This window comes from Numida meleagris, chromosome 2 (genome assembly GCF_002078875.1).
Source record: "Numida meleagris isolate 19003 breed g44 Domestic line chromosome 2, NumMel1.0, whole genome shotgun sequence".
NCBI classification, from domain to species: Eukaryota; Metazoa; Chordata; class Aves; order Galliformes; family Numididae; genus Numida; species Numida meleagris.
The window spans coordinates 40,310,188-40,371,135 of record NC_034410.1 but is presented as its reverse complement, the minus strand read 5'-3'; the positions used below and the strand labels follow the sequence as shown (position 1 = coordinate 40,371,135).

The following is a 60,948-nucleotide window of genomic DNA, read 5'->3' as shown; positions in this document are numbered from 1 at the left end:
AATTGCTGTCCCTTGTCAAACACGTGTGACATCCTCACCCTTTTAGCTGATGTAAGCATTGAGAAAACTGAGCACAGTGTGCACTCATCGTTTCCTCTCGCAACTTGAAGATGCAACAGAAACAAGCACTGCTGGATGCGAGTTTCAGGCCTTCAGGTGATGTCATAAGATCTCAGACTATATTGTCCATGAGCTGAGGCAGTGACTGTTGTCCTGTCATGGGAGCACTTTGGAAGACAGGCATGGCAGGCATAGTCAGGTGTGGATGTTCAAGTCTGTTCTCCAGTTTCCGATGGAGCTGCAATACTTACATCTGCTGATCAACCGTAACCATCTCCAAATACTACAAACACAATGTAACACAGCTGCAATCATACAGGAACCTAAGGAGATTCAGAAATAGATGGGAAGAAAAATAGCTGCAGAACAAGTGGAATTGGTCACTTACCAACCAGTGCCCTCCAGTGGCTCACGCAGTAACTCAGGGAAATGAAGGCAATACTCTGTTTTAGGGGTCAAAGACACCATTTCATTGAAATCATTTTACTAATGGACAAAAACAAAAATGCTGACATCTGGATTTCATATAACTCTTTGTAATTTAATTTCTCATATGCTAATCTCATATCCACTCTCATTGCATATCTATATGTACAAAAAGACCACATTCCACTAAGTAAAACAGTAACTCCAAACCATATAAAATGAAATGAGAAGTCAAATTGGTTCTCAAGACAAAATGTTTATTTGTACTAACTCTTCAAATGGGCATACATTCACAATCTTTCAACAAAACCAGTACACATGTCTAGGGCAAGCTGATGATAAATCATTAGAAGATAATGCCTTCCTTAGTAATTAATGTTCATAAATGAAGAATTAGTTACAAACTTACAGCCTTGTATGCAAAAAACTTACACAGGGATTACTGTTTTCAGTAAGACCCGGAAAAAGAGTATATATAGAACAAGATCCTGATTGTTCAGTACCAGTTTCACATCATGGTCTTTAATTAGAAGAAAATGTTAGTGGGGAAAAAATATCTAGTGCCAAAATGAATGCTCTCAAGCACTGAAAAGCAAATAAGAATGGTAAAGTACCTATAGAAATCAAATTATCTTCGTTAATGAAATCTCTTTTTTTGTCTGAAAAGAACGAGAATACCATTACAGACTGGACGAAAGAGTTCCACAAAAAGCCTGTCTCTGGATTTGCCTTTTGAGTAGGCTTCTGTACAAAACAAGAACAATTAAGATTTTGGGGTTTCAGTGGAAGTAGTACTGGAATAAAGAAATAATCTTAAAATATATATTAATTTACCACATTTAGCCCTTTAAGTATCTTACAAAACGCTATTGTTCTACATACTGCATGTAAAAAAAAGTTTATATATATATGTATATATACATAGAAAGGCAAAGCCGACCAGCGTGGCATTAAAAAAAAACCACAAAACACAACACAAAGCATAAGCAGACACACTGAAAGTTATGCAGTAATGAGGAGTGTATACTTCATGTGTGCGTTAGTGTAACAGTGCTTCCAATCTTAAAACACCCTTTTAATTGCCTAAGCAGAGTGCTTTCTCCACATCTGCTCCATCAGTGATTTTCCCAATCACCACAAATATCTAATGTTACTTAATTTCTTGCTGTTTTTGCTATATTTAGCACAAAATCAGAATAAGGCAAAATAATCTTTCAGAACTCTGAATATTTGAGGACATTCACATCTTCCAAAAATTAATGTAAAATATTATTGGAGCACAAAAAATGGTACCCCTGAGCTGAAGCATCTTTCTGTTTATACCAAGATGTCCAAACTATTCCAGAGTTATCCATGCTGCTTAAGTAAGGATGACAATTATTCACAGGCATCCCTTTTGTCTCAGCAAGTTCTGAATGACAACTTAAAGCTTCAGGAGGGGTGTGCTCACAATTTCTGGTCTAAAAACACTACCAAGGACAGAGAACAAGGTAATCAGTTCCAATACTGCTCAGATGTTTGGAGTGGATATTCAGAGCTGATGGGCATTCCTGTGATTGGCTTCATGCTGAGATCTGTAAAACTCAATTCTAACCTTCATCTTCCAGCTACAAGAGTGAAGTCCACTCTTTATGTACCTAGCATATATTTTACCAAAAAAATTACAGTTTAGTATACAAGGAAACCAAAACAGAAGATTGCATCTACCTATCTTCTCTTGCATCAGCCTTACTAAAAAAACAAGCAAGCTAACAATCAAGAAAACCTCCAAAACTATTCCACAAAAATTACATTTTTTTTCCCAATAATAAATAAAATCAGCCTCCCTGACAAAGCAAAAACGCCTGAAAAAATGAGTTCAAATATCTAGGGAAGAAAAGAGACAGACGCCTTTGCAAAGTTTTCAGGTCATAAGGACTTGATCCAGCACCCACTGAAGTTTTATCCAGTGAAAGAGTAACTTCAGAATTCATCACCTCTCTGGGGATGCTGGTTCAGGACTGCAGACCAGCTGATATATCTGTCACTGGCAGGCACTGAAATGAATGCCATCAGCATAATGGAGTACAACCCCTTTGACAACTCAAGCATGAGCTACGAGGGAATTCCCTGAATACTCCTTGGAGTGTTGTGTGGTGTGCAGCACTTTGTAACTGGTGTTTAAGCTAGAAAAACAGCGTGACACACCGAGCAGTGGAAACTCCAAGAGTATCCTTCGCTATCCACCAAATCATTCCAGTGAAGAATGACCACAGGCACAAGACTAAAATGAACCCTAGGCTCCAGGGTTCAGAACCCCCAGGTCAAGATTACCCACTTGTTCTGGGGAATGGAATTCTAGAGGAACCTAACAACTGGGAACATGACAGGAAAAACACAGAAATACAAAAATGCAAGGATTAAAAAACAGAAGGGGAGCTGATGATCCCCCTCTAGCATATTCCCTTTAAAACAGTGTACTTAAAAACTTTAAATTCAGTTATAAATTGGTTTCAAAATCATCTGGCAGTTTTAAAGACTTTTATAAGTCATAATATTTCTCACCAGAGTTCACTAGAAAGTCCCTGTAGCCCCCCCGAATAACTATTACCACTTCTTTATGCATCAATATTGCTTAAATTAATACAAACATGGAAAACATTAAAATCTCAATGTGTATGCAGAAAGCAATATCAAGTTTTAACAGAAAGACTCCTAATATTTCAAAGTTAAAGGCTTGATTCAGTTTCTATGAAAACTAGTGGGACTCTTCCCATAGCAACCAGTGGATTTTGGACTAGGCCTTAACAAGAGACAACAACATATTGTGTTTTATGTGGTAGGAACTCACTCAAAATACACTTCTGTATGGACTATGTATGTAGTGCAACTTTTGCAGTGCGTGTTTTAAAACAGCTACATTTTAGCCAATAAAACCAGTCACCACGCCAACAACACTGCATGCTATGTCAAACTAGGCAGTAAAACTAAAACCATACCCATTCAAAGACATTCATGTCGTTACTGTTGCCTAGTGAGCTGCTTTGTAGGAAGCTTAATGATGCATCCACTTGAACTCGAACACAAATTTGAAAGGCAAAAAGCTGCATGAGTACAATGGCCTGATTGATTTTATATGTGCTCTGGATGACTTTGAAGGCAGGATATCATCTCTTTGACAGGCTTCCCTTCATAGCAGATTTGATATACAGCAGTGAATAGTGGAAACCTAAGGAAACAGGGTGGGGGAAAGCAAACACAGTGTAAGATTATTCTGTAACATTTTCTTAAAGGAAAGAAACAAATTGGAATGAGGAGAGGGAAGAGAAAGAGGGAGACTGAAAAATCAATTTCTTTTAGCATTTGTCGGGTGCTCAAGGTGAGCTGAAAAGTGCTGGATAAATACAGAACCTACATGCATCTCTACAATGAGTCACTCTCTCAGAAGCCTAGCTAGCTATAATGGAGCCTGCAACATTCATTATGTATGGTATAACCATTAAGTTAGCTAACAAAACAAAAAGAAATAAAACCACATCTTTCTTTGATATCCTTACAGCAATTCTGGCATGTCAGTCTTGAATTATAGCTGAACAAGAATGTGATAATATGACACAAAGGGACACAAGAAGAAACTGAAGGTCAAGTTCTTAATGATAATTGAGTCCAAAATGAAATGTGGATTTTGAAACACTCATCTCTCTCACTTTTCTTTTTTTTTTTTTTTTGGAGGAGCACATTCCCAACAAAGCACAAATTATTCAGACTATTTTTATAATCTGAAGGAAATTGCAGCCAACAAACTTTACATTTGTTTTCTTTCCATCCCAGAAAGTCAAAGCTAGATGAGTCCAATTTCCAGACACAGCCTGGTGAATTTTAGGGGTAAATTATTTGTACAGCAAAATAAGCGTGCCCTTTCAAGGTGGCTGACAAATTTTTGACATACATAACATACTTTGAGATGTACTTTCTCCTTGAGAAAGTGGTTCCATCAGTGACTCCAAGGTTTTATCTGTAATGCCCAAAGGTAACTCAGATCAGAACTCTCAGCCAGTACCGGGCGCTGTACATGAATGCCAATGTACTCTGCTACGAGGTGTTACACTGAGCTAACTTTGGCATCACCACATAGCTTTGAACTAGACTCCTCAAAAGGAAAGAAAAAGAAGCCATGAGCAATCCAATTGAGAGTACCACTACAGCAGGTACAGAATTTCTACTTGAATGAATGTCTACTTGCAATATGTTGCATTACTGGGAAAAAGAAGTGGCAGTATGGAGATGCTTGTGGATAGAGTCCATTGTTTTTATGGCTCTTACTGGAAGAGCTCAAACATGAAATGCTGCATTTGAATTATCTGAAATATTTTCATGTCTTGCTATGAAATGCGCATCCATCTCTTGATTTATTTTTGTGGAAAACAAGATGAAAACAGCTGCAATAGCAGAAAGTATTTTGAGTCAATCCTACTGACTGGGTTTTTGTTTTTCCTTCATCAGTGGAACCAAAATTAGCAGTCAGTCACATAGCTGTTTGATACTGTTCAGGTTGTAAAGTCCTTTCCAGGGAATATGCAGAAAAATTATGTAAAGATTTTTGCATTTATTAACAAGCCTCACTCGTTATTCACTTTGTATAATATATTGGGCTGGGGGATGCATTTGCTTTTAATATAATACAAACATAGGCAATAAAATCAAATTTATAACATCTATGTGAGATAGCCACAAACATACTGTGCCCCTTCTGGAACAAAAGCAAGTTGTACACAGCTTTAGAAACACCACTGATGGTCATGAGAAAGCTCAGAGAAGAAGGACCACTACCACAAAGCACATCTTGCTACGCAATTCTTGCTGTTGATCACAGAGAACATTACTCTGTTGTGCATGTCTGCCACACTTCACCCAGGGAACAGAGAATCAAGGCTGACTGCAGGCTCATGGCCAGCAAACTCCAAACACATCTTATGTCTGAGCACATTAAGAGGGTTAGTTCCACAGCTACCAAAATGAAAAAACAAACTGCACGGTAAATACCAACAGGCATCAACAATGTTACCAAGGCTCTTCTGCTGAACCTCATTGATGTTTGAGTACTTTTATGAAGCCTTGGGAGTCTATTTACAGGATGAGAATATGAAATTTTACTCTAGCATCCTACCTCTTCACCTTGAAATCATGACTTTTTTACTGCGTTTTGTGTTTTAAAGCAGTAACAAGCGAGTTCTTGAAAAAAAACACTTTGAAAGTTGCTTTCAAAAGTCTGGTCGAATGACACCTTTCATAAAGAACCAACACATGTTGGTGCACCAGAAGAAATAAACAACTGTCTGCTTTTGTGTTTTTCACTAAAAACATGGTCCAAAAATTCATAAAATGTGCTCTCCTTGTTGTAGGATAGAACAGGAAAAAAAGAAAGAAAGAGGAAAAAAATATCTAACGCTATCCTGTCTTATTTAGAGCATCATAAACAGCAGGGACTGAAGGCTATACTTAATTATTTTTTTCTGCAGTTATCTTAATTACTGTACACTGCAGAGACAGGCTTAAGTGTCTTACTCACAAAGAGAAGGTTAAAAAATACGCAATTTAATATAGCTGCTCCATTAAAACTAGATTTTAGAAACTGTTTTGGAAAAAGTAAGGACAAGGCTTGGTCCTCTGACTGGCAGTCATTTATTTTCTGATTTTGTGTCATCTACCAACAGGAACAGATGGCAATAATCTCATAAGGAGAGAAAAGGTGTGTGGCTTTAGGAATCCTATAAATGCTGCCTTAAATTCAGATGCACAAGCCAGGACAACCCACTTAATTTCATACAGCAAAGCTGACCAAGACAAGCTGATGTCAGGTTTCACCCTTGATCTAACTGGAAGACAAATTAGGAAAAAAACTGCAGCATCAAAGCTAGAATCAGTGTGGACAGATGCACCTATTCTACTTAGCTATATGGATCCTTAATAACAAAGCTCCTCTTTTCAGAGATAAGCAATGAATTTGCTACTATGAAACAAGCTGCAGAGCCTCATTAAAAAGTCTCTTTAGGGAGCTCAGCTTTCATGTGTTTTATTCTTTTCATATGTTAAAATACACTCTGCTATATCTTCCTATGATAGTAGGAGACAGTAATACATCCTGGTGTAAACAAAAAGGAATTCACAAATTTAGTATCACAGTATTAGCTCTAGTTACAGCAATATTATTTTGAGGTTTTATTCATTGTTTTCTGTATTTTAACTGAGGATTAAGCCACTCTTATTCCAGTGATTTGCATTTGGCAAAACCTTCACGAAAATAGCAAGACCAAAAATGTAATACAAGTTATGGAGATAAAAAGGTGCAGGCAGAACTGACTTTATCTGTTCTTACTTACTTGTCCAGCATTCCTTTCTGCTTGAGGATGCGATACACCTCTGCAGATGTCTGTGGTCCCTGCAGTTTCTGACCGTTCAACATTTCTTGCTCCAATTCTTCAATAGACTAAACAAGGGGAAGGGAGAAAAGAAGAGCTGCGATAAAGTTTTTGTAAGCCCGACAACATTGTCTGGATGGAAGTAAAAATGATACTGAAGGTTTTTCCTTCCTCAAAAGTAAACTTGAGTGAGCATACATATTCTCCCACATTCTTGTCTGTAAACGTCCTCCTTCCTACATTTGCATCTTCCACTGTCTTATCCCTCCAACTCTTTTTTTAAACACCTTTCCACTCATTCTATTCTTGTAACACACTCAAAAGTGAGAGGAAAGAGAAGTACAGCTAACATGTCTCAGATAACCGTACTATTACTCCAACAAACCAGGAGTGCTTAGTACTTGCAACAACGGATTTCACCCAGTAAATAAGGTACCTTTCCAGTTTTAACAAATGCTTCAGCTACACGTCGATTCCGGCCACCGTAACACGTTGTAATGAGATCAGCAACTCCACAGCTTTCCAGGAAAGTGGCAGTAGACACCTGTCCTTTGCAAAAAATTCTGGCAAAGGCAATCATCTCCATTAGGCCGAGGCGAATAACAGCAGCTTTGGTATTGTCACCACAACAAAGGCCATCACAGAACCCAGCTCCTACTGCCACTATATTCTAATAAGAAGAGAAAAAAACAAATGGAAAATGATTGAATCAGAATCCCAGAAGACAGAAAGGGACAAGAGTGCAGATGTCCTCAAGAACTGCAAGTACTTTACTAAAGTAAAACACTATTTTTTTTTTAAGGTTTATGGGATAACCTTAAAAATAATAAAAAAAGATGTTGTCTTACATTACTAAATTATTTCCAAGTATAAAAGCATAGTTAAAACTCTGGAACAAACTGCCCTGGAGGCTGTGAAGCTATTTTTATTGGCTCTCTTTAAAAACATGCCACAAAACACCCAAACAAGATTGTATCTAGATGAAGCTGTCCCTACCCTGAGGTAGAGGTGAAGACAGACTGACAACCTGTGGCCCTCTACCCATATTTTCTTTATGATTAAAGTAATCTGAGAAACTTTTATTGACTTTTTGTCGATATGATACGAGGCCAAATTCAGCCAAGATAATGGCATTCAGCCTTTTTAAATATATGGAGATCACTTAACAGTAATAGTTCATAAAGGCTTCTCAGAAGTTTCACCACACAGGAAACTTTTCCTAAGCAAAAACTGTGTTGTTTTTCTCCTTAGATCTAGTGACAGCTTTCTACAAATAATGTACTGTCTTTTCATGATCAATCATCTGTATGATCAGCTTTGGTTTACAAACATAAAATAGAGATTACTTCAGAGATGCTTGAGCAAAATGACTGTAAAAGCTATTTTTTGAACTGTAAAGTAACAAGATCAGTCAACAGAGTCAGAGACTACCCATACTTAGCTTGCCTTTACTAAGGAAATAAAAAAACAACCCTCCGAGAGAGATGGGATTTTGAAAACCTGATAAAGAAAACAAGGAAGCAATAGATACAGCACTATGTTTCTGCATGCAACAGCAATAGCAGAGATCTCAACAGAAACCAGCATTACAACACCTACTGTAGCTCCACATACAGGAGACGAAAGCCTTTAACTGTTGCTGAAGATACAACAGCCAGCAATTGCTACTGAAAGCAACAAGCTGATGAACAGCATTTTTGTTCCATTCTTTGGACTGTAAGAACCAAAAACTGCAGGTAGTTGCAGTGCAGTGTGCCTTCACAGCTTTGCCCCTCTATCAAATGGATGACTCTTTGCTTTTTAAGCACTAGTAAAGGTTTAAAGGTGACCCTTAAAAACTGCAAACAGAAACTTTGACATCAGATGTGATAGCAACAACAGATGATCCGACTTAATGCTGGCACTTGAGCGCATCTTGGCTTACATCTTGGCTGTGATCAGACATCCCTCCTACAGCAATTTCCAATATTTGTTCACCTGGTGGCAAAGTGAGAGAAGTCAAAGAGGTATTTAAAAAGTTTTCATATGGGATAACCCATTTAACTGGAATTGACATGCTCATCAAGTCTAAATGTTTAGCACAAAGACAAAAACAAAAATATTTTTGATCAACTCCTGGATGTTTTCCAGTACTTCTTTAACATTCCCATAAGTGAAGTTTTGAAGTTTTCACCTCACTCTGACATTGCCTGTTTTGACTTTCATTTCCCCTTCGCAGTGGCCTATCTGATCATAAATTTCAGTACAATTATTACCTGTGGCATTTTGTTGCCTACTTCTGTCTTTCACAATGTTTGCCTTTGGAGTAATGCAAATATTGTTTTTAGCAAGTCTTACCATGACTAGCTACTTCTGAGGAGATGGTGTAGGGAGGAAGGGAAGATGTGATTCCAGCTCTGAATCACTTAGCTCCTCTTTTGGACAATGCCCTCCTTGTATGTTCTTGCACACAGCTTGCAAATGCAAATAAGACAACTCCTTTTGCTCTTGAATACACACCCACACCCAGGAGACTGCTATAACCTGATCAACATAACCCTCAGACCACAATCATGAACTTACAAACTCCGCCATCTGGTTTCATTTAAATCCTTGAAAAATCTATGACAACTCCTTCCTGCCTAATACACTGTAGAGAAAACTGAACTATACCACACAGAAAGTTGAATGAAAACTACTGAAATAGAAGCCTCTCATTTGAAAAACAAAACAGGAAGCCTCAAAACTCGATCCTGTTCTGGACAGAAAGATGACTAAGTCTCAAAACAGTTTGCTACTTGAAACCTCTGGTGAGCTGAGCCTAATTCAGAAAGATACATAAGCAAAGCACAAATTAGCACACAAGAGCCTATTGGCACTAGCACTATAGTAATCACTTGAGAAGCAGACTGTGTGTATTATCAGCCTTCTATATGGCAAAACACATTTACTGTATCTGATAAATGCAAGGTGTACCAGCTCAGCAGTGTACCCAATAAACAAAGACAACTTCAGCCTACGGACAAACCTGCTGTTCCAAAGCTCCAAAAATACGGCCAGAACAAACCTGAAATGACTGCAACACAATGTTCCTCTTGGACTACGGGATTCAGAGCTCTCAAAACCACTTCACGCTTGAGTGAATGTTTCCCCAAACTCAGCATTAACAGCTTTTTCCATTAAAGCAAGCACCCTATAAGCAAGATGCACAGGGTGCTTTTATACTAAATATGGTTTTAAGCTACTAAAATACTCTGCAGTAACAGCTGACTCTCTGGCTGGTCTTATACCCTGAAGCTCGCATCAGTAGTTCTAGAAAGTGAACAAGGCCTGAACTCAGTTATTTTATCACCAGGATAGTGAAAGGAAACTCCAGAAAAAAAAAAATGTTGATGCCGGGCAGTACCTACACTGTTTTTCAGATTAACTGAGGAAGTGTGTCTTCTGCTTGCACATGATCTGCTGCACGCACGGCACAAGCCACAAATGCAATAGATGACCCAAGAAACGTGGCTAACAAAACGGCAGACCTTGCTGACAGATGCCACTGCTAAGAAATACCCAGCTTTCAGTCCTGCTCTGCTTATGCTAAGTTTGTGGAGTGCTCATGACAACATCCTCAGAGGTCACTTCTGACTCTAATTAAATAGGTCATTAAAGGACTACACAGATATTTTAATTCACCTGGGACATCATGTGTTCCTGGACGTAGCATCAAAGCTCAGCACGTGAATTTGTAAAAGCCAGGAGGTCAAATAGAGATTCAACAAATTAAGGACAGTATCAGCAGGACTGTTAGAAAAGGCTCAGCATAAACTGTTTGCTGGCTCCTGGTAAACGTGAACATAAGTAATGGATTTCATTTCCAACTAATTTCAGGAAAGCATAATTACCAAAATCAACTTCTACAGTAGCTAGACTGACCATCCAGCAATGATTGCCATAAACAAACATCACAGGAATGCTTTTGTAAATGATAATGCTGGATTACATATCCTGCTAAGCAATTAATCACTTATACTTCTTCTTTGTTTCAGGATAAGTTGTAGCCTTAAGATTTACAGAAACACCTGAAGCTCTGTTGGGAAAGACAACCACAGCTGTTGTTCTTTCTCCTTCCTGCAAGAATTGTCACCTAGGGTGACACAAGGTCTTTGTCACCTTTAAGTATTTCCTAGGATGGCCCCACATTGTCTGGCAAATAGCAGCTGGAACCTGAGGGTACCCTGAGGTTGGGCTGCCAATAAAGACATCCAGACACTTTGAACTATCCACATTTGAAATTGGTTCATTCCTGACCTCAGCCCTTAGAAAAGGCTGCCAACTAAATGTGAAATGTGCTTCAGTCCTCAAAAGAAAAACTCCTCACAGAAAATACTCCAAGCATGTCTTGTTCCTACAGCCAACAAGTTACTGTAGGCAGATGTTCTTTCTCAGTATCACTGGATCTTGTAAAATGACTGCCATTACCAGTCTCTCAGCTAATGCAAGACCGCAGTTTCACTGCACCTATTTCTACACTTCTGTACATCTCCATCTGCCCATTGTGACAAAAAATAAACACAGCAAACAAAGTGGATATTCAGTCTATATGTGCATATATATAAATAGCAATAAAGCATGTGCTCATAATCACCCAGCTGCAATACCTATTATTACAGTCTGAATTTAAATATGCTTCAAAAGACAAATTTCAAACCTAAAATTATCATTATTGTGAGGGAAAGCTGAGCTTAGAGCACTCCCCATTATCCTTCCGTACTTTTTCTCCCAACCTTTAGGCAACCATCCACGTTGAAATCTTGCTTGCTTGCAGAAATAGAGTGAGATAAATACTGATCTGCAACAAGAGCTAGCCTATGGTGCCAGATGAATCAAGAAAAGTCTCCTTTTCCTAAGCAGGTATATATGGAAAAATGCAGAAGCTGGAAGGATATGCTATTTCTCGCAGTGTGGCATTTCTCATTCATTAAACACCTGTACAGGAATTGCTTTTACTATTTCTGTATGAAAAAAAAGAAAGTTTGGACAAGCATGTGCACCTTCTTGCTTCTGGTTTCCAAAACATACTTTGCAGGGACGCTCCTGTCAGTTTGATGCAGCATCGCTACAGAAAAAGACCAGATCCTCTCTCTTCATGCCTGCCTCTTTACACAACGCAGTACTGACATCTTCTGAAATAGGAATTCCTTCCATCAAGTTAAGTAATGCTAATTTTTATTATTTCTCATGAAGTAACTTTGTAAGTCTAATAAAGCAACTGTCAGTCAACAGAAGCTGCACTTGGGAGTTTGTGCCTTTCAATCAGGTAAAAAATACTAAGATCAACTTGTTTTAAAATACCAGCTGTAATTCACATTTTTCTTTAGAAGTCACACCATGCACTTCTGCGGAAGGTTCAGCTTGGTTAACAAAATGTACTGCAACCAACACCAGATGACCAGAGCTCATAAAATATATATAGTTTTTCAGAAATGCAACTACAGAGCTCAATCTGCAGGTTGCAAGATGAATAATGGAGCAGGAGGGAGGAACAAAACAAGCTTACAAAGAAAATACATAGTTTGACCTCGGCCCCTCTTCAGGTTAAGAAGGACAATTGATTTAAATTATTCTGCTCTTCCAAAAAGATATTGGTTTGTTGTCTGTCTGAGACTTTCATAATGGAGTTTGAGTGCCTGCTGACTAACTGCTGAGTTAGTCCAGAGAATTTTCTAGAGGAAACAATTGTCAGGGAATTAACTCACCTCTTAAGCAAGAACTCAAGATAGTCAGAAAACACCAGGCTGAGCAGATTTAAAAATAAAAAATAAAAAATCTGTAGTATTTGTATTTTGACTTATTTCATGGCTCTATATGCAGGAATTTCTCTCCTGCTTACCTTGCATATCACCACAGCAGTAGTTTCAAGCAATGGCTGTGGAGCCACATTACGAGCTCCACAAATGCTTCCATGATAGTTATCAGATAATGTGAGCTATTGGCCAGGGTCCCAAGCTACTAATGCTTTCCCTTCACGAATGGTCTGTAAATTAACCTAAAAAAACACCAGTGTGTTTAAGCTAGCCTTTGCTTCCTGTCAACATGAATTTTATTACCAAAAAAGTAAAGTCCAAATAAGTAACACTCCAGAATAACTTCTTTTCCTATTCAAATCATTTTTATATGTGGTCGTCCACATGAATTTTATGCGTTTTATGTCGACAAAGTGTAACACACAATAGTGCTCATGTTACATAAGTCAGCAGAGAGGAGAATATTTTGCTCACTGGACATCAAGAATTAATACGATCTTCTCCCTCAATTGTTGTGAATGCACTGCTATATAACAAAAAAGTGAACTAAGATGTATTTAGAAATATTTTGACTGGTTAGGTGAATTAATGCTTGTTTTGTGACTGCATGCTAAGTGAAAGATGGAGAAAGAGAACTTAAGAGACAATGAGGCAAGGGTCTAAAAGCCAGCTCTCTGAACATGCTGCTGCCTACTTTCACATCTGGCTCTTCAGGAAATGTTATGTAACAATTTTACATGTTATATAAAGTACAATAAGCTTGATTTTTTAAATGAAAATATGCACTTTTTTTCTACAAGGATCGTTGTTCCATCTGTGTACAAACAGCAGCCTGTGAATCTTACCTTCAGAGCACCACAAAGCTCAACAGTATCCGCATCATCTACCACGGTTATTCGGAAGTTTGGAGTCTGCAGGAGTTCTTTGAAGAGAAGGCCATTTTCCAAGATTTTGCTGCCTGTTGAGAGAGAAAGGAAGGATAAAAAAAGCCAATTAATAATTGACTTGGGTATTATTTAGCCTTTCCTGTACAAGTTTGACTACTTAAAAGCAGAGATAAGGTTGTCATCCTAAACAGACTCCTTCACACTTGAAAGCTCTACACTGAGTTTCTCTGGATTCATAATTCATTGTCTTCTCATCAAGAGATTCCAAATAATAATCCCATTAATTCTCTATACTCTCTTTGTTTCTTTGATCTTTCTCCTTAAAATAACAGTTAATAATAAAGCAAAGGTAAATTTGAAATACAGCAGGTGCAGTTCTGCCAATTATTTTCAGGCCTTCATTCTAGAAGAATACCTACTGATAAAAGCACATCAAGGATACTTCATAAACTAAGCATGTTGACATTCACAGCTGTTTATAAACATGGAAAGGTAATGTAACCATTCAAAAAATAAGTTAAAATACAGAACCATTAGTAAGAAGTTAGCTAAAAAAAAAAAAGCACAAAACTGTAAAAATAAACACTGAAAAAATAATATAAACTCTCTATTATATGAGTACATGTATGTGTATATACACACATGCTTATCAAGAGACTGTGAAATGCAAGATGAGAGACATCTTTGTGCTGCAGAGGTTACAGACACCAAGACAAAACTGAACCTATTCCTAGCTTTTAGGTGAACTAATTATTTTGAGAAATTATTTTATCAGAAGATACTGACACCTAAAAAAAGACATGTGTATAAGTACCACCTGTGACCAGAACACCTGAGCTGGAATACAGAATATATAATCATTTATAGGTATCAAGTCATGCACAGCCAAGAAAAATTGTAAGCACAGCAATAAAATAAAGCAGTTTGCTGTGTGGAGGGTGACCAAAAGCGTGCTTAGCATTTCATGTGCTCAGGTCAAACTCTTGGGAGACATGTTCACATTGCACTCATCTCTCCCTCTAGTCCCAGTATTCTCTCAGTACTTTTGGACATGCAAACATTCTAGGAAATTCTGGGAAATTTCACATTAAAATCAGGAGGATCCCAGAGCTTCTGATGCCGAAAACTGAAATTTGAGCTATTTGGCGGGCACCTGTGAGGACAGGGACATACTTGCAACATTGTTGTTGCTCGGAACATTACCTATTGTGGTTTCACAGAATTTCTCTGCTGCCACTTCATTGGCAATGTTCGCTCCCATCAGCACACTGATGTCTATTCCCATCTTCTCTCGAATAATGTCAGAGATCAGTTTCAGTCCCTCTGGGCCTTCATCTATTCCCTGCAGCCAACATTAAATGGAGTTACTAAAAAGGCATTCATTAGACACAGTAGAGAAGAAAGCACATCACAATTATTCTGGTCCGCAGGCACTGCACCAAGGCCTGTCCAGATAGAGACTAAAGATGAAGAATTTGCTGCTTTGCTGCCACGTCAGTAAAGCTTCTGCTACTGCAACCTCTCCAAGCACTTTAAGAGTTGTGACTAAACTACCAACAGCCGGATGACGGTAACATCTTTATTCCTGTGCTCAATAACAGCTCTGATTTTCAGAAGCGCTGAACTAGATGATCTTAGTGGTCTTTTCCAATCTCACTGATTCTATGACATTCAGCTCCATTCAGAATCCCAGCTAGTTATCACTATATTCCCACTAAAACTAGTGAGACTGACGCATCACTTGTGAATCAGGCCTGCCCTATGATCTGGAACTGCACCCAAACTCACAAATGGCATCTCACTGACTCATCCTGTTTAGAGGTACCTGAACTGAAACGTCAGAGGCTGACTCTCTCCTGTACAACACCAACAGAAGTTCACTCATAGAAATGCATTTTAATCAACTTGAAGAATACTGCAAATGAAACAGCGGTTCACAGATATGAAGAAAGCTGAACAATTCAGAACGCTTTAACTTCTAAGGATATTTTTGATTTGCATTTATAAGCACTCTTCACAAAAGGTGAAAGTAAGGGGAGAAATAGGACTTCAGAAAAGATCACCCTAGAGATTAATGCTGCAGGGGAGAACAGGATCTAGTGCCCTGAATTGCTTCAATCTCAAACACGAAGTAAGACCACTTTATTTTCAAAAAATCCTTTTCTCTTACTTTACAGAATGGGATAAGAGACTCTTTTTGAGCTTTTAGGACAGGGGCATGGCAGACTACTGAAATGCCCTTTCTTTCCTACAGTATATAAGTTTTTATTCAGTACTATTTTTTTTATGAGGGGAAGGCAAGGTAATTTTTAATTTTATGCCTTAAGGTAAAAAGGCAGTGTGATCCACTATTAATTCAAGATAAACATACACACACACACACACACACACACACATATCTGTATGTAGTCAGCAGTGACATTTCAGACATGCAGCATTTTGCATTTTCACAGACCACAGGTAACGCTCCTTGCAAAACATCATACAACCAGGAGAGAGGATGAAATGCCTACATAACAATAGCCAACAGAACAACAGACAACAGTGCTTGGATTTCTGCATTGTTTTTCAAGCACTTAATGCACACTCTGCTTTCTCATCTTTTACGAGCCATACAAAAAAGAACTTGAAAGCAAGCAGACACATAGATATTGCATTCTCCCCTAAGAGTACCAAGATGTTCCCGTGGGGTAACTGCAAAGCCCGTCCTCCATCCTCTTAGCAAGCATAAATAAATAGAAAAACATACGCACATTGGGAACAACTCCAAAAATCTAAATGTGTACACAACTATTACTCATCCATGCAAAAGATGAAGGAGGTTTGGGTGCCAAAAACCAGCTTTGCTATGAAACAAATGCAACTTCTGACAAAATCAAGGAATGCTGCACCTGTTTCTTGAAGATCCAAGTCCAACACAGAATGACAGATGGCAGAAGGAAAACCAAGCACTCCCCCATCCCAAACCAGGGGCAGCAACGATCCCCAGGCAATGCAAGTCCGGTTCTGTGTTCTCACCCCTTGGTCCTAATGCCTGCCAAAGCAATCCCTGTGGCCTGTGTACAGAGGGATGAAAATGAGCTCAACGCTGAGACTGCCTGAGGAGGCTTCAAGTGCCCCCTGATTCCCTGCTCCCTGCTGAGCTGCACCCTATGTTGCGTATGATTCAGATTCCATTCATCTGCACAATCATTTGTTAGGTTTTCATAGATACCGCTAATCAATATTCATGTAAAGCAACCTGTTTGAATGTGAACACAGATTAACTAGCAGACAAATGCTTTTATTTCCCAAAGACCCCGTTTTACTATCAGACATCAGGCTTTGCTTGAAGATTTTACTGTTAAAAAAAGGAAAAAAGAAAAACAAAGGAAGACTGAAGATGACAAACTGCCAACCTGCTAAGCAATTTAGAAAGCAAAGAAACAAGAGGTCCCGCTAGTGATATTTTTCAGAGAACTGCACTTTAACTGCCAAAGTTAACACAAACCTCTTTAATAGCATTAGTGGTGAGGTGAGCATAATGAGACTGCTAAAATACGCCTTTGATGAAAACAAAGCTGCAAATGTAGGGAAAAGAGTGCATTCTTGCCTCTATTATTTCTTTCAATGTTGCATTCTATTTCTGCCCTTTCTTCTTAAGTGATACTTTCAAAGATGCAGTTATGGCTCGTGATAAAAGCTCACATGTTTCACATCCTGCAAAAAAACCAACCTGAAAGGCCTTGCACCATTTCTTTCTAAAAAAGCACCTACTGGTTACTAGAGCAAGTAGGGTTATGTACCCTCTTCCCCTATTTCTTAACACGGCCCTTAATCAATACTCCATTAAGGCACTGGTAATCAATACTCTGAGCAGTACTCTTAAGGGAACGTAGGCCCAGATCCTGATTTCAGATACGCTGACATAAATCCTCATCTCCTCCACCAGTTTAATCAGAGCTGTTTCAAGCATTAAGGATATGAGAACGTAAATCACATTTCGCAAACTGCAGAAGAATAAAGCTTACCTTGAGCTTACAGAAGAAAGAGGCATAAACTGACAACTTCAAAGCAATATAAGTTTTATAGCTTAAGGGCATCTAAGATAGCTGTGTGGTTTTAGTGCTATGCATTCAGCTCTTTTAATGCTGCTTTGTTTTATCCTTCTAGCGTATGGAAAGCTTTTTTGCAAAACGCAAGTGCACTCAGGAAGCACTGCTTTTTCATACATCTCAGTAATATATCAAGTCAGCACTGACAAAGTAACACAAATTTGATGGCTTTAGCAAACTAAAGACAAGCTTGTGGTCAGCAACCATAAGGTCTTTCTGTACTTTTCTTTTCTTTTGGAACCATAGATCCTTAAATGATCTGCAAATTGATCCTTTGCCAGAAATGACGGCAGACAAGGGAATATGTGCTGAGAAAACGGTCTACTCTCAACTAAATAGAGAGTATTCTTGATAACCTTGTGGGGACTAAAAAAAAACAACAACACAAACCAAGAAAAGAAACACACAAAATTTCTCCTGTCACCAAAACTACAAAGCCTCCAGTGAAACACTTGCTTCCAACACCTCAGCCCCACTCCAAGTTCCCATGTCTGAACTATCTTTTAGGGCCACGCTGAACAATCTCTGTTGTTGCAACATAATCTATGATACGAACAAGAGCTCAGTCACACGAAATTCTCCCAGTAGTTCTTAAAATGATTAACTCAGTGTGTGGGATGCGCATTAACAATCAAAGCATTATGCTTGTGCTCTGCTCTCCATCTAATGATGCATTTGGCAACAACAAATAAAAGACTGGAAAGCTTGATGGTGCAAAACATATTTCTCTCCCCTTTCTTTTCAAGTCTTGTGTACAGCCTCATTTCCTTCTTCCACTAACGACTGAAGACAAATTCCAGTCTTGCATCTCAAAAGGTTTAATGGAACAATCAAGTGAGTAGCACAGACTTTTCATATTAAATTCCAAACCTCCTTGTTTTAGAAAATCCCACAACATATTCTCCATTTTTTATGCACAGTATTTGTTATACCTTTATCAGAGTTATACCGAGAGCTTTCTTGGGTACTCGTCCTGTGATTTCATCGCAGACCTTATGAATGAACTGATGAGGAATGACAAAAACCAACAAGTCTGCATCCTGTACAGCTTCATTAAGGTTTGGGACAGCAACCTACATAGGTAAGGGAAAGAAAGACCACATAACTTCTTAAAATTAACACTACACACAAATGTTATTAGGTAAGTAAAAGCACATTTTAGTCTTATACTGAATGCTACAAATTATTGTGCCTCATAATAATAATAATAACATAAGCTTCCCAGAAAAGCCAAAGAATTGAGGATTTCAGATAAGCTATCTTATGTCTTGTAAGAAGCATCTTCACAGCCACCAGTATGGTTAGTGTAAAAAAAATTCAAAGCGTACCATAACATTCAAGCAAGTATTTTGAGTCAGAAAATATAAAATAAGAAACTGCCCTCTCTTTGACAAAATAACCCGAATTTTTGATACATTACTGCACGGTGAAAACTTGTTTCCTTAATTAGTTCCTTGAAAAATCAAATTTCTTCCCCACTCCTCTTATATGCTCTAGTTTATTTTCCCTTTCTCTGCACTCATAGACAGCATTTACTCTTTCCAAAGGTGATCTACTTTGAAAACACTTTACGGACTCCACTTTTCTTAACACTTGATGACCATCATAAAATAACACAAAGATTTAAAATCTAGGAAGAAGCTCAACCCATGGGTAAAGAAGAACAAATGTGAATGAGCAGGTAGGGGACAGGAGAAACATCAAGCTTGCTGCTACAGGCTAAGGGAATGGGACTGTTAAAGATAAGACAAAAGACAAAAAAACCCTGCAACTGATGGCAATTCATGTTTCTCATGCCCAAAATATTCACTGAACTGCCAGCTGCTGCAGTCTCTTCCTGTAATATACCTGGGGCAAGATCCCCCAGCAAGCCACCCACCGGTGTGTTATACTGAAACAGAGTGGCTGTGGAGTCCTACTGTCTTGCCCTGGCAGTGCAACATCTAACACGCTCATCTGACTGCACATAGCAACAGGTTAAGTGAGAATTAGATGAACTCCAAGTGGCTTGCAGTCTGCTGAGAAATAACCTAGCTCTCATTCTGGAACACTTTTCAAGAGTTTCAGAATACTTTAAATCCCTTCAATTCTAACTGACCAGGCCAGTTACCTTCTGGCCAAATTGTTTGTATCGAGTATGGCTACAGCCATTAACCTTGTCCTAATTTTCAATTTACTTCCACAAACAGAAACTGTAGTAACATAAAGACAATAATAGCAAGGAAGAAAAAAAAGTAAAAAAGTACAGTATGTTGGATTTACCTGTAATTGAACTTGTCCAAATCTCTAATCTCAACAGTTAAAAAGTACGTAGTTTGAAATATTATAAAACCTAACGATGTTAGCAAAATACATTTCTATTTCCATTTACATTGCAAGCTATATTCCCTCTGCTCTGTAAATAGATCAAATTTAGCTTCCGTGCCTTACCACATTATCTGGCAGCTTGTATCCAGGGAGATATTTTACATTTTCATGTTCATTATTTATTATATCTGTCAGTTTTCTCCCATTAATATTCTCCTCGAAGACCCACATCTTCACTGTGGAAGCAAACTTTTGCAATTTTTTTACATTATTGCCTATTATTTTGGCAACCGCAGAACCCCTGCAGGAAAGAAAACAAAACAAAAATATTTAAAAAAAAAAAGAAAGAAAGAAAGAAAGAAAGACGATATTGCCCAAGAAAAAGAGACTGTCTTTAAAATAAACAGAAGCTCACAGGTTATTGGACCAATTACTACTCAGCATTTCCGATCCAGTAAAACAGGGAGAAAATACACCAGTCATCCACACCTGCTGCTTTCCCTCAAACAAATGTATCTAGAGTACAAAGGACAGAAGCATTTGTTTGCTTACTGGCTATGCAGCAGGAGTTTGGGTTACTGTATTTCCACAAATCAAATAGTTTATATCTTCAATGCAGTGGTAAAGGTGACATACTAAATTTTTAAATCCAGATCATTTTCACCTTTCAGAAATGGTATTTTTTCTTTGCAAAGATGACTAATTCTTCAATTTCTGTAGAATACTGAAGTGCATTTTAAGCCAAGAAGCATTTATATTTTGCATAATTTATAAGATTTATGGTTACCTTGCCCATCTCACAGAATTTAATTATTGCAACGGCATCTTTTGCATTTGCAGGCAGACAATTCTATCACTGATCTCCCCATGAAAAACACACAATGAAACCTGTAGGATGATGATCATCTTTATTGCCCAAATCTCATGCAACCATTAAATTAATCAGAATTACTCAGCTATACACATGATGAGGAATAAACACAGTCTTTTCTTCTACTCCTAGCCTGAATGCTGTATGGAATCAAAAGATATGGTTTTATGAAGCTTGTTTCTCTAGCTTGCTCTCCTGGGACAAGAAGGCTTCATAATTACTGATAACACACACAGGAGTAAAAAAATAAAATAAAATTGGAAAGATGTGACAAAAATACATAGTGACAGCTCCGAGCCTTCCCACTTCTGCAGATTTCCTCATCCCTCCCTCCATTTAAACTTCTGATACTGTGACTTCCTAGAGCTTGGTGTTGGGGTGGGGAAGTGGGGAGGAATAGCTCACTTTATTAGAAGGTACAAAGACTTCTACTTCACAAATCTAGTTATACACAGCTCCCTGGGTTTGCTCAGCCCGGAGCAGAGGAGCTGAGGGGAGGCCTCATGGCGGCTGCAGCTCCTCACAGGGAGCAGAGGGGCAGCGCTGAGCTCTGCTCTCTGCTGACAGCGACAGGGCCCGAGGGAACGGCACGGAGCTGTGTCAGGGGAGGGGCAGCTGGGGGTTAGGGACAGGTTCTGCACCAGAGGGCGGTGGGCATGGAACAGGCTGCCCAGGGCTGTGGGCACGGCCCCAAGTGCCGGAGTACAGAGAGTGTTTGGACAATGCTCTCAGACACTGGTGTGGGTTTTGGGTGGGTTTGTGTGGAGTTGGGGTTGGACTCACCGATCCTTGTGGGCCCCTTCCAACTTGGGACATTCTGTGATTCTTCCCTAAGTTTATTTTGGACATCACTTGTAATAAACTCCTAGCTAGTAAGAGAACCAAATAGATTCATTCTGCTCTAAGAGTTTTTAACAAGAAACGACTTGTCGTTCACAGAAAAGCGGGTTGGGTTCCGTGAGCAAGAGCAAACTATGGCAGACTTAAAGCCTGGATCCTGGTAACTCACTGTCTTCTGTTCTGAACTTCCTTACACACTGTGTGTTTGATGTCGATAAAGACAGAAATAACCAATTCAGCAACTGCCCAACTGGGATTTTCAGTTTGCCAGCATAATGCTCAACAGCGTGTGCTTCCTCATCAAGACATTAATTCTATCATAACGTAACACTTAAAATGTCTTAGCTACCTTTTTTAATACTACACTCAAAGGCTGCAAGAAAAGCGAAGCGTTGTCTGGTTCCTGAATTCAAGAATGTTCTTCTGTCTGACTGCTGTGGTTTCCCACTTCCTGTTCTGTTGCAACAATTGCTGTACCAGGGAGCTTAGCAAGGTCAAACTGACTCCAAGATGGCTTAAGGTGAAATATCAGCTCCCCACACCTGTTAATCCAACAAACAAGCCTGTATTTCTTCTACGTCCTAACACTCCTTGGTATGTAATCTGGAATCACTACTGGCATTTCTGGCTTGTCTTGTAGTGCACTCCTGACACATCACAAGGCAAAGGAACTCCAACTCCTGCCAATTTATTCCTAGTAATAGTAGATCTAGTGTAAGCTAGATTGAAATACTTGTGCCTATGGCTGGCCAGTGACACAGAGATATCCGTGGTGAAAGATGCCCTCACTAAACTCAGCCTGATGTGCTCCAGCTGTTGGGTAACGCTACTCAAGTAATGCAACAATTCTCTTCCCTGCAACCAGTACCAAGGGCAGCCTCAAGCTCAATCCCACACATTTCTTATTTAACACTTTCTAAGAACTGTCTGAAGCGCACAGAGCAGAACCATACACTTTGTCTCCTGCCCTTCACTATTAGTGTCATTGCTGTTCCAATTTCCACACACTGTTTTAAAAGTTAAATACTAAACCCAGAAAGTCCTAAACATGCCCCATTATCACTTGTGGAGGACACAATATGCAAACACACACCATATCATTAGCCCTACCACTTTTTCCTAAAAATAAATCTCCTCAGTTAAACTGTAAGTTTTATCTCCCACTTTTCTACAGCAAGCTCCCAGCCACGCGAACTCTTCTGTTCCAGTACATGCATCTCCCTTTCCAAACACTACAGTCCATGCTCAAGTTAGGCAAGATTAACAAAGGGCTGGTTCATGCAAATGGCACAGGCATAAATTCTGGTCCCACAGCCTTTGTTAACCGTCCCTGGAAGCATTATCAGATAAGAAGGATACAATACATGTCAAAGGCAGTGCTTGCGGTGTTCTAACTCAGTCTGGCCTCTGTTCTTGAACTCTGGGGCTCCAAGGCACATATATTCCCATGCTGTACTCTCTTTGCATTCAAGCAAGAGTTTATTATTATTATTATTATTACTATTATTATTATTATTATTATTATTATTTTGTAAGGATTCTAATTCAATCACTTATCTTCTAGCTGAGCAACTACAAATGGGCAAAGAGAAAAATGCACAGCTCCTGCTCTTCTGCACCTTTTTAAAGCCATCTGTCTGTAACCATGATCTTGCACCAGATGTCAGAGACCCTGCCAAGCTAACTGCATCGTTAAGGTGACCTTCCCCAGGCACACTGGCCAAATGAGTTTGGAAGTAGTCTGTCACCCAAGGTGATTAGTTCTGACCTGTCATTGTTGTGCCAAGCTCCCTTCGTATTTTTTTCCATCCCAGATATAGGTGAAAGGGCTGTGAGAAAGCAAAGGCATTCATTCCTAAAGTTACTTGCAGGACAAGATCATCTCATAGAGATCCACAAAAAAAACCCAGTCTCCAAACTGCAGAGCTCAACCCAGTTCAGCTACATACATGCTTAAACTTTAGTCAGCACCAGGCACACTCCTGTTACGTATGTTTTATAAATATATCACCCCAAAATATCAATAAGTAAACACATGTAAGTGCTTTAACTTCCTTCTATTTCCTTGCATTTGATCATTAAACATTTCCATTTTAGGACCAAAGGCCTCAGTTCAGTGGAAAAGTTGATCCACTATGAAACAAACTGACTCACAAAAGGATTTGTAGGTATTGCCTACTAGCTATAATTACTTGTGTATGTATTTTGTTTTCACCTCACTGGATCTGTTTAATAATGTGAAAAGTGTCTAGTGGGTTGGATGTTTGAGTGGCAAAATAACCACATCTGCTGTGTCTGTAGTCAAATCATCTATGGAACATTGTGCTGGATTTCAAGTGTGGAAGAATGGCAACAGCAAAAAGTTATGTCTAACCACACAGCTCCTTTTGACATAAACCGCAATGCACAACATAGAATCACAGAATTGTTAAGGCTGGAAAAGATCTCTAGGATCACCTAGTCCAACCATCCACACCTGTGGCCAAAACTGGCCACTAAACTATGTCCCTCAGAGCCACATCTACACACTTCCTGAACACCTCCAGGGACGGTGACTCCACCACTTCCTGGGGCAGCCCGTTCCAGACAGCCTTAAATCAAGTAGCCACATTTTAGTCACCTTCTGCCTTCTATAATCATCTTGCAGTTCATCTTACAGCCAGCAAGAGGAAAGCTGTGCTGAAACACCTGTCATTCCCTCAAAAGTCCATAACAATGAGAAACAGAAGTTTTGCAGTAGTTAGTTTTCTGAATTATGCGAAACCACAACACAAGCCAATGGCAAGGGATGAGCAACAAGCCTGAGATCACCTCTACAAGCATCACGTTTTGTTCAGCAAACTGCAGGGCTCTTTGGAAAACTGAACTTCTGTGAAGTCAGATTTAATACTGAAAAAAAAACAGAATGTGACCAGAAATAACATATCCCTAGCATTACTAACTAAAGTGGCAAACTGTGATGACATTCATACAACGCATTGCACTTATTCACTGCAAACAGCGATCCAGGGTGAAAACAGTGCTTGGGAATGATAAAATTGAAGGAGGGAGACAAAGAAGGATCATAAACACCATATTCTCCTCAGGGAAATAATGTCTATTGCTTTCAGCAAACATAATGTGTGCCTCTCGCAGCTGGACGGAAGCGGACTGTTGTAGAAGTTAGCAGTGACCTGCTGAAGAACTATGCTCAGTATCCCGAATGCCTGCGTCACCTGACATCGGACACATCACACAACAAATACCAGGGTAAAAATATCCCAAAGTAACACCTTCACTGAAGGGCAGAGAACACGAAAATAAAGACCCATTCCGCAGCTTCTTCCTCCGTTCACTTCGGGGAAGCACCTCAGAGAGGGCGCGCGTCGAGGCGAGCCCCCCGCAGCAGCCCAGGCGCCCACCACAGCCACTGACCCTTCCGCAGCCGCCGCGGGGTCTCACCGGCCCCAGCCCCCCCCCCCGCCTCTACCCCTGCGGGCAGCCGAGCCCTGCGGCGGGGCACCGCGCTGCGCGGCCAGTGACAGCAGGCCCGGGCGGGGCCGGCGCTGGGGAAGCTCGGCCCGGGCCGGCACTGCGGTCCCCTCGGGGCGATACTCACCAGTTCCCCGAGCCCACGATGCACACCCTGAGGGGCGCCCCGGAGAGCGCCATGGCAGCGCCGCCCGCGCCCCGCCAATGGCCGCGGCGAAGGGCTCCGTGAGGCGGCCGCTTCGCGCTCCCCCGCCTCCGCCGTCAGCGGTTCCTCTCACCTCCCCCGTCCCTGCGGCTTGCCGGGAAGTGTAGTTCCGCCTGCCCCGCGTCGCTCATCCCCTCCTCTTTGCCGGCCCTGCGGAGGGGCGCGGCGGGACGCTGTCATCCCCGGCGCTGCCAGTGGCTGGGGACTGGTGACCCAGCCTGGAAGTCACACTGGCACTTTGCCCTGTTCTTGTGGTCAGAGTTTCCTATTCAAATAATAAAATACATTTCACAGGATCGTGGAATCATTAAGGTTGGAAAAGACCACTATGATCATCTTACCCAACTGTCACCTCCGTGCCCACAAAACCACGTCTCCCAGTGCCACAATTCCAGTCATACACACCACAGCTTAAGCCCTTTTGCTTTCTCCTGGTGTCAGGGCAGTGCTGAATAGCTTTGGAGCAAGTCAGGGAAGCACTGAGTAGCAACTGAGCCACCAAGTAATGAAGCACTGGGGCAGGAGGACCTTTATGACAGAAACATGTTTTCAAATGTTCTTTTCTCTGTTGTCTTTAGCCAAAATCACATTGTTCTCCCTCCACGACACATCTCCAGGACAATAAACGCAGATGAGCTGTACTGTTGGTTCGGTGAGGACAGGTGGTTTTGAGTCATCGGCTGTAAAAGCTTTTGTAAAAGCTGTATCTCTAATTACACTCCTTGCTACTTTTAATAATAGTCCAAAAGCTTTAAAGGAAAACATTACAGATAGTGGAGAAAAAAGAGTAAGAAGTAACCTTTCTACTGTTGAAACAAGTGCTGTCAGATCATTAGAGTTAGCAAGAACAAATACAAAAATATTACTTTAGGCCTCATCTGCAGACTCAGGCAGATGTGTTCAGGCAATTAGCTGTACAGACCGAATGAAGACAGCAGCCTTCCACCCTAGCAGGCTGTACGATCTTAGTGGGAGATTTAAATCTTTTTCTTAATGTTGGCAGAAGAAACTACTTTTTTGCATGTTAGTGGCTTGAGTTCACAGTTTGGTGTCATACCTTAGGTTGATAATGAGGTAGGTGAGGAGCAAAGGCAGCCTCAGGGAAATCAGATAGAAGAGCACATCCTCTTGGTGAAGCCCTGACAGTCCAGGTACAGTCAATGAAGTGAAGTCACAGAGCCTCAGACATGCATTCTGTTCTGCTGAGCCTCGTACAACAACCGTCTGAAGAGAAGTGACAAATAGCTATAGGCTATATCAAGCCAAACAACTGTTTGCCTGAATTACGGGTGCTGAGGCTGTCAAACTCTGGGCTTAGTAAGGAAGTAGATGAGGCAGTAGCACATGTTCCTTTACGTTAGGTTTGTTATGGCCACAGTATGTGCTTCTCTGACAGATGAATGAGGCATCTAGGCTTATTAAATCACCACTAAGATTTGACACATTTGGTCTGACAACTCACCGAAAGACTCAGTCAATACTGACTTATCTAATGCATTTCAGAAGCGGATTATTTGGCATTTTAACCCGTAGTTCCATTACAGAAAATAAAAGGAAGCTTGGTGTAGAAAACAGATAAAATTTGGATGGGGTAGAAAGTAATAAACAATGAGATCATTGTTAAGTTCTTAATTTATTGTTTTCCTCTATTTAAGTGGTCTGCTAGACCACTTAAACCAACAATGTCTATAGAAGTAGATCCATTTTTTTCTTCATTGCTCTGTCTGACCTGACACATGATGAAAACACAGCACAGTTTAAGCATCCATTAAGAGGAACAAAACTAATTCCTATAAGGGCAAGATAAAGCTCAGAGATTCTCTAGTTGCATATTCTATACCACATATACGCAGAGTCACTGCACTTCTAGCTCAATCTATGAATCTATTTTAACTGCTTGAACTATTTTAACTAAGTTGCTGGGATATCTGTTCCTCTTTTCTAGGAAGTTCTCTGTTTGTCTGACATCCAAGCATTTATCAAAACCCAAGAAGCTCATTTCAAAACTCAGTACCCATAGATAATAAAATATGGCAGTTGTAATCTACAACTGCAGAGTTCTGTACAAAGCAGAAACATCGGCCAACAGGAAAATACGGTTTAAAATGTTTAGCTTTCTTTGCAGATTTTTGAAAATGTTCCTGATTATCTAGTTGGAAAATTTCCATTTAATATGCTGTATTTTTCAGTGAGTAGATAAATATACAAAACAATTTTCTTACGATGCATTTAAAAGCAGTAACAGTTGTGTTTCATTTTATATTCAGTGTTCTGTACAAAAGATAAGAATTTGAACTGAATCCTTAATTACATAATCATTGGACTGGAAAATATTCAGGTCTTGAAACGCACCTTGAGTTATTCTAAATTCTCTTGTTGATTTTGTAGGAATTTCTATTACATACAGGCTATTTTGTGAGTGTGGGACCAGCAATACTCTGTGACTTCTTCAGCAGTATAAACTTACTAGCTTAAATCTGGGTATGGATTAGGTAGCACAGTTCAACCTCTCTTCGTAGATGACCTCAAAGCGAAGAAGTCTAAGATACAATAATTCAAATTTTCATAAGATATCTTAGTTTCTAAAGCATCTTTATGATAGATATGAGGCTGAGGTTCCTGCCTAGTTTAAACATAGAAGTAACTGGATAATAGAATTAAGAAAGTGCATGTCCCACATTTTCTGACTACTTTGAAGGTGGACCAGAAGGAGAAGGAATTAGATTGGCTTTCAGGTTTTTTGAGGGTTTATTATTACTATTACTATTATTAGTAGTATTATTCCTAGTGACTTCTGGGTAGCTTAAAGTCCCCAAAAGGAAATGCACATTAAGGCCAGCAGAAGAAACTCAAACATTTTATCTTCCTCCCAACTTAGATTTCCTCTCCTTCATCAACTGCAGTCTGTGTTCCCCTTCATGTGTTTCTTCTGCTGTGTTTTTCCACCTCTTATCTGTACGTATTTTGTCAGCTCTGCACTCCTTCTTCCATTCAAATATTTCTCATTGATGCCTGTTCTCACCTCAGACATCACCATCCTGCTCTACTTTGGCTGATCATTCTGCATTTTTAATGACAAAAGAAAGGATTTTTGATGGTTAAAAGCCTTTGTATTCTTTATTACATTCAGGCAGAAGTATTCACTTCATTTGTAGCAAACTATCCACCTCACAAAATGTTCACAGGCACCTTCGAAATAAGTCAGTATTCCTAATATATGACTTCTCAATTCCCAAAGAAAAAAGAAGGTTTGTACCTTTGCTCAGGGAGTGTACTGCATCTTGACAGGTCTCAGGCTGGCTGGGAACGTAGGTCAAGCACAAATTGTAATGCTTAATAGATAAGGAAAAATCTGGAAGGCAAATGGATCACTTTTGCTTCATATAGGCTTTCTTTCTTACAGATTTTGCTAGTATTGCTTTCTAAGAGGTTTCCAGTCTTACTTGAAAGCAGTTGTGGTAACCTAATGCCTAAGTAAAGCTGGAAAATCAGAGCAAAACAGATCAGGATTCATACATTTGATGCTTTTGAGCTCTGTTCTACCTGCCTTGCATCTTTCAGTGTTTCAGGTACGCTATGGGAGTTTTATTTAGATCTACACTAAACAGGAGTTACCAATTTTACTTCTTTTACTTGTGACTTCTAGTTAGTTATATCTGATATCCATGCAACACAGGTACATGAGCCTAGGAAATAACACCAGGTGGACCTAACTTCCAGTACTGAGGAATATGGAGTCCCCTCTCCCCTCCCACTCTCTGCCTGGATACTCCTTTCAGCTAGCCTGTGACTGATGGTCTTTTGTTATCAGTTATTACAATAAGCTTTTATGTTATGTTGTTATTGCTTAAGGTCACAGCTAGACAAACCTTTTGGGTCAGTAAAAGGACCAACCTTCTTCTGCCACTCAGTCCCCTTACTGCGCCTTCTTCCCCTACTTTGTGTTGTCAGAAAACGCAGGTTGTAGTTTGTGCAGCCAGTGCAGAAAATCAAACTGGAAAATTTGTCGTGTTTGTATGCCTTTTCAAGCTTGAAGTGCTTGTGGAACAAATGTGTCTCAGACCATAGTACAGGAAATCAAATGTCGGATGAAGCAACTTACTGCTGTTAGATTTGCATTCTGAAATATGATATCTAAATACGATTCAGAGATAGAGCTATGTGGGCTCAGGGCAAAACACGTTAATTTTGGGAAGCAAAGGTGTTTGTTGGGTGTTCCTTGCCCACAGTTGCTAGGTAGTGGAGAACTATTTTTAAAATAATTTTTGTCATCATTTGTCCTACAAATAAGCAGTATTAAAATATATTCCTTAAAAGAAAAAATAAAAATGGCAAGCTTTGCTCTACAGGTGTGGATTTTTTTTTTCTCATTTGTTTTGAAGTGCAGATGGCATCAAGTTACTTCCTTTTCCATCTTCCATTATTCTTAAAGTTTAATCAGCCTTCATCTCACCTTACTCACGGAACCATTCTGATGGCATGCATGGAATGCTTTCTTTCTAACCTTTCCTCTACAAAGTAAGCAATAACAAAGACCTTTACCTTTGGAAGCAAGTAGAACTAGAATAGTTAGAGTGGAGAAATGTAGAGCTAGTTCTCTGATATTTAAGTCAGCTTTCTTAAAGAGGTCAATTTGCAAAACAGCGATCAGTATCTAACTAGACTATTATGTTCATTCTGGTGCTTCTCACAACTATGTCCCACTCCCATCATTGAGTTCTGCTTTGCAGACAGCTCTTGCTTTTGTAGTTGCCCTGCCTTCGGGCAGTGACTGGGTCTCTTGCAAAACTCTGAAACAAACTCCCACTGTTGTGCAACCCCAATCCACAGAACTGTACTCCTGCAGTTACACAGGGCTCTTATCAGGTACAGGGCTCTTATCATGTGCATATAGAGTATTGAAGATTAGGAGTGAATTGAAATTATTTACTGTTTATCCCTATTTCGATGGAATTCTACATAACATTTTTGCAAAGTTATTAGTACAGAAAGGTTTAGATCATGTGTCAGCTTTCTCCTGTGTTCTGTTGACTGCAAAGGGGTCATGGCAAAACAAAACAAAACACCAAACCTGATATAGGATGGTTTGTTTAGCAATAGGAATTAGTACATTAGTTTAAGTACCAATATATTAGTTTAGCAAAAGGAATCCATGAGTGATAGTTCTAAAACTTTCCATTTCAACTTTAGTGAGTGAAAAGTCTTGTTTTCCTCAATAATTTTCACTGGGGACATAAAAGAATACTTTTATCTTTTACCTCACAAGAAGCACAGGAGTCATGATAGAATACTTTTATCTTTTGCACCCAGTAGGTGCAAAGGCATCTTTCTCAGATTCCACATATATTGGTTTAAAAGTTGCTCACTATGGCCTAACAAGCAATGGACATTTTCAAAACTGGGGAAAAGCAGCTGAAGGTTAGTCAAAGGTCTCACTGATTAAGCTGATGGTGGAAAATGGGAAAAAGTTGGTGGGCAGTCGACCACCCTAGATACTACTGAGCATGCCCAAAGGGACATTAGCATATATTAATGAGTCCTTGAAAAAAGAATGGATATGTAAGCCAATGGACTGCATATGTATGTCTTAACTGTTTAAATGCAGAACCTGAACTCTGGGAGCACGTGCTTGTTTGTCATGTCATCCGGTACGTATCATGAGGAATAAAGGAATGCCGCTTTCTAACACCACATTGGAGCTAGAGGGTTTCCTTCCCAGATTTTGGATGACAAACCCACAATGAAAGTGAAATCTGGATCTTTTGACAAACTGTACTGGCTAGCTTCCATGTTACATAACTGTTCTTAGCTAGGAACTAAAAGAATACCAGGTTTATCAGTGCACATACCATTATCCCATAGAATGCTGCAATTAGGAAAATTCTACTTTAGCTCAGAGTGGACTTGTTTGTAACTCTTTGTTTCTTACTGTGATGCCACAGATGACTAGAAATCTGCTGCATTCTTGTCAGCATCATTGCCTCCTTGCCCCCTCATTTTAATGTGAGAGAGTTGTTCTTGCAAGCTGCTAAACAAGCTATAGTCAGAATTTTTTTTTAATATTGCTGTTCAATTTCCTGGTTTCATGGAATTCTAGGTATAGTGCTGTATGCTAGCATCATGCTGACTCTGGGCAGCTGCAGCAATGGAGGGGAACTTGGCACCAGTACATTACTTTAGTGAAGGATCTGATAGTAAAGAAGTTATCATGATTCTCTGGACTTGAAGTGAAAATACTTCTGGCTGAACAAGCTGTAAAATGACTATGCCCAACCGAACTATGGAATTACAAGTTTGTGGATATAACTGACAGTTATTTCAGCCATAATGGATTTTAGATGCCCTCTCCAATCATCTGGAAACAGGTTAGTTCTCTTATAGTCTCTCTGCTGTCCTCCAGTGTCTTTACTACATCTAGAATGAATTTTAACTGGCACGTAGCTACAGTTTGAAAAGGTTCGGGAACACATCCTAAGTGCTTTTCCTAGAATTTTTAGTATAACTAGATGTGAAGTATAGAACTTCTAAGAATAGAACTTACACTGTGAGTATAGTATAGAAGTTGTGGAGTCTCCTTCTCTGGAGATATTCAAGACCAGCCTGAATGTTTACTGGTGTGACCTGCTGTAGGGAACCTGCTTTAGCAGGGGGTTGGACTTGATGATCTCTAGAGGTCCCTTCCAACCCCTATGATTCTGTGATTCTGTATAATTTCCAAAATAAAGATTGGGACAGTAGAGGCAGTTCCATTAACATAGTGAATGTTGACATAGTTACGCTGACATCCTTCATTTCAAAGTCCAGATAAAATTACTGTAGAAGGATTTAGTGGCTAATTTTTAGAAACAATTATGCTCTGCAATTCCTGCTGGATCAAGGATGTGCTTAGCTGATGCTCTGAACAGTTGCATCTGAAGGACAGTTTGTTGCTGTTTAAGAGCTTTTCATTGGCATAGACTGTGTGGAATTATATGCAGTTCTATATTTGGTTTTGTTGTTGCGTTCAAATTTGATTACATGTAGTTGTCATTTTTTGGAACAAATCAGTGGACTGTCTAACAGGAGAAGCTGAACTGAGAACCCCGAAATGTGTTTTTCACAGTGTAAACATTGTGAAACCATAAACAATGTGAATTCACTATGAAACAGCCTATGTAAAATGGTAAGATAGTAAATGTTGGTTCATTTCAAGCAAAGTGAAGGTCTACATGTGGTATGGGTTTGTGAACAGTTGATGTAGCAAGGAGAGTAAAAAATACAAGAGAAGAGTATTCTTTAAGTGGAAATGTACAGCTAAAAAGTGTTAGTGGAACATTTTACCTAAGCTGCTGTCAGGGCCCTCAGGTAACTCAGAGGCTGTTCTTGCCTTGACCAACGTGTACCTGTCCTTCTCTATAAGTCTCCTCTGGAGACTTTGGCTGCCTCTGTTCACAGACAGCCATGGTGTGGTGCAACTGTGTAAGACTGGATCAGATGGCTCTGTAAATTACTAGGTTACAAGTAGGTGCTCTAAGAAACCTCACATGAGACCAGGCTGTGCACTTTCATCTGTGCACACTGCCTGTTAGCTCAGGAGCTGCATTTCAGCTCAAGCTTTGCTGTTGGTTCCTGCCCAAACTAGTTGGACCTGACAGATGCTTTCAAACTTGCCTGGCCATCAGTGGACTTCAGCTGAACCCAACCACTGTCACCAGACCTGCTCTTGTTCAAGTAGCATAGGACTACACCCTTGCCAGGGAGAGCCCTGCTTCCATCTGTTTGTCACCTTGGCTCACCTTTCTTTGCAGAACAGTTCATTCTTACTTTTATCTGGCAGCTGAAATTATAAATATTTTTTTACAGTAGCTTTAAAAGCTAAGAATGTAGAAGTTTATGTGCAATTAACACACAGCACAGTAAAGACATTGTTTTCCTAGCAACATGGATGCATCCATGCTGATCATGCATAAATGAGAGTAGAAATCAGCCTAACACTACAAAGATCATCTGTACAGAAAGGCAGTTTACTTGTATTTCTGTCTGACTTCACTTACTTGAGCACCTGCAGAGCTGATTTAATTGAGTAAAGTTATGCAAGACCAATGAGTCACTCATATAAGGAAGGGTACAAAGGGCAAATTATTGTAGGTTATGAAGCTATTTAAGATTGGAAGTGAAAGCATATTCTTATTCCCTTGTCCTAGAATTGGGGCAAATCATGCTATTATGTGAGATCAAATAAAAAAGAAATAAAGTAGGATAAACAAAATCTGTATATATGATGCTATATATTAAAAATACACAATACAGGCCAAGCAAAACTAATACTTTTATTTAATAAAAAGCAGCTTGCTAACTCTTCATGCAAGATGTCAAAACTCTGGCAACTATGCCAGACAATGTTTTACTAGTCACAAAGTGCAACAACAGGCAAGAAACTCTGCCAGTGATCCCCAGAAAGAAAAAATATAGGCTTTCAGAATAAGGAAGCCAGCTTGCAGTTTGTGACTGTACTGGGATAGATGTGATTTCTTGGCCCCGCTGTCTCCATGCCTTCTCTCTGTATTGTAGAGATTCTAGTTCTCTGTAAGCTGGCTTTGTGCTGTTTTAGTTGAAAAACTGTGGAGAACTCCACCATATGGCAGCATACAGAGATGTACCTTGCCACTTCAGATCTGCACACCACGTGCTTGTCTGCTTTGTAAGTGGCCACCACCTGTGTTACAGAAGGGGCTGCTTGTTCTTCAGCTTGTGAACTTAAGACTGCAGAGCAGCTGGTTGTGTGGAGCCATTTCAGGTGACACAGTGAAATGGGAGGTGACAGTACAACTTAGAACACTTTTGTATACAAAAGAAAGTATTTGCAGCAATCTGGCAAGATTCCCATGTGTGTAGGTTTGGTCAGGAAAGAAGCACTGATCAAGTTGTCTTAAGTTGAGAAGGATGTTCTGTAAGTCCAGACTACGCCCCAGCTGTCAAACAACAGTTCCAGTTCCAGCACCATTAAGTCTTAGTCCTGCTGTCCTTGACAGAGATGTTACCAATAGAAAAGTGTGATTGTAATGCACATGGACTGTAACACAAGTTAGTCAAAAGTGATTCCGTTAAGGTTGATGTGAATCTCTATAATTGCCACAGAACAAATTAAGATATCAGTCAGAAACAGCCTGCCAAGCACAGTTTGCCAAGGGTCTCACAGGGTTTCATGCAAGAAGTATTTTTCCATGTTAAGCAAAGCAGAAGCTCAGAAAGGAGAACAAGACTGACCTGTACTAACAGCCTAAAAAAACCTGAAAACCAACAGACTAAGCCAGCATGGCTTTCAAAAACGTCAATAGAAAGCTAAATGATCAAAGTCATGTAGCTGCTGGGAAATTTATTGAGCAGGAAGTATAGAGCCACGCTGATCCCTGACAAAGGCTATTAAAAAGTGATTTGTTGAAGCAAAGTAATTATAACATCTTTCTTGTGTTCATCTTTTTTTTCTAGCTAGGTATTAGTGAGTGATTCTATGATAGTTTAGTAATGCATGTTTTTGGACATCTAAGCTTTATCACGGCCGCGTCCCACCCACGGTCTTGCCCAGCTTCCCTGTGGCCACCCTCTGCCCCATGCCACTCCACGGCGGTGGCTCTGGCCCACTGAGCAGCCTGGCCTGGCTCCTCCGGCCACGCACCCATCACTCACAACAACCACATAGAAGTGTGGGATTGTTACTGCTTGGGCTGAAATCGGGACACAGGGAGGGCGCAGTGCGGTGCCAACTCAGTTATGATGAATAATTGTGTGCATTGTGGTACATTGGCTAAACACAGTCCTGTGAACAATGAAAAATATGCATCCATGCTTTGTGTTTTGATACAGGAATTTGAGAGTAGGTTTCAAGATTGCAAAAAAAAAAAAAAATTGTCAATTTTTGGGTATATTTGTGATTCTATTTTCAGTTGACATCAATACATTACCTGCAAATTTTCAAATGGAATTTTGTCTCACTGGAATTGTTGGAGGAGGTGGTTCGATATATGTATAGCCAGAGAAAGATTAAGACGCAAGAGGAGTCAAATGTTGTCTGACCAGCTTATTACTAATTCTACAAACTTTGAGACAAGAATGTTCTGTACAAGTCTCTCACAAATGTGTAGAGTTGCAATCAGATATTCAACTCAAAAATCTGACCCTGTCTCTTTATCGGACCTTTATAAGCACTGTCTTAGGAAGAGAGAAATGCCCCTTGCTTCACACTCACACCTTATACACATCATCACTTTTTGGCAGCACACACATTTGTGAACAAATAATTTCAAGGATGAAGCACAGGAAGAATAAAATTTCATCAAAAATCTCTGATGAACACTTTGAGAGCTCACCAAGGATTGTAGCTGCTGCCATCAAGCCAGACTGATGCACTGGTTACACAAAAACAAGGTCAAATATCCCACTGGTTGTATGTTTTCTTCGTTGCCCTATTTTTTTTTTTGTTTTAATAAAAATATAATGAATATTAAAATAAGTTTTGTTACTTAAATACATGAATTATATTACATATTTTAAGAGGGCTGCTCTGAAGATAATGTCTCTTGTTTTACTATGTTGGCTCACAATGTTGGACACAGATGTTGGTGTCATGGCAGTAGAGGTTGAATCTTCCCACCAATATTCCATTACATTTTGTGGCCCTGTGACATATGGCAGCAGGGAGGCACTCTGGCAGAATGGCATCTGACATGGAAGTGTGTGTGAAGTAAAGAGGAAGAATTGAATTCCTCCATGTGGCAAAAAGGGCACCCATCGACATTCATCAGTGCTTGGTGAATGTTTATGGAGACCAAACAGTGGATGTGAGCACAGTGAGGTGGTGGGTGGTGCTTTTCAGCAGTGGCGATGGTGGGTCTTCTCTGCTGGTGCAGATTTCTGTGAGTGCAGCATGCAGGCTCTTGTTCATTGGTGGTGAAAATGCATAGCTAATGGTGGTGACTGTGTTGAAAAATAGTGTTTTAGCTGAGAATTTGCTCTATTAAGTAGTGTTATTGTGCTCTTTGTATCTTTTGTAGTTTCAGTGGAAATAAATAGGAAGCGTTACTTTTGGAGCAACTTACTTATAAGTGGCCCAAGACAATTCCTCTTCACTCACTGCAGCCCAGGCAAGCCAAAAGGTTGCACACCCATGCACTGTATAGCCCTGGAAGAGTTTTGAGCTGTGGAGAGCCTCTCTGGCTTCATGGATGAGCTGACTCCTTGCTGAGTTTGCTCAGCCCATGCTGCTTGGTTCAAATACACATGAGGTTCCAGGAGAGCACTGCTGTAGGTTTCCTGGCTCTCTGCTTCTTGATACTCTGCTCTTTTGTTCTCTTTTCCCCTTTCCAGACTCTAGGGCCTTGTCGCTAATAACTGCAATAAGACACCAGCTCTGAAAAGCCAAGGTTCTTTATTCTGCAGTGCTCTTGCTGCAGCTAGGAGAGGGCAACTGCTGGCAGTATAAGTGGGAGGAATAAGTAGGAGATATATAACCACTTATGAAGCCACATCTTCTTCTGCTCTGAGCATCAGGAAACAATGCAAAAAGGATGGAACAAGTAGAGGGGCTTGCTCTGGCAAGACCTGAACTAAAATGCCTCTTCATTACACTGTCACTTGCAAAATTAGCAAAAGCATTAAGCAGAGACAAAGGTAGGTGTGCTCTGTGCTGGCCAGCAATGCTCTTGTTGCCCACTGTCTTCGACACGCGACCCTGGTATCAGTGTTGCACCTTCATCACAGTAGATTAATACAAGCCTGTTCAGCTCCATTCCGGTTTATGCCTTAAGGAAAAAGAGGAGAAATAAAGATCTTGGGACTGGACAGAGCTTTGAGAAGACGGACCTGCTGCTCCAAGGTGAGCTTCATACATTGACAGGAATGGTGTATGCATTTTTATATGTTGTTAGGTGCAATAATTACTTTGTGTGCTTACACACCCTAGATCCAGATAGATCTGTGCTCTTTGGTATACAGAATCATAGAATCATAGAATCATTTGGGTTGGAAAAGACCTCTAAGGTCATGATGTCCAACCGTAAACCCAGCACTGCCAGCTCTACCACTAAACCAGGCATGGCCTACCTATGGCTCTGCACAGCTAGTAGTGTGGCCCCATGTGGTCATAAACTTTTAATGTTATTCTGTGATTTTTAGCAATATTTTTGATGAGTTGATTGTGTGTAGCTCAAGTGCGGACTGTGTAGGTGACAACAGCACACTGCAGAGGGCGCGGTGCAGGGCTGACTGCCTCTCGCACCACCACACACACACAGTCTAAACCAAACCTGTGTTGCACGTTACACACGTTGTGCCACTCAGCGTAACACAGTGATTGCCAGTAATAGCATTTCGACCCAACCAAATCGTGCGCGTGTCTGTGAAGACATGCAGTTTTTGTTATTAAGCAGACATGTAAGTTTTCTTATTTAATTATTAAGCTTGGGCTGTGCTATTTTGTAAAGTAATTTAATAAGTCAACACCTTCACTTTGGAAGAGATATCCAGAGTGCTGGTGTAGCACTGAAAAATTTTGTAATTTTCAACTTCCTCAAGGTGAGAATGTCTTTATCTGTGCTATGTTTCAAACCATAACAGTGTTCAAAATTTAACTTAAAATATGGCAAGCTCACGTTATGGCAAATAATGCTATTCATTGGGCTAAACACAGCCCTGAGAACAATGAAAAATTTGTAGCTGTGCTTTCAGTTTTGATAAACAAATTTGAGAATAAGTTTTAAGATTTCAAAAAAAAATAATCAATTTCTTTTTGGTGTGTATTTGCAATTCCATTTTCAGTGCATTACCTGATAATTTTCAAATGGCATGTATAGAATTGATGTTGAACTCAAAGAAAAATAGGATCATGTATCTTTACCAGACCTTTATAAGCCATCTCTTAGCAGAGAGAAACACTTCTTGCTTCACAATCACATCTTATTCATGGCATCGCTTTTTGGCATTACACACATTTGTGAACAACTGTTTTCATCAAAAATCTCTGACAAACACCTTGAGAGCTCACCGAGAATTGCAGCCACTGCCATCGAACCAGACTGATGTGTTAGTCTCAAAAAGCTAGGTTGAATGTCCCACTAGTTTTATGTTTTCATCGTCCTCTTTTTTGTATGTTTTAATATAGAGAATTATAAAAAAATAAGTTTTGTTGCTTATATACATAAACTGTAACACGTATTTTAAACTCAGCCATGACAATTCCTCTTCACTTCATGCAGCCCAGGAAGCCAAAAAGTTAGACACCTGTGCTTTAGAGTGTTGCATCAAGAAGGTCTAGTGAGATGCTTTCCTCAAACCCAGTTTCCCAGACTTTTCCGCCTCTAGTGCTTTAATGGACCTTCTGGATGGAGAGGAGGTCTGGCACAGCCTCTCTGTGATGGAGGGAGAACAGTTTCCGTGCTGCTTCTGGTTGCCTTTAATGAAGTGCAATCTTATTTCTCACCAGCAGTGGGCTGCTTTTTGCCATTATGGCTTAGATTTGTGCTGTTCCATTGGCGTGCATATGAAAACAATGCAAGCTGTGCAACCCAAATGTGTGCAAAGCCTCTCTGTACTCAGCATGACAATCTCTGTGACCTTTGTTTACACTGTGTGCTGGCTGACAGTACCAGCAGCACACAAACCCTGTTATCAGCATACCACGCCGGCATGGAATGTCCCACGTGGAACTGATCTGCCTCAGCTAGTTTTTAACTCAAGGGTGTAGGACTTTATTTATCTTAGCTGAAGAGGATAAAAACTCCCACGAGGATGTTGCAACTTTCAGTTTTGTTATTCCGTGGTAGAGTCTACGCATATTGACTCCCTGAGTATCAACACTGAGGAAAAATTTAGGATCCGTAGTAACTGTGTCTGATTTCAGTGTTTTTGTTAGGATGGAAATTATACACTTGCCATAAATTGTGAAAGGCCAGGAGGTTCTGAAACAGCTTTCAAGAATGGCAGCTGGCCAGCTTTAGTGCCTGCCTGGTGGGGTCTGAGTATGTAAGCAAAGCTTTAGTGTTACATCAGTGCTCAGTAAAAGCAGAATAGACTCCTGAATGCAACTTTATAACAGGAACACAGTATTAATCAGCACAGAATGACTTTCACTGGAGATTAGTTTATTGTACTGTGAGGGAGGAAGCTCCTTTGACACTACAGAGTGTTTTTGTTTCCTGATCATAAAACCTACCCCTGCAGCTAAAGTTCAAACATAAAGGAACTTGCTGGTTTACAGAGTTTGTATACAAACTGACTAAGCAAAAGGCCAAGATGAAAGTGAAGGAGGCATTAGACAACGTGGCACAAAACAAAGTTCTGATAGCCAGTTAACATCATTTTATTGTAATTATTAAAATGTACATTTCCCCAAGCATCACAGGGGAATGGGGAATGGAGGCTGTGATCAGCTCACAGTGCTTCATCTCTGCTGCTCCTTCATGGCCTCTCTCTGCCCCTGCTCCACATGGGTCTCTCCATAGGATGCTGTCCTTCCCAAACTGATCTCTTGTGGGCTTCCCACAGGCTGCATCTTTCCAAGCAATGCTCCAGCTCAGCTCCATACCACAAAGTGCACCCTTCAGGACTGCACTGCTCCAGCGTGGTTCTTCACTGGGGGCAGCACGCAGACCTTCTGCCACACCACGGGCTCCTCTCCGTGGGCTGCAACTCTGGCCCTGGGTGCTCCTTCAGGGGAATCCATGGGCCATTACTCCTCCAGGGCTCATCCACTGCTGCACCGAGGGCTCCTCCATGGCTGCACATGGAGATATGCTCAGTGTGGTGCACATCGGCAGCAGGGGTTCAATCTGCTCCTCCATAGGCCTCTCCTGGGCTGCAAGGAAGTTCTGCTCTGTGCACAGAGCACCTCCTGTTCTCCTTCTGCACCGACTTTCATGTCTCTCATATTTCCTCACTACTAAAATCTTATCATGTAAACCCAATACAGGATTAAAATCCTGTAAATATCGGAAGGAAGATGTGGGGAACTACAGGCCTGTCAGCCTGACCTTGGCACCAAGGAAGGTTATGGAACAGATCATCTGGAGTGTGATCACATGGCATGTGCAGGATAACATGGGTTCATGACAGTCAGGTCCTGCTTGACCTTGAACTTCATCTCCTTCTACGATTGAGTGACCCACCTGGTAGATGAGGGAAAGGTACAAATGTATTCTACCTGGACTTTAGTAAGCCTTTGTCTCTTTCTCACACAGATTTTTCCTGCAGAACCTGGCAGCTCATAGCTTGGACAGATGTACTCCTTGCTGAGTAAAGAACTGGCTGGCTGGCTGGCCCAGAGGGTGGTGCTGAATGCAACTAAATCCAGCTGGTAACTGGTCAGGAATGGTGTTCCTCAGGGGTCAGTACTGCGGCTGGTCCTGCTTAATATATTTATTGATGATCTGGAAGGTGTGATTGAGAGCACCTTCAGTAAGTTTGCAGATGACACCAAGTTGGGGTGATATATTGATCTGTCTGAGGGTAGGAAGCCTCTACAGAAGGATTTGGATAGGCTGGATAGCTGGGCTGAGGTCAGTAATATGGGCTTTAACAAGACCAAATGTCAGATTGTGTATTTTGGTCACAACAGCTCCATGCAACTCTACAGCCTTGGGGTAATTTTCCTCTGGAAAGCTGTGCAGAGGAAAAGGATCTGGAGGTCTTAGACAATAGCCAGCCACACATGAGCCAGCAGTGTGCCCAGGTGACCAAGAAGACCAATGGCATTCTGGCTTAAATCAGAAATAGAGCAGCCAGGAGGAGCAGGGAGGTGATTGTCCCTCTGTGCTCGGCACTGCAGAGGCTGCACCTCAAGTGCTGCATTCAGTTTTGGGCCCCTCACCACAAGAAAGCCACTGTGAGTCTCTGGAGCGTGTCCAAAGTAGGGGAAGAAAGCCATGAGGCTGGAAGCCATGTCAGGAGCACAAGTCTTATGGGAAGTGGCTAAGGAAGCTGGAATTGTTCAGTTTGGAGGAGGATCAGGGGAGACCTGATCGCTCTCTACAGCTGCCTGCAAGGAGGCTGTGGTGAGGTGGGGGTCGGCCTCTTCTCCCAGGTAACAGCAACAGGACGAGAGGGAATGGCCTCAAGTTGCACCATGGGTTGGTTCAGGTTGGATGTAAGGAAAATCTTATCCAAGAGTGGTGGTGCTTTGGAACAGACTGCCCAGAGAGATGGTGGAGTCACTGCCCCTGGAGGTGTTCAAGAAATCTGTAGATGTGGCACTGAAGGACATGGTCAGTGGCGTGGTGGTGATGGGTTGGTGGCTGGACTAGGTGATCTTAGAGGTTTTTTCCAACCTTAATGATTCTGTGATTATAACAGATATCAGCAGATATCTCTTAGTAGGAAAGTATTACTTTTGAATATGCACAAGAGATAAACCCACTTTTATTTAAATAAAACCACTCTGAGATTTGACAATGTGTCACAAGCTACCATCTCTTTTTTATGTAGAGATGAGGTTCTAAATTGCTTGATAGTCAAATTTTTATTAATTTGGTTAAAGAGGAAAATTCTTACAATTATTATCATGAATAGATTATTCTCCCCATAATTATCTCCATTTCTGAGAACTTGTCTCCTCTGCTCTGATATTCTATTTATACCTAATACATAATTACTGATACCAGAATGGTGTGAAAAACATATGAAGAATGTAATAATGCAATAGAAAATGATGCCTTTTCTCATTTGTGTTTGTTTTCTCAACTGCTGTTAAGCTTGCTGCAACTTTCAGAATAAATATTATCAGTTCTCTTGGAGATACAGTTACTCATATTTGCTGCTACAAATGTGCAGCAAATAGAGATGAAGTATTTTCTTTCTTTTTCTGTGCACCCATAAACACTATTGCATGTGCTATGAATCTGCTGCAATAACAGTGAACTTAATAATATAGTTCATGGTTTTGCTTTCGAGTTTGCAAGAATATTTATTTGAAAGTTTTTAATTGTTTGGAATGTTGGCCCTGAAGGCAGAAAAATGTGCATAACTCATACATGCTTTGACCATTCAAAATTCATAATTGGTAATCCAGTTAGAAGCCTTCTGAAGTGTGTGAGCTGTCCAAATTACAATGAAATGGAAAATCGACTTTGTAGTCATTAATTACCACATTAACTGGAAACACTTTTACACCTTTAAGCCCTAGAGATTTTATTACAATATTGGAATAAATAACAAATATGATTAACCTTTCCTCAAAGGGAGAAATGAAGTATACAACATTTTCAGAAAAAGCTATTGCAGATGTATCTGGAAGATTTTGAGTTTGTATTCAATGAAGAAAAGTCTTACTATCAGTCACGTTCTCTGAGTGTTACTTCCCTTTGAGGAAATAGAACAGGTTCCCCTTAAAAATATTTGCCAAATTCTTTGGAACCCATGCCCAACTATAATATACTTTTTCTATCATGTGTTAAATGCGCTCGCTCTTTTTGTTTTTCTGTTTCCTCTGTATATCCCAAAAGAATGCATTCAGGTTCTTTTCTCATGCTATGTTAGGCCAAGGAGAACTTTCCTAGAGGGATGAAATGTGAAGTGAACTTCCCCCCTTCTGTTCTGTGCTCTGTGGGTACTTCCCTATTCTCTAGGAAAGTGTCTTCATAATGTCCTGAATTACTTTGCTTTCTTTCTGCCTCTCAGTGTGTCCACCTATGTGAGAACAAGGATATCAGTTACTTTTAATGCAAAAGTTGGGTTTTACTTTCCTTTGATACTGCTAGAATATATAGAAATATAACCTAATTACTATACTGTGTAAGGGAGAGAAGCTTACCACTGTGAGATATATATCCTACTGTTTATCTTCTATTATTAGTGGTGTTTTATTAGAAACTCTTCTGTTCTGGTAATACATTATTTTTTAGCTGGATGCTGATGCACAAAGCAATACATTTCCCATTCGCTTTCTAGCTGATACCCCACTTGTCTCCTGGTACAACTCCAGTGAGGAATTAATTATATTTAATGAGGCTCACATCATCTCCTTTTTGATGTTCACTCTGCTAGTACAGGAAACCTTTCTAAAATGACACAGTGTCCTGGATTTTTTTTTCTTCACTTTCTACGTATGTTTTGTGACGTGCTTTCCTATATTGTGTTGGCTGTCACAGAATGCAAGGGCCCTTGCATTATTCTTTTCAGCGTCATTGTTGAACTTTGTATTCCTTATTACCCTGTAGATTTGAACTGATACCTGAGTTATCCTTTTATTGATATTTTGAATTTTCAGTCATGTCTGCAGAATTAGCCTTGTTCTGGACTGAATAAATCTTGAATTAATGCTAAACAATAGGCCCAGATTTAAATCTAAACCTGCTAGCACTTTCAGTGTTTTCTGAAGACTTTTAGTTTTGTCCTAGATTTCAATATTCTTTTTCTTCTTGAGAAAACAAAATTGATTCTTCAGTTTTCACTGAGCCGCAGATACTTCTAATGTAACCTAGATAAAACCACATTTCTGTGTTCCATTTTATGACACAGCAATTGTGCTTCTTATATCTCTATACTGCAATTTCTCAGCTTTCTTTGACTTATTTTAACAGGAAATGCCAAAATATACCATATATTTCAGGACCAGCCACCATAAAAAAGCAACATTCTCGATGTCATATTTTCTTTTCATGATACCTATTTGCTTTTGTATTCACAGTATAACTCTGTCTGAACTTCCTTCATTGTCTGCTGTATATCTAGAGTGCTGGAGATGTGACTGAGCCTTTAGGATATGTATTTTAATTTTATTTCTAGTGCTATGCAACATTAAGAAAACTCTGGGACACAAGATACATAGCAGAGATAATACATTAAGTACTTTGATTCCAGCTGGGCCTGAATTTCTTGATCTTCTCTGTTACAAACAATAGCACAAATTTCTCAGAGGCACAGTTCTTCACAAGGGGTACCACTAGAAGTACAGAGAATGCAGGGGAAGTTCAGAAGCCAGGGAAACAGGAAGGTCCATGCTTCCTGCTTAGTCCTGTCATGTGCGCATTCCTGGGTAGCTAACAGCAACATCAGTGAGAAGAAAATAGCTGCATTCTCCCAGAAAGAAACATCAATTTTATTGTGCTGCAGACTGTAGTTAAAAACAGGCTACCTTGGTCCTACATTACAAATGCATTTTCATCCTTTTATTTTTTATTTTTTTACAGCTATTTATTTCTGTTTCCCCAGTTCAGGCTGAAGCAAACTGCTCTTGGCCAAGGAAAGAGAATAACTGTAGCTCTCTTGACTTGAACTGGAGAATTTCATAGAATCATAGAATCACCAAGGTTGGAAAAGATCAAGAACCTCCAAGATCACCTAGTCCAACTGTCCACCTACCACCAGTATTTCCCCACTAAATCATGTCCCTTAGTACCACATCTAAACATTTCTTGAACACCTCCAGGAACAGTGACTCCACCACCTCCCTGGGCAGCCCCTCCCAGCACATGACTACTCTTTCAGAGAAGAAACTTTTGCTGATATCCAACCTGAGAAAGAAGCCAACACAAGATTATTTTTCCACCTTTCCCTCTCTTTCATTTTGTTCTTTTGTCAAGAGCCTTAAATCCTTCTCTTTTCTTGTGCAATGGCGTGGGTTGGCTCATTACATCAATTTCCCTTTGTACTATTTTCCTAACATTCAAATTACCTTGAAACACTTCCTTATCTCTGCCTATGGCTGACAGCTTCTGACTTATTCCTGGTGTGCTGCCTTGTCATACAACACCAGTTTTCCTTCTGCAGCTATAGGAGAGTGAAAAAATCCCGTGGTTATGTCAGCAGACTTGTCTTCTGTTTCTTCTTGGTTATAAACTTCCAAACTTCCTGCCAGTTAAGCACTAGGATTTTGACATGCATGGTTTATGTGCAGCCTCTGAAGACTGCATCTAATGTAGCCTTTTTTGGCAAACTCTCTGCTACACTCTTAGGCTGACACTGGAGCAGCTCCACCTCCACTGGGAATTCTGAAGTGGACTAGGCACTTGTGTTGCTACCAAAGTGTTGTCTAAACTTGGTTAGCACAGATGGAGCTGGCAAAAGAGGGCAATAGCGACTGCCAAAGACCAATGTGGTGTGACAGTGCTGGTTGTTAGCTGTGAAAAAACCTAAAACTCTTTCAAAAGGTCTGGCTAATTCTTGTCTTTGTTTCTGCCTATCAGCCCCATTTCCCTCTGTCAGCAGCAGAATTCTACGCCCTTCTGTACTAAAAACAATATGGGTTTCATTTCTGACATGAATTAATCTCAGATCAGATTAAATTCAGATTAAATGGGCTATTTTCCCATAATAAGACCCTATTCCAGTTTAGGAAGCATACCCTGTATGAATGTATTTATGGCTTTTAGATGACGATTTTGTTCAAGCAGTCTTCTAAAGAAGAAAAAGAGGTGCATGATCTTTTGAAGACTTATCCTGTTCCATTTGATACCCATTCTAAAAACTCAGATCTTTTCCATTTGCTTTTCATGAGGTGTTTTGTAAATTACTTGGAAAACTGATAGAATTATTAAATCTGACATCAGTCTATGTGAAGCCAAATTTGGATGAGGAGTCTCAGTTCCCAGGGAGACTCTTCAAAGCTGTGTGACGTTATTCAAATTTGTAACACTGATGACAGTTTGAAAAAGTTGTAAGAAGTTTATTTTTTTAGAGATCCAGTGCCTGTTTTACTGGTTAGGGGTTGACTTCTCCTGGTCAGGATTTCCAGATGCCCCAGAATCAGTCCCTATTTTTTCCCCAGTAGCTCAGTAAGATTAGCCACTCTTTCTTCAATTTCATACCAACAGGATGTCAGAAGAAGTAAAACAAGTCTGTCCAGTCTTCTGTGTATCTTACAAAGAAGGAAGAAATTTCTCTGTGTGCAAATCTCTAGTTTCTTCCTCCTATTGTCATTTCAGGTTGTTGGAGTCTGGAGCCTGTTTTATATCATTGTTCATAACTTTAATACTATCTCATTTTTTTGCAAGCATAGCCCTATTTTTAGGCTGTAACATGATATCACCATAGTAGGGGAATGTTTATGATTGATTGAAGCTGGCAGAACTCAGAGCTTGGAATGCCTGGATTTGTGAAACTGCAGCTAAGGAGTGCCTGTCCTAAGCATCCTTTCTGAAAAATAACAAGGTCAGGAGAAGCTCAACTGAAAAACGGCAGTTTCCTGAACTTCTAGTTTGCATGTTCAAAACAAATAACATTCATTTCTACCTTTGAAATCAAGGCAAATGCTCTCACATCAAGCCACACATAAATGTACCTTTGGTTTTGCAGAATAGGCTCTCAAAAGTCAAAGATCAAAGCTGACAGCTCTGGTTTTGGAAACCAGAGATACAGAATCACAATTCAGCCCTTTGCATATTTGAGGTTGTCTCCACTGGATACTCCTGTCAGAGCTGAGCGTGATGTGAGAGAGAAAGCATCGCAAGCAAATTCACTGGAGGAGGGGGATAAGAAAAGTCTGTCTCTTTCATTCCAGAAAACAAAAAAGAAGTAAACAAATGACTTTGTCAGGCTTTTGTAAACTTCAGTTTCTAGCATTCTTCAGAATCACTGTACAGTCAATTCTGTGCTGTGGTCCTGTGGAATGTCACATTGCCCGTCCATTCTGTCAGCACTGAACCTGCAGACTGCAAGAGAACTAGCCCAACATTTGCACTAAGGCACTATGCAGCATGCTCCTTTTTAAAAACAAACAAACAAAACACACACAAAAAACTACTGCATTATGTAAGGAATTTATGCATTTCACAAGCTATTGTTATTTTGGCTAGCTGGCAAATTAAAATCACTCAGTGCTGAACCCTGGCAGACAAATTGCCATCCCAATCTTGGGAGAATTACAGCCATAACACATTCTGGACTAAATCAAAGCATAACCCCAAAGATTATAAACTCACAAACTGTAAAAAAAAAAAAAAAAAAAACAACCACCACAAAACAAAACACTTTTTACTGCATTTTACTGCCTTTCACATGCTTACTTGACTGGCTTTATTGGTGGGAGCTAAAATTTAGAACTAAATGGTTAAGTATCTTTCACTAATCTATTGAATTTATAACAGATTTATTTTGATAGCAAAAAGCTGTCAAAATACAGGTAAGAGGATTTGGGCTAAGGTTCTTGCATTGCACGTTAACATTTCTTGTAAAAAGTCCTATTCTCTACAGTCTGCCCAACTTCTAAAAATGCTGTGAAAAAGGGACTGAAAATTATGCTTGCAGTAATACAAGGTTAAGTAGTTTCAGAAAATGCTTGAAATACACTCATTCTTTCGGCATGTCTGTATATTTCTATTAAGCATATTAAACTACCTTTGAGTATTTCTTATGTGGATTTGTAGGGTAAAAAGGAAACAGTTACGTTGCATATGAAACTTGAAACTGCTTGCTGAATAGAGTTTGAAACTGGTAATATACTGTACTTTTTGTACAAGTAGTTGTCTGAAAGTTTTAACTTAATTTTTCTCCTTGTTTTTACTACCAAAAAATCTTAACGTTTCTTCATCTCCAGTGCAAAGTTCTTCCCTTTTATGTTTTTTTAATCTGCCATCCCACTGTGATACTTCACAGATACTTCACTTCGAAAGTCAATGGATGATAATCTGGGTGATTTTACAATGTTATATAGCATCATGCCTTACGAATAATAAATGCCCAAATCTGACACATTCCACTGGAACAGTTCAGTTCTGCAAAAAGTGGTATAAAAAAGAGCCTAAGTATTAATCTGAGATCTGATAGAAGAGAGCAGCAGTGAGAAGAGTCAGTCTGATGTTAAATCTGAGTTTGACCCTTAGAGGAACAGTGTACTTCTCAGAGCTCTAAATGTTTAACTATAATGCTAGAAAAACATGGGTAAAAGAGTCTGTACCATGTTAGCATTTGATAAATCAACATTTGTCTATAATTTCACAACAAACCTAAAAAGGTTTCACTTACTCAGAAGGTCACGATGGACAATCTCAGTATTTTCTTCTAGCCTTAGTATATGAAAGAATCTATTTAAAGAGCTGTATTTGTCACTACCTATAATAACTGTTCAAACAGGAGTTGACACAGAATAAGGCTGTTCCCAATAGCTAAAATACACAATATATATTGCATGTGATATTTATGCTCACCTAGTTTCTCTGTTCACCACCTTTCTATTTGTTTCCAGAGCCATTCAAAGGTTTGATTCTAACTATACAGAAAATATTTTGCATCATGGTTATCACACATGTCATTTCCTTATGCACATTTAATGACATCTGATGCAAATATACATAACATAAACTAGTATTCTCTCCATCTGACCACCCCAAAGTTTGCATTCTAGAGGCTCACAGATGTTTTGATCAAGTTCTGTTTCAACTGGTCTAACCTGCAAATTACAGTGCACTGTGAGTAACAAGCTATTGCAAATTTAGATGTGGCAGGCAGCACAAATCTCAGCCCAAATGAATTTGTGATGCGTTGTGGCAAAGTGAATTATGCTTCAGACAAGGCTGTGTTTCCTGAACTAGGTTGTTTCTGGCAGCCAAGGTAGTTCAGGTACTTGTGCCGTATGCTTGTTTCCCTGTCACCAGCTTGAATCTCAGTGAGGGATGGTCTTGGTGGATGAGAAATATGGCTGAGAAACTGCTAACAGCAGGATGAAGAGTGGCAAAGAGGTATGTTTAGTACACTTACAAGCTTACAGGCACCAGGGAAGGAGCGTAACATGCATACAGATGCAGCAAAGTTAATGCTAAAGTCGGCAGACTGCAAAATGAATGGTAGCCTCTCTGTGTCCTCAAAATCCTCAGGTCAGAAGTGTGGATGATGTGCTGGTTAAATATAAATGAAACCATTATATAAGATAGATCACAATAGTTGTATTATGATTCTTGTACTATGTCACGAAAGGGTCAGATTAGAGAAATCACTGCTTCTTTTAGACCTTCAAGTTCAGTAACATAGGGAAGTAGATCTGAGAAAGGACCAGAGAACATCCTGTTTCTTTGCATTGTTCCACCTGCTGCATGTGTGCCAGCTGCACTCAGTCTGTGGCAGCTGCAGTAGACAGTTGGGGAAGTGTTAGTGAGAACAGTCTTGGCACAAGTGTGACTGTGGCATGAACTAAACCTTAGGGACTGTGTCTGATTCATTCTGGTGCTCACAGTGGTAGGAGAGGTGTGCAGTGGTATGTTTTTGCCATAAGTACTGCCTGCAGTTTGGTGACAAGTAGCTTTACTCTTCTAAGCTCATGGAAAATGATGCAATGTCTCAGGAGAACTCTGTAGGACAAAAAGGAGGAGACGGCAAAACTGAGCAATTTGTTTAGAGTAGAACCTGTAGGAACCCCATCCCTCTATGATTATGATTGTTACAAGTTGTATGGAAAGCTGGTGGGTAGAGAGGGCAAGAGGTAGAAATAGAACATGGAAAGTAATTCTAGAAAACTATTTGCTAGGGGAACATTAAAAAGGTATAGAAACCCAAAACAAGATGACTAGGAAACAGAAAGCAGCAAATGGGCTGTGAGATGGCCTTGTTTTATGTGCTGAAACTGTATAGCTTAGCAAAGGATCCTAGAATGGGGAAACTTCTCTGTTCACCAGTAAAGGCAAACACAGATGAATTTGTTATCCTGCCAGATGTTTTGCTTTCTAAAAGGTGGGATAACTAATGAATCATTTTCCTTCTTATGGTACTTAATGAAAGAGGGAAAATTTTGGTTTAGAGGCATAACTTTCGTTTGACCACAGAGTGAAAGTAACATACTAAAGGAGAACTGTGAAGTAGTGGCTGTGTTACCTTGGAAACAGCAAAAGTCTTCATTAGGTAGTTCGCCGTTAATAAATAGCTAATTAAGAATACTTGTAACAAAGCATACATCATGCACAATTGCATCAGACTAACTCAGGGTGTATTACTCTGAAGGGTAGCTCTACTGGGACAGACCATTAGCTAGGAAAAAAACCACAAAACTAAAACAGGTTCAGTCATTTTGGAAAACATCAGTGCCTTAAAATAAATGAGAATAGGGGATCACTGATATCAAGATTGCCATGAAAGGTTGTCCAACTCTTATGTCACAGCAGTAGGTATATACTGGGAAGGAAAAAGGAATAATAACATTGGTTATAATACAGTCTTGTTCTTAGATATGATGCAAAAGCAGCATGGAGTGCCAAGGCTGAAATCAAAAGGATCTTTGGTTAACCAAGGGGAAGGAATCTTTAGGATATGAATTATAGGTCACATGAAAGGTCTGCGTAGTCCATTTCTGCCACTAGTGGATGCTTAAAGAAAGATCAAGAACAGGGTAGGTATTATTTCATCAATAAACACTTTTTAAGGCATCAGAAATTTAGGGTTTCTCTGATCTTCAGATACTTCCAAAACACTTTGGACAGCCTACTTAAAGGTCTTTGAAAACAATTACCAAATTGCTCTTTCATTCTTCTGGACTTCTGGCATCTTGTAAATATGAATTTTACTTTTAGAAATCATGTGAAGGAGTATTCTCTTGTGCTTATTTTAAGCCACCTGCCCTATAGTTCTTGTTTCATGAGAAATGGTGAAGAATCATTCCCATCAACCCGAGTACCATTCTGTACACTGGTTCTCTCTTTTCCAGCAGAAAATTCTGTTGAGTTAGCTGTCTCCTCATTACAAAGTTGCAGTTAATACCTTTTCCCTTTCTATTCCATCCTTTTTGAAGGAATGTTATTAATGCAGAGTATACATTCACTCGATGTACTATAGATGTATATAGCAGCATGTTGATATTTCTGTTTTCCTAGTGATCCCATCCCAGCTGTTTGCTTGATTATCCTTGAACACTGAGATGGGGTTTTCAGAGGACTACTTAAAATGACTCCAATATATCTTTCCTGGGAAGCCACAGCTAACTTATAGATCATATAAATCAGTTATTTCAGTTGCCATTTATCAGAAAATTAGTCACTACTGTGAAATCTCTCTGCTGTTTTTTTTTTCCCCAGTTGATTCTTGTTTTAGCTATTATTGAAGGACTAATGATTTTAGAAGATACTGAGTAGCATAGATCCCAAATCAAAGTAGAATTTTCCCCCATTTGAAAAGTGGCCATTAACCCCTCTGTTTTGTTTTCCACCTGTTAACCAGCCTGCAAGCTGTAAGAGGATCTTCTATGCTACCACATCACACAAACCTTCGTGCAGCAGTGAGGTGGTTTGAAATTTTGCAAAATTCTCCTGGGGACATGATATGCTTACAGACTCTTCTGTGTCAGAAAGTCCCTCATGGGGACACAACTGTTATTTGGGTTTTATTGTATAGAAAGCCATAGACTTTATGGCTTTCTTTACAATAGAATATACAGTGTGTAACTTCATGAGGAGGCTTCTTTTCCTGACATAACTCTCTTCTAATAAATTCTATGGAAGGCAGAAAAAAAAATCTTCTTTCTTTATAATATAGAACACACACAGTCAATGTGTTGCAGTGGCTGGTGGGAAGCTGTGGTGATGACACTGCTGCTTTTGTAAAGCATTTTGTTCAACTGTTGGGGGCTGTAGCTGTAGCTGATGATGAGAAAAATGAAAGCATCTCATGTTTGTCTCCAGAGAGTGAGGTCCGAGCTTCCTAAAGGAGCATGCCTCGTTTATTCCAAGGTCTTCTGAAAACTGTGGCCATCAAATTGACGGAGCTGAGTCAGAGAACGAGGATTTTCAGGTTGTAGTCATGGAGTTTCTTTCTGCAGTGAACAATGACTGGGGAATTTTAAATGAATATTTAAGTAATAGCTCTGTCTTGAAAAATTATTCTCAAATATTTTCTGTTTTAGAGAATAACTAAGCTCATAATCTTTGTCTGTGCTACTAGAGATGTACACTACATGTTCCACCAATGAAATACTAAATTAAAATTCATGTTTCCAGACTGCAGTGCCTCAGTATTTAGCTACAACACAGAAGTTTAACTACCCAAAATTCAGGATCAAGTTGCCCAACATTTCAGCTAACCAACCACAACACATATGGTAGGATTTTCTGGAGAGAAAACTGGGAGAATCTGAGCAAGAAGCCCTCCTGTCTGGTTTATACTGGAAATGCAGGCCTCGAATGTGGGAGTTTGGAGGGCCTGAAAATCTTCAGAGGAGCAGAACATGGGATGGCACATGAGATTTGGTACAGTCCAAAAATCTCTAACACATGGAAGTGCACAGCTTTTCAAAGAGTTAAAGTACAGCACTAAGCTTGGTTCATTCGTGCTTTGTGGGTCCCACTGAGACCCTCTGTATTTCACATCTTTAGTTATGACATAACTGCATGTCAGGTGTGTTGTGAAGATGTGTATTGTAACAAGTCTGAGGCACTTGGCTAACGCAGCAAGGCCGGCTGTGGAAGTGATTTGAGGAAATTTAACCACACAGCTGCGTATCTTGCTGACTCTACAAGGATCTGGTTATCTTTCTACAATGATCCTAAACGATCTTAAACCATCCTCTGTCTTCAGGAGACGCAACTTAGCCCACAAAAATATTTTCTGCAAAGTCTGGATCGATGGTAGAACTGATGCAACGTGCTGATGTACACGAAAGGACAAGAGGGAATGGCCTTGAGTTGCTCTAGGGGAGTTTCAAGCTGCATATTAGGAAAAACTTCCCAGAAAGAGCAGTGAGGCACTGGCACAGGCTGCCCAGGGAGGTGGTGCAGTCACCATCCCTGGAGGTGTTCAAGAACCGTGTGGATGTGGCACTGAGGGACATGGTCAGTGGGCATGGTGGGGGTGGGTTGGTGGTTGAACTAGGTGATTTTAGAGATCTTTTCCAATCTTAGTGATTCTGTGATTCTGTGGCGTCCTGCTGCACACGCAGCATGCTGGGGACGGCTCTGGCACTGCTGCCGCTGGGCACACGCATCTCGGCGTGCAGTGCGTGAGCGGGGTGCCGTGCTGCAGTGTGTCACGGACAGCCGCCTCCTCGGTGCCACGCTCTGTGGCGATGGGCACTCGTGTGCATCCATCCGCACCGGGAACCGCCTTCCTACTGAGCGTTGCGCTCTGGCGGGCACAGCTTTTGTAGTGCCACGGGCTGCGCGCCCCGGTCACCCGCTCTCCAGCAGTGTTGCTGTACGTGCGCAGCCCGCAGAGGGCCGCCGCTCCCCGCCCAGCCCGCGCACACCCAGGGGCAGGGCCCCAACGGCCGCCCAACGCCCCCCGGCCCCCGGCGAGGGGCGGCCCGGCCCCTTCTCCCCCGGGCGCCGCCCCTCTCTCTCGGCGCCGCCCGTGAGTCAGGGCTTTGCCGGGCACTGGCGGCGGCCGCGGCCGGAGCGGGCTCGCACCCTCCGCCGCGGGGCTCCATGGAGAAGGCGGCGGCGAGCGAGGGCGGCGGCAGCAACAGCAGCAGCCGCAGCAGCAGCCGTCCCACGTCGGCGGGCTCCTCTCCCTCGTCCTCCTCCGCCGGCCGCGGGCTGCCGGGCCGGGCGGCGGCGGCGGCCGCGGGGAGGCTGGATGGAGGCGGGGGGCCCGGCGGGGGCAGCAGCAGCCCCGGCTCGGCGGCGGCCAGCCCGGGGGGCGCGCAGGCGCCGGGCGGCGGCGGGAGGCGGCGGGAGCCGGTGCTGGAAGGGACGCTGAGCAAATACACCAACCTCCTGCAGGGCTGGCAGAGCAGGTAATACACCGCCGGGCCGCGGCCTCCCGGCCCCCGCCGCCCCCAAGATGGTGCCCGGCAGCCACCGCCCCGGGCCGCCCCTTCCCCGCCGCGGGCAGGTAGGCCGGTGCGGTGCGGTGTGCCGGCCCTGCCCCGCCGAGGCGCGCCGCTCCCTTCCCGCTGTCCTCGGTATTTATTTTTGTTTCGTTTCCTTTTGTTATCCATCCGAAGGAGCGGCGAGCGGGGTGCGAGGAGGGTCGCGCCGCCGTGTGGGTACGGGAGGGCTCCCGGCGCCCTTTCCGCGGTCCTCTGGCAACTTACCTTCCTCCCGCTGGGAAGTTGGGCGGGATAACCAAAGAATGGAGGATGGGTGCGAGCCTCCCACAGCGAGCGGGAGAGAGATGCCGTGCTTGTGACTGCAGTCACCGGTGTGATTTGTTGGCTTCAGGGTGGGCCACTGAGGAAGCGGTTAGCCGTGTGCTCAGCGAGCTGCCGCCTGCCGCGGTGCCCTTCCTGCATGGCAGGTCCTGGTCCGTGCTCAGGTGGCGGCAGGCTGCGGGCCGGGCCGGGCTCCGTGCCCCCTGGGGGGGGGGGGGGGGGGGTCTGCTGCTGGGCGTGGAGCCTCGCTGCGGCTTGTGGGGATGAGAACTCTGCGTTGGGGTCTGTGGAACACGACGGGTTTTCCATCGCTGTTTTACTTCTTGCTAAACTTACCGGATGGGTGAAGTTGGCTATCTAAACATCAACTTTTTAATGTACAGCATCGCAGTGGTGGTTCTGAAGGGAAACAATGGCTGTAGAGAGAACGTCTGCAGGACCAGCCACAAACCTTTGAAAAGTGAGAAACAAAACTGGAAAACTTTGCTTACATTGAGTGATCCTGAGCAGTAAGAATGCAGGAATAGCTGTCTCCTGAATGCTCCGACAGTAATTTTAAAGCATTTCTAAGTGAGAAAATTAGATGGCACGGATGCCGAGGATGCTTTGATGCTGACTCTTGTGGAGCTAAATCGGTGTACCAGAACTGTAGCAATACTTGCTGAAAAGTTTCAGAAACTGACCTGATTTTGTGCGCAGGAGGGCATGCACAGATTATACCCACTGCAGGTGACAGTGAATGTGTCAGGTCTAATATAGATAGGCACTTGTCTCTGTAAACCAGACATCTTTCACATAGACCTATTGACTGCTTTCACGTAGATGTAGAGAAGGCCCTTGACTATCTCTTGGCTACTGCTGCTCTGTGCTAGATTCATGTTAGAATCCTGTCTGTTGTTGACTTATGGAGACCTCCTGTTGTTTTGTTTAAGAACCAAATAAACACATTTTGATATTAAAATGAACAACCAACCCCCCTTCCTTTTTATTTTTATTATTTTCCTGGTACTGCCATCTCTTTTTGGTAAAACAGTAACTTTTTCTAACCATGTGAGTGTTGCTAGGGGTTGCTTTCAGGTGATCTGATGGAAATTGCAAAACAGAGGCCTTTGCTTATAAATCTTTGGATCTAGAACTGTCTGGCTGTTGGTTTTGGGCAGTGTTTAGCACTGAGTAGATCTCTGATAAGGATGGCGGTTTAAAACAATGTATATGATCTGTGTATGTCTGAGAAACTTTTATCTGAAAACATCACAGAAATAAATGGCGCATGAACAGTTCCACTGTAGCACTTGGAAATTAAGATTATTTTACTCTTAGCAATCTATTTGAATCCTGCTGTGTAACGCTTTGTCAACTGCTTTTCTTACTTTGTGTAAATCTGGCTATTTGTGTGTTTTTTTTATGAGACAGAGCTTTTGGGCTAAGTGATGTTTCTAGTTTATTCAGGTGTTCCTTGATCTATGTATATGTTGATTGGGATGGTGATGCCAGTTCTAAAGGAAACAGTTGCAACTGGAAGGTTACAAAAGTCTGTCTTACTATAATTCCCAGTAAATGAGTATGCATGGGTTAGAGTGTGGTTGTCTGTTTGGCCTTCTGAATATTTGTCATAGGCTATGCTTTCTGTGAATCAGTGTAAGAAATGGAAAGGGATTTCATAGTTCTCACCTACAAAACAGTTGGGAGCGTGTGCATTGTGGAATGATCATAGAAATTAGTTCTGAGCTTAGTTCAACTGGAAAAACACAGGATTGTTTAACCCCATGATCAATACAGCCAGATGGCGTGATATAAATAAAATGGAAAAATAAAGTGGAAACTGATAGAGTTCAGCGATTGTGGATTTGAAATGTTCTTTAAAGTACCTTATCCATTAGCCTAAATAATTTAAATGCATTTAATGTTAGCTTCTACCATGACGTATTGAAGTGGAAAGTCTTTCTTTCCTAAGTTATCCCACGCTTACTATGCAGGGTGACCTCTAAAATTTTGAGGACGTTTTTGTCTTTTTGTTTGAGTTGCAGTAAATTGGTGTAACTTTTTTTATCAATTGCCCTTTAAGGGTAGTGTGCAAGATATTCTTACTTTGGATGGGGCAATGTTGGAGCATAACACTGCATTGATGAACATTAGCTGAAGTAATTGAAGGCCTCAGGTTCAGTCAATCTTGAGAGCTGCATTAATTTCTATTTTAAGAATTTCTGAGGGTTTGTTGTCTGTTACTAAATAAATCTATTTGTTCTCTTCTAGCAGGTTCTGGAACAGCCTGTTTTAGAAAAGAGCTAGGTGCTTTTTTACCCTCACACAAACAGAAGGAAAGGCTGTTTTTTTTGTTTGTTTTGAGGCACTTTGTTGCACAGTAAAGTTATCAGAGGCACTGGGCATTTAAAGTGTATCTGCTGTAGTCTGACTTGCCATTGATTTTCACAGGTGTGAAGGAAGAGAGCAAAACAATCTAAACTACAGACACTTTCATGTAAGAACATTTGTGTCTGATCTGAAATACTGGGACACCTCACTGTCTGGACAGGTCAGTAATTGGCTACAGGACTGGTGTTAGCAACAGGGGGCCGCATGAATGAACAAGGGACTCCTGGCCAAACTCGCATACAAAAAGGAAGCCTACAGAGGATGAAAGCAAGGTCAGGTAACCTGGGAGGAATACAGAGAGTAGCCAGGGATAAAGTTAGGATAGCTGAAGTCCAGGTAGAGCTGAATCAGGCCAAGGATGTAAAAACCCTTCCTGTTGCCCTTAACAAGTGCATTAGTGACATAAAGAACACTAGGGAAAAACAGGAAGCCTGGTTACCTGAGACAGAGGAAAAGCTGAGGTACTGAATGCCTTCTTCAGCAGCAAGGTCACCTTCAGGAATACCAGTTTCCAGAGATCAGGAGGAAAGGCTGGAGCAAGGAAGTTGTAAGTTTGGCAGAGGAGAATCAAGTCAGGGTATACTTAAGCAAAATGGACATTCTTAAGTCCTTAAGCCCTGATGGGATGTACCCATGAGTGCTGAGGGAGCTTGCAGATGTGATTGAGATGCCACTCTTGATATACTTTGCTCAATGGGGGAAACTGGGAGAAATGCCTTAAGACTGAAGGAAAGTAAACATTACTCTTATTTTCAAGAAATACAAGAAGGAGGACACAGGTAACTACAGGCTGATCAGCCTCACCTTAGTCACTTGAAAGGTGAAATCACTAGCCTTGTAGATAAGGGTGGAGATGTGGCCGTTATTTTCCTGGATCTTTGGCACTGTTGCCCTGTAAGTTCAACATAGAGAAGCTGTTGAAGTATGGGCTGGATGAGCAGATAGTGAAGTGGATCAAAAACTGGCTGAATGTCAGCCTAGAGAGTAGTGGTTAGTGATGCAAAATCTAACTGGGGGTGAGTATTGAGCAGCGTACCCTAGGAGTTAAGTTTTGTTCCGTGTCTTAATTAATGATCTGGATGATGAGGTAGAGTACACCCTCAGTAAACTTGCATATGTCATAAAACTGAGGGAAGTGGGCGACTCAAAGGAATGCACAGCCATCCAGAGTGACCTGGACATGCTGGAGGTGTGTTGATGTTGAGTCCAACAAGGAGAGATGACAGGTCATTCCATGGAGTAACAATGCCAGATGTGCTGGGGGCCACCCAACTGGAAAGCAGCTCAGCAGAAAAGGACCTGGGAGTCCTGGTAGACACCAAGGTAACCGTGAGTCAGACGTGTGCCCTTGCAGATTTAAAAAAAAAAAAAAAAAAAAACACAAAAAAAACTAATGGTATTCTTGGCTGCATTAGTAGGCAAAGTATTGCCTAGGGAGGAAGAGTTTGTCCAACTCTGCCAGTCTTATTCTGTCTGCTTTCGTAAGGTACCAGCTATACAGCAAGTGCTGCAGCCCAGCCTTTCTGTTTGTTTCTTCCCTGTCATAAGAGAGGTACAACACATGTTGAGAGTCAAAGATAAAAGAGTATAGGACAGTGACGGCCGCTCCCCGTTCTTTGATGGGTACCATTCAAGTTCTAGGAATGAATTGTGACCTTTTTCCAGTGTAAAAAGTGAGCAGGTGGTTACCAGAGAAATATGAGTATACTTGAATAAGTTATTGAAAGTTAGATGTATTTTGCTAGTTTCAAATAAACTTGGAACTTAAAATGTCAAAAATCACTTATTAGTGTTTTCTGTTTTAGAGTAAATGCTAATCATTTTTTTTCTTAATCCTGAAATCTAGGTAGCAAAAATAATAGTATTGAAATGTGAGCTTTCCTTTTTTTACTCCTCTATTTCCTTCACTTTTTGCTGTTGAAATTTTTTGCTCTTAATTATTTGTTGTTGAAGGTCACTGTTAGGAAAAAAAAAATAACCTCTTCAGTTGTATACCTCTAATTTATTTGTAGGAAAACTGAAATTTTAAGTTAAGATGCACCTTGTCTATGCTTAGTTAATGGTTGGTTAAATCTAACTTGTTTAATCACTAACTGCTTGATTTATCTTGAATAGCTTTCGCTGTTGCCTCTAAACAGATATGTCAGGAGAATGGAGAAGGCTGTTGGAACAGAAGAGTGAAGTTAGCAAAGGGCTTTTATCAAGGTAAAGGCAGGATGAGAAATTGATCATTCTGTCTCTCTGCCCTTCAGTGATGCTTACAAGAAACGTTTTGAAGAAGAGAACTTTTGAGTGTCAGGTTGAAATTTAAAAGGATGGTCTTGTGGTTTGGACTTTGGAGATGTCCATGGCAGATCTCCAAGCAATCCACATTTCTCTTGTCTCCAGGCAGGTAACCCAAGTTCTTTGTTCCTTGGCTGCTTGTATCCCATAGGGTCACTGCTAGTTATGCCTGTGCGGAGGAAAATTCATATAATGTACTATAATTTACTACGTAAGGTGCCTAGTGGTAGCGGAGGAAAAGTCTGTTTAAAACAGAGGAGAATTGAGCATTTTCACTCAGTCAGTGTATTTGGGATTTTCAAGTGCACTTCAGAGTTGAGCAGCAGTCTTGGTACCAGAGGGAATGAAGTGACAGACAAAATAGAGCGTGGTCTTCCTTTCACCCAGATGTCACACTTTGCTTTCAGACAGAGAAAAGAAGTGGCAGTTGGCTCTAGCACTTACCCTTATCTGGATTTTGTTATTACTAGCTCATCTCACTGCTGTCTTTTTGAATGGAGATCTCTGTGCTTGGCAATGCAGTGATAAATGTGGTTAGAGGGAGCACACATGCTCTTGCTAGCTCATCTGAAAAAATGCACCCGTTTGTGCATACGGATTTGTGTTCAAGTAGGTGAAGTGGCAGTAAGTTGTTAAACTAAGTAATTTGCCTGGAGTCTTTTTGTGAGTATATAAGAAATGTATTCAAGAGGTTTTTCACATACTTTATATTTAAAAGCAATTATTAAATAAGAAGAATGCATTTGGGCTTTAGCTTCTCTTTGATTAAGTAATAGAATCATAGAATTGCTCAGGTTGGAAAGGATCTTCAAGATCATCAAGTCCAACCGCAACCTCACCATATTGCTCTAACAACCCACCGCTAAGTCATGTCCTTGAGCACCACATCCAAATGGTTTTTAAACACATTCAGGGATGGTGACTCAACCACCTCCCTGGGGAGCCTGTTCCAGTGCTTAACAACCCTTTCTGTAAAGAAGTTTTTCCTGATATCCAACCTAAATAGTGTAATTCCAACCTAATAGTATCCAATAATAATATATATATTATATATAATATAATCCTAATATCCAACCTAATAGTATAATTCTTACCTTGTTCGCTATGATGTATTTAAAAGGGTGAACCTTTCAAGTGAAAAGGATGCTGAAAATCACTCTGACTGTCAACTCTTAATGCAAAATGATGCGTTTTAAATCAGTATTATAATGGATGATGAAACAAAACATATTGAATTTTATTCAAATAAAAAAGTTGAGTTTCTTTCCTTGGCCTAATATACTTCCGCAACTTTTTTTTTTTTTGAGTATCATGTCATTATGCTTTTGTCTTTTAGGATTTTGAGAATATATTTCTGAGATGTTTGAGCACATTTTAGAACCTCATCCAGGGAGGCAAGGATTTTTTTTTTTTCCCCGTTGCAAAAATATTTCAGTGAACACTGTTGAAACACTACTGTACTTCTCTTTCCAAGATGGCATTTACATCACTCCAAAAGTAATGCCTCCTATTTATTTACTTGGAAACTACAGAAGGTACAAAGAATGCAATAAGACTATTTGATAAACTCTCACCTCCAAATCACTATTTTTTCAACGTAGTCACCACCATTACCTATGCATTTTTGTCAATGATGAAGAAGATCCAGCATGCCTTGCTCATAAAAAATCTGCACCAATGGAGGTGCCTGCTATTTTGCAGCTGCTGTGATGATGTAGTTGCTAGGAAAACATTGCCCACGCAGTTAATATTCCATCAGCCTGAACAGATGAAAGTCAGAAGGTGCCAAATCTGAACTGTATGGTGGGTGTTGTAGGACAGTCTGGCAAAGATTGGCAGTCTTCACGATCTTCAAGCTGGTATGAGGCTTGGTGTTATCATGTTGCAAGAAAAAGTTTGTTGTCTTCTCTGGCCTGACTCTAGAAATTCAAGCCTTTAGCTTAGTCAGTGTGGCAGTGTAGAAGTCAGAGCTGATGGTTTGTTTGGATTCCAG

At 40.7% G+C, this 60,948-nt stretch overlaps 2 protein-coding genes across 3 annotated transcripts in view; one reads left to right on the top strand and one right to left on the bottom strand.

Moving 5' to 3' along the window:
- On the bottom strand, positions 723–25,415 carry GPD1L (glycerol-3-phosphate dehydrogenase 1-like). Its single transcript, XM_021387355.1, has 8 exons — positions 25,256–25,415; positions 20,070–20,247; positions 18,572–18,712; positions 14,749–14,887; positions 13,504–13,616; positions 7,321–7,554; positions 6,846–6,952; positions 723–3,694 (listed from the first exon to the last, which is right to left on the bottom strand). The coding sequence occupies exons 1-8, from the start codon at positions 25,306–25,308 to the stop codon at positions 3,598–3,600; spliced, it is 1,062 nt and encodes a 353-aa protein (XP_021243030.1). The 5' UTR covers positions 25,309–25,415; the 3' UTR covers positions 723–3,597.
- The window catches only part of OSBPL10 (oxysterol binding protein like 10), a 104,123-nt gene continuing 96,675 nt past the window's right edge, over positions 53,501–60,948 (top strand). Inside the window, exon 1 of one of the 2 annotated variants that reach the window (XM_021388859.1) lies at positions 53,501–53,942. In XM_021388859.1, coding sequence (XP_021244534.1) covers positions 53,632–53,942 — 311 coding nt within the window. In that variant the 5' untranslated portion in view covers positions 53,501–53,631. Of the gene's footprint in view, positions 53,943–58,797; positions 58,878–60,948 lie in introns of those variants that run through there. The other variant, XM_021388860.1, reaches the window with a different exon arrangement.

Excerpts from the sequence above, each read along its gene's own strand:
- GPD1L (XM_021387355.1), bottom strand. The coding sequence starts at position 25,308 with ATGGCGCTCTCCGGGGCGCCCCTCAGGGTGTGCATCGTGGGCTCGGGG. Across the intron at positions 7,555-13,503 it reads AGCTTTGTGGTGCTCTGAAG|AATATAGTGGCAGTAGGAGC; the intron begins GTAAGATTCACA and ends TCTTCTTATTAG. Across the intron at positions 3,695-6,845 it reads CAGAAAGGAATGCTGGACAA|GTTTCCACTATTCACTGCTG; the intron begins GTAAGTAAGAAC and ends CTGTTTCCTTAG.